The sequence below is a fragment of the Balaenoptera acutorostrata genome, chromosome 3 (assembly GCF_949987535.1).
Source record: "Balaenoptera acutorostrata chromosome 3, mBalAcu1.1, whole genome shotgun sequence".
Classification (NCBI taxonomy): Eukaryota; Metazoa; Chordata; class Mammalia; order Artiodactyla; family Balaenopteridae; genus Balaenoptera; species Balaenoptera acutorostrata.
Window position 1 is genome coordinate 2,211,769 of NC_080066.1, and position 60,948 is coordinate 2,272,716.

Consider the following 60,948-nt stretch of genomic DNA (forward strand, 5'->3'; position numbering starts at 1 on the left):
TTTTCTAAATCCTGAAAGCTAGTTCTTTTACTGCCCTCTTCTCTCTCTCTCTCTCTCTCTTTCTCTCTCTCTCTCTCTCTCACACACACACACACACACACACACACACACACAGAGCCATATGCTCAGATTAAGCTCTGAGCCTTCCTTTACATTTTACAGTAGGTAAGAGTCCTCTCATTAAAGCGTTCTCTTGGGATCTTGTGGTATCTGGGATCCCTGGCAGAATCAAGGTAGCTCTAAGTATCCTGCCTTGCACAGTCTTTTAACTAAATTCATTATGATATTTCAGTAGCTTTAGAAGCTCTAACCCTTTGTTTTAACTTAAAAATGCAATGCTCTTTGCGATACCATTCTCTTGTCTGCAGAGCAGGAAGGAAGGAAGGAAATCACAGTCTTGCCTTTCAATTAAGAGGCTAAGTGGAACAGTCTCTACAATCTGTTAATCACCTCATATCTCTGTAACGTTTTTCCTACCACAAGCAAATGAATACCGGCAGGACTCAGAGATCTCGTGGGTTCAGTTCCAGACCACCTCGGTAAACTGGAGATAGAAACAAAGCAAGTCACACAAATTTTTTTGTTTCCTAATGCATCTATAAGTCATGTTTACACGTCTCTTAAGTGTGCAATAGCATTATGTCTAAAAAAAGTACATACATTAATGAAACATTTTATTATTAAAAATACTAACCATCATCTGAGCCTCCAGTGAGTTGTAATAACAAAGATCACTGATCACAGATCGCCATAATAAATATAATAATGAAAAATTTAGAAATATTGTGAGAATTATCAAAATGTGACACAGAGACACGAAGTCAGCAAATGCTGTTGGAAAAATGGCACTGATAGACTTGCTCAACGCAAGGTTGCCACAAACCTTCCATTTGTAAAAAACACAATATCTGGGAAGCACATTAAAGCAAAATGCACTAAAATGACGTCTGCCTGAAGAGAAAGAAGTTTCTCCCTTGGTTCTCAACAAATGAGGGGCTGTGCTCAGCAGTTACATTTAGTCCCCAGAACTTGAAGACACTGGGAGCTCTTGTTGAGAGTGTGTCATGGCCAGCAGTTTCCATTTCTCTCACTCATTCTCATGTGAGCCCCAGGAAAGGCGCAGCCTTCAACATTTATAACAGCTAACATTTATGGAATGTTGACTCTGTTCTGAATGCTTTCATAAAAGATCTCATTTGATCCTTGTAACCACAATGTGGTTTGTAATCCTGTAAGGAAACTGAGGCTCAGAGAACAAAGTGATTTCCCTAAAGACACACAGTCAATAAATGGCAGCCTGAAGACCCAACCCAAACCCTCAGGTTATGTCACTGCCTGACAAGCAGGGGAATTGGGACACATGTCACTGTGAACGCATTCACTCCCCACACTGGGCAGCCGGTGGCTTTGTAGGTAACGAGATCTACAGGGCAAGTGAAGAAGCATTACTAAGAGGACCTGTCAGTAGCAAGTTAATACCAGGATATGTTGCAAACCATGGCTCTTAAACTTTGCTGCTCATTTGAACCAAGGAACTTATGTAAAATGCAGATTTCTGAGCCCCAACTCTGGATTCCTAGCCAATGACAGCTACCCACTTCTTTTTTTTTCAAACGGCCCATTACTTTAATAAAATCAGTTGGTGACATTTTCAGCCTTAATGGTTTCTGTTGTGAATGGTAGTTGTCATCGGGTATCTTGTCATTTAGAAGCTTACAATCTGGTGTGATGAAGGAGGCCTTTGTGTGTGTAGGTTCTGCAGGAAGCATGCGCTTATTTTGAGATATTAGTAAAAATAGTGTCTACTATAGCATGGAATACAAAGTGTAGCACATAACCTAGAAAATGGGAATGTTCAATAAATATACTTTACTAAGTAGCAGTGGGAGTTAACTGTGCACTAAAGATGTTTCATGGCCTTTAATTTAAATGTCATGTAAGTTTTTATGATGCTAACCTCTGGTCACACACCTTTATGAGAAAGAAGAGAGCATTTTGTTTTCCCAAAGCAATGATGTACTGGCATCTGTGGGGCTCTTTCTTATTGTCTTTATATTAGAGTTTCAAACCTACATCTAAGAAAACCTATCTGTCTTTTAACTTTTAAATATATTCCCTTAAACATAGGTATTAAGACCTTAAAATCTAGAGATTATCAGACTAAGTGAAGTTAGCCAGACAAAGGCAAATATCATATGACAACGCCTATATGTGGACTCTTACAAAAAACAAAAGCAATACAAATGAACTTATTTACAAAACAGAAATAGACCCACGGACATAGAAAACAAACTTACAGTTATCAAAGGGTAAAGCGGGGGGGGGGGGTAAATTAACAGTTTAGGATTAACATACACACACTACTATATATAAAATAGATAAACAACAAGGACCTAGTATATAGCACAGGGAACTATGTTCAATATCTTATAATAACTTATAATGGAAAAGAATCTGAAAAAGAATATATATATATATACATATATAATATATGTATTACATAACTGAATAACTGTGCTGTATACCTGAAACTAACACAACATTGTAAATCAACTATACTTCAATTTAAAAAAAGACCTTAAAATTTTACATCAAATGGCTGAAAGTCAGATTTACCCTCCAGCAACTGCTTCAACATTAGAATATTTAGTCCTCATATCCTCATGCTGTCACCATCTCTGTTTCCATGTGCTGGTGCCCTGTTCATACTACAGTTCATTAGGAAAGCCAGGGAAAGTAAAAATAAAAATAAATTAATAATTATAATGGAACAATTTATTCTGAGTTAGCAGCAGAGAATTAGTAACTAGGAAATGTTCTACATTTTAAATTAACCTTTCCACATATAAAATCCATCATAACCTCATATGTAGATTTGCCCACTGATAAGCAGGTGGGCCCTGACCACAAATCAGGCAGTGTTCTCTGGAAAAGATATTAGTTTTGCTTATGAATAGCATCTGTTCCAAGAATGTATAATATTATGGCTCCAGCGTATGCTGTGTAGAGAGGAAAAAAAATAGGAATGGATTTAATACTACATCTGTGACTAGTTAGTTATGGTAACCTTCAGGTATTTGGTGGTTTCAGCAAAAGTTCTAATACACATTCCAGGCATCAAGAACTATAGCGAAGACTGTAAAAATATTGAGACAAAGAATTAATGCATTCACTAGTTTGAGAAAACTAGAAAGTACATACAGCTCCCTGCTGACTTGAAAACTGCACTCAATTCATCCTCTCCATGGGAGGTTTGCTGTGGGTTCCCACGTGAGAACAGAGGCTCTGGCCCAGGCAGACACTGAGATGGGGGCGACTTATCAGTGGTGACCCCGAACAATGGACTAAGTTTCCATTTATCCAGGGGACAGTGGGTGACAAAAGAAACATTGCAGGAGTTAAGGTGTTACCCAAGAGCTTACTAACAATCGTCCCAGCCAAATGAGACACTGGGTTTGGACTTTTATTGTTATTTTTTAACCACTGCTGATGAAAAGCTGACTTTCATTAATGATTTATTTTCTTTTCTCAGACTTACATTTCATGTCTATTAGATGCTTTCCTACAAACCACTAATTATTCTCCTTGACTCTCTTATTTGCATATTTTACATTATTTGCTTTTAGAAAATTTAATTTTTGTGGGATTACACCAAATAGCATGCTATGTGATATACCTATATCTGTATCGATTGATATAGTGGATCAATCAATCACCTGAGTACTTAAGAGACTAATAAACAAAGGAACGGTAGGCTGGGTTTAAGACAGAACATGGAAATAGCAGAAGTAAAACTCAAAACAAACTGAAAACCAATAGACCAAAAATTTGAGAAAACCTAGGCACTTTCTGAAAGTGTTGGTCATTTTTCCTTCAGTGACCCTCAGCTCTCTGCTCACTGCTTTTACCCTGTTCATATGGTGAGGATTTATAACTCAGGATTTGCACAATGTGAGTTTAGGTGGCCATTTTCCACTTCAGAGATATTCAACAATTCACTTCAACCCTATGGTGCTGGGTGTGGTAAACAGAGGGATTGATTTGGGTCTTAATTTATAAAGGTGAGTGAGTGACAACTCAGAGAGGTCAATGCCTTTGACAGAAAAGTTTAATGTCCCTCACAGATCCCCTAGAAAGGAGAGGCATGCCACGCCATGCAGGGCCATGGGGGGAAGCACCAGTGTCTGCCGGGGTCCAGAAAGGAGTGACGGGAAAGCAGAGGCCAGAGCTTTTACTGGGGTCTCTGTGGGTAAGGCAAGGCGGGGCTGGGAAACAGCTTGGGATTGGCTGGTTTGAATGACTCTGGTGGGCTCTAGGGCATCAGGGCTGTCCCTTGTTGTCTGGGTTGATTTAGGGCATGGAAAACATTGGCTTGCCGTGTGAGGGTTAGATAAGGAGGTGATTTACAGTATGGACTCCAGATCACAGAAGAGTTATAAACAACGGAGGCCACTGCTTTGGCCCTGTGACTAATGGATGACAAATAGATAAATACGGGACCTAAGAAAACACAGTTAGGACAGGGATGAACCAATCCCTTCCATCAGGAACTCAGAATCCAGTAGCTGAACTAAATATGTACGCTGATACAGCAAATCCAGGTATATCATGATAAACGCTACCCTAGCAGCTTAAGCCAAATGCTGTGGGAGTTTTATGAAGGCAAACAAGCAAAGATGTGGAAAGCATTCTTATATGGGGGATTTATAGTCTCTCCAGCACTCGACTTGAATCACTCCTTCAAAATCATCCAACCCTGGTAATGAATCCATGGAAGAGCTTAAGTCAAGGCCTAGCCAAGTGCCTGGCACACAATGAACACGAAACCAAAGGAAGGTCTTGCCTCTCCCCACCTTGGTGTCCTTTTAGTATGCTAGCCATCACCTACTCAACAAAAGCCTGATATCTTATTCTCTTCCCTGATGGAAGCTTCTTTTTTTTTTTTTTTTTTGCAATTAATGTTGATAACCAACTTGTTTCATAGTTGTTCACGTATCTCCCTTTTTTTTTTTTTTTTTACTTTATTATTTTGGCCATGCCACTTGGCGTACGGGATCTTAGTTCCCTGACCAGGGATCAAACCCGTGCCTCTTGCAGTGGAAGCACAGAGTCTAAACCACTGGACCACCGGGGAAGTCCCTCCCATTTTTTAAATTAAAAGTCACACAGGGTTAAAGAAAATACTCAGTTTTGGTTGCTTCTCGATCAGCTGGTGTGAGATGTCGGGCGAGGAAGCCAGAGTGCCTGTGCCTGTGTCTGTCTGGACACTGCGGTGCTGGCCTACGTCACTGTCCTCCTAGAGTCATATCTGTATCTCCCGTGTCCCAGGTGCTCCCAGCCAGCCATTGTCTTTCCCTGGAGGACAGGAAAATGGGGTTTTCCTTATGAATCTGGCAGAGACTTGTAGACCGCAGGCAGGGGGACGCTTGGGACGAAATGCACCTCTGCTCCAGTGGCAGGTGGCAGGGCTCGGGAGGGAGGCCGAGAGGCTTTCCCACAAGTGCGTGGCCTGATGGAGGAGAAAGTGGGCAAAGAGCAAACAATGAAAAATGGTTTTTCTCATGCAATAACCATGCAGATCCAATCTCCTTAGAGTGAAGGTATAGGACTGAAATACATTTGTCATCCTTTCTCTCAATCCCCAGGGTTGTAGACTTTCTGTTGGGGGTGGTGCCCAGTCTTCTAAGTCCGCAGTTAACAGACGCCTAATGCACTTTACTCCCCCAGGGCGTCCGCCAGCATCACGTAATGATGACGACGGCTGTTGTTCTGTGAATGTTTATTACGTGCCAATCATTCCGTCGGGCCCTCGACGCACTGGTTCTGCTTCTCGTGCTCTCTCCCTGCTTCTCAAACTTTCCAGTGTATGCGAATTATCTGGGCATTCACTGAAAGTACAGGTTCCAGGCTTTCAACTGTAGCAACTGGAAATTCTGATTGTGTCCAATGAGGCCCAGGGATCTGGCTTTCAGGCAAACCCCCCGGTTGATCCAGAAGTCAGTGGTCCAGGGAGTACACTTGGGAAAACAGATTTCTAGTTCTTGGTTAAAACTAATAATGCAGTTCTTGGTTAAAACTAATAATGCAGCATAGCATCTGAATTAATAGAAAGTATGTCGAGGTCTAAAAACAAGTTTTCTTAGCACCTGTTGCTATAAAACCCTTTCTAGTTTTTGTATAACTATTATTGTCTGACTTTCTAGAACAAGCCAACAGGAGGGAATTCAAGATCTTATCGAGAACATTAATCTTTTTAGAAAATGAGAACTGGTAGTGTTTTTACAGACTGAGAAAAACATCAAAAAATAGTAAGTTAAAAGAAACCTTGTGGTAGGTCATCACCGAGGCCCTAAAGCAAGGACGGGGGGTGGGGGCGGGTTTCTAGGTCCTTATAAAAGCAGCAAGTCAAAGGAACAAGGGTTTTGTCCTTTTTGTTATTTTTTTCCTTAAGAAGCCTGTTAAGCATTCTCTCTCTGGTCATCGCACATCTGCCCTGATGACTCAATAATCCAGTTCCTTCCTGAGCCTGTGAAATCCCTTCTCCAGGACTCGGAGGGAGGCGGAGACGCGCGGGCACCCGGGGCCGGATCCTGGCACAGGGTCCCGCTCAGGGTTGCTTTAAACCACATTTTTTGTTTTCTCACAATTGCATAAGCAGTAGATAGATTTTTTTTTTTCCTGTGTTTAAATCTCCCAAAATCAAGTAGATGAGAGAGAGGGAGTGAAGTTACACCAAACTGAGAGTGGGAGGTGATGGCGGGGGAAGGAAAGGGGTTCTCCTTGCGGTCAAAATAAAACCTATGCAGGTGCTTTCTGAGTTACAGAGACCTGCCTTTTTTTTCTAAAAACAATAACAAACATACGGATACACGTATACGTGCGTGTATATATAAACGGCAAAAGACCACATATACGCACATGTATACACAGCTGGTTTGCACATCTGTCCACCACCCCTGGTCTATGTACTGGTGACCAGTGTGGGAAATGGGCATAATGGATTTTCCTCCCCAACCTTTACCTTCATTTGGGGAAACATCATGCTCCCGTTCACCTCTGTTTTCTTCCGTTTATAATTCAGACACCCACCCCTCATACTCATGTGCCTTTTCTATCTTGCCTTCCTCCCTCTTCACAACGGTATCCCCAAATCTGCAGAATAGTCTCCCACCTTCTTCCTTGCTTCCCCCTGCCCCATCCTCATTTTTTCATTCTGCTTGTTCATCTGAAATGGCCTTAGTCATGGCCGTGATTAGAGCAGGGCCAGTGATGTATCCATGCTGAAGAAATAGGGAAGGCAAACATTCTGAACGAGGTTGTCATGATAAACAGGCAGTGTCAGGAAACCACAGGAATCTTGGAAATCGTGAAGTCATCTTCTCCGGCATCTCCAGTATCGCAGTCTCGGTACCTCCCTCTAATGAAAGCTGCCTTTACCCTACCTTTCTGCTCCAACCGTTTCTTTCTGAAGCAGCTTTATGTGGGTTGGTTGAGCTTGTTTCTCCCACTGCTTCAGTGTTGTCTTCTGCTGCAACTACACAGCATTTCAGCTACATTAGGAAGTTTCCGTGGGGTTGACCCAGAAACCCGACAATATAACGCTGTTCTATGGGGAATCGTGTCCTGATCTCAATGCGCTGGTTGATAAATGATCTTGCGGGAACATTTGGCTCCGTGTGTGTGCATATGTGTATTGCTGGGCACGTGTAGATGTTCCACACCCCAAAAAGTTATTTCATGGTGTTGACAAACTGAGGACAAACGGGAGTGGTGTGTCATTGAAGCCGTCTATCCCTGAGAGATGCTTTTATAACAAGAAGTAATGTCACCGCTGTATATAACTGCGATTTCCCAGAAAAGCCTCTGCGTTTTATTTTCTTTGCTTTTTTCTCATCTTATTTTCCCAGCCCGGAGATGATCGCCTTCCTCTTTGCCTAAGTGCAACCTACCAGGCCTTCAGGGTGCTCCCCGCAAAGCCTTCCCACAGAGCACTATTAGGACAGGTGTCAGTGGGAGGAGCTAACATTTCTGCATTCTTGCCATGTGCCAGCAGTACGCTGAGTGCTGAAAAGGCATCATCTCACTTAACTCTCATGGCTTCCCTATGAGGTGAGCACTGCCGCTGTCTCCATCTCAACAGACAAGAAATTGAGGCCCACGGAAGTGAAGTCCCACATCTAGAAAGTGGCAGAAGCGCCCAAGATCAGGACCCAAGCCGTCTGCCCCTTGAGCTCCTGATCATGCAGTCTGCTTCCATCTCCCGGTCCTGGTTTCCTCGGATGCACTATGGATAGCGCACGACACAGCCCTTGATCATATTCTCTTTCTTTCCCAGCACTGGTGTGTTTGGCTTTTTTTTTTTTTCTCTCGAAGACTGCACACTCCTTGTGATTAGGGTTCAGAATGAGAGTCTTGGGCCAGATTCTGCGATTTGCTAACTGTGGTGCCTCCCCGAGACCCACCATCTCAAAGGACGATGGTGAGGATTAAAAGAAAATAATGCATTTGAAGGGCTCAGACGGGGGCTGCCCGCGGTGAGAGTACAAACGACTTCAGATATTATCGGTATGATGGCAACGAGCACAGCCCGAAATCCATAGTGGGGCTGAACGTTTCTCTAAAAATTTGTTCTGCAGGGACCCCAGGCTGCTCGGCCCACCCATCTTTGCCTCAGTGAAACTGACTTCGCCAATACCCTCTCCCTCTCTGTGACTCATCAGCAAAGTTGAACACTTTGTCTTTTCTCTGCCCTCCAAAGTGCAAGGACTTCTGCCGCCACAGAACTGGCAACAGCCTGATCACTGCTTCGAGAGAGGTGGCGGGGCTGGAAGCAGGTGAATGCTCATCCCGCTGAGCTCCACCTCCTCCTGGCTTCAGCTTCCTCATCTGTCAGAGACAGGAGCCGGGACGGAGCAGCTGACCTGTAAGGGCTCTTGCAGCCTCCAGCGAAGACTCGCGGGTGCCTGCTTTTAAAGAAGGCGATCCCAAGCACTAAGCTGTTGTCAGCTGTCTCCTGCTCTTCGCGCCTTTCCTGCGTGCACGTTTTTGTGAAAGTGTGTGTGTATGAGTGTGTCTGTGTGCATCTGTGTGTGGCTGTATATGAGCGTAAATGTGTGCACCTGTGTGCATCTGTGTGTGTGTCTGTGTGCGTCTGTGTGTGAATATGTCTGTGTGCATCTCTGTGTGGCTCTGTGTATTTGTGTGTGTGTGTGTGTGTGTGTGTGTGTGGACATTCGCACAGGGTTGAAGCAGCCCAAACCCAAGGGACAGGAAAGAGAGGGAAGGGTGGCCCGCTCACCTGTGCCTTCTGCGGGGCGGGAGGAGGCCTGCGCCCTCGGCTCTGCGTCCGCCGCTCGGGTGCCGCCCTCCGGCCGGAGACCAGAGCCCGGAGGCCGCCTGGCGGGCGGGGCGGGGCGGGGCGGGGCGGGGGGCGGAGCGCGGGGGGTGGGCGGGGGACGATGGGCGGGGCGGCCGGGGGGCGATGGGCGGGGCGGCCTGGGTGGGCGGGGCGGCGGCGGCGGCTCCGGGCATGCTCGGCCGCGGCGGCTGCGAGCGGGGCGGGTCGCGCTGGTCCCCGGCCGGCCGGAGCGGCGGCGGCGGCGGCGGCGGCGCGGGGCAGCATGAGGGAGCCGCTCGGTAAGTCCCGGCGTCCCTCGCCCCTCCTGACTCCCACCGCCCATCCGGTCTGCTCCCACGGCGCCTCGCCCCCAGCTTCCCGCGCTCGCCCCCCAACTTCTCCAGCCCGGACGCGGCTCGGGTCGGCGCCCTCCCCAGCGTGGGGGGATGTCCGCAGCCCGCCGCGCGGCCTCGGGCGGGGGGCGCCGCTCTGCTGGGAGCGCGAGTCCCCGCCCTCAGGTGCCCAGCCCCGGGCGCGCGCTGCCCGGCCGGCGCCGAGGGCCGCGGCTGGCGTCGGCGCGTGTGTCGCCCCTCGGCGCGGGGAGGGGCCCGGAGGGCGGGGGTCGCTGCCGGGTCCGGCGCCTTCGCGGGCGTGTCCACCCTTTGAGCTGACAGCCGCTGCGCGGGGTCCCCGAGGTCCCGGTTCCCACGGCCCCCCCGCGCCGCGCCGTCTCCGCCCGGCCGCGCGCGCCCGCCGCCGGGGGGTCAGGGCCGGGATTAGGGCGCAGATCGCCGCCAGTGCCCGCGGCGGCTCGGCCCCCGGCTGCGGGCGGTGAAGCGGAGGAGGGAAAGGGAAACCGGGGGGGAGAAGGGCAGGGCCCCGCCCGACAGCGCCGTGCGTCTGGCCGACCAGCCCCCTGTGCGGTCTGCAGCGCGCCCGCCCGCCGGGCCCGGGTCTCCGCGCGCGCCCTCCGCGCCCCGCACCCGCGGTCGCCAGCGGCTCGCCCCCGAGGGCCAGGGCTTTCCTGCACGCCCGACCTACGGCTCAGGGCGCCGCTCTCCCCCCCGAAACGGGCCAGAGCAGCCGAGCGCCTGGGATTCTCCTAGGGGTTTGGAAAAGCAGCTGTGATTTCACTACCAAAGGAAAAAATGGAAACGGGAACTTGACGCCCGCGCAACCTGGCCGCGCCCCAGCCCTCGCTCGTACGCGCTCTCCGGGGGCAGAAGGCTTCGGGGAGCTAGCTTAGGCGGGCTCCTACCCCCGCCCGTCCCCTGCCGCCCCTGGCCACCCCCTGCTGCGTCCCCCGCCCCGGCTCTAGACGCCTGGCCTGTCCTGGGGAGAGAGCGGAGCCGCGCGGACCACACAGCTCGGAGGTCTTCCTTTCGTCTTTTCAGTTTCGCAAGTGTGTATCCCGGGGATCTGAGATGCGGGTTGGACGACGGGAGGGGATTCTTGGGAGGGGGAGTGGGACCGAGATTCAGGGGCCAGAAACGCTTGGGCGAAAATCGCAGACTCAGTAGTCTGAGTGGGCAAAACTTAAGGGAAACGTTGCCTTATGTCAGGTAGTTTTAGAATTTAAGATGAATGGATTAAGACGTCCAGCAAGGCAGGCGAGTGTAAGTTTTTTGGGAAGTTCCACGCAGATTCTGTTTCGGGGAACTCGTGTTGGTTTTCGTGTGAAGTGGGGAGTTTGGTAAATTCGTTCGGTTTTCCGTAATGCTCTGTGGGTTCGGACTTTATATTTACCTTGATAGTAGGTGTCTAATTATTGGCCACCAGCTGAACAAGCTTCCTGAAGGGCTCCAAGTGTTACTCAGGGCAGGCAGCGTGCAGCAAACGGTGTCCCTCCCGCTAGAGGGGTGAGCAAATATTTGTTGAACAGAGGCCTTCATCTGCTGGGCCTTCCTCCCTCCAAACTTCACCCGCTGTTGCAGAGATGGGAAGGTCGGGCCTTTGGCAGGCCCAGGAGATTTAGGGGGATTGGGTGGGTGGAGGAATCCCGTGTCAGAAAGGAAAAAAAAAAAAAAAAAAAAAGAATTTTTGTCTTTCCACCTCCTTGGAACATAACTTAAAATGCCCGAGTGTCCACATGCTCTGGAGGGTTTGACAGGCTAACCAGAGTTATCCAGTAACGCATCTGAGTAAGTCACAGATTCCAGAGACATTGGGCCGTAAAATGTTAGCTATAAAAGGTAACTGGCGGCTGGAGGTACACAAGGAGAATAAATAAGGACCAATTTTTCAGTAAAAAAAAAAAACCTTTGAAAAGATCCTTGGAGTCTAATCTTTAAAATGCAGTTTAAAAATAAATCTTAGAAATGCTATGAGTAAAGAAAGCCCGGCAGTCCGCAGCCCTAGCAGGTTCTCAGTGTCCTTGCTGGAGAGCCCTCGAGTTTGGGAGGACACAGCCAACACGGGCCGGGCTGTTCGGAGTCCAGCGTTTCTCTGTTAATGAGCTTGGCTGGTCTTCTCGCTAATGAATCTAAAGAGAGTTTAGAACGCAGAGCGTTGGATTGAAACAATTGTTCTGTTGTGGTTTTTATTTTGAGAAGCAAGGACTACGTCTCTGAAATCCTCTAGGCCGGTGGCTGAACCCATTACTGCAGTTTATTTGGTTTTTCAGCAGATGTTGTTGTTCACCTTTTGGATGGGAAGTGTTATCTCTCTCGTTGAAACCTTGCTATTGTGCTTTGTTTCGGGGGCGGGCTGACTTAAGGAATGAAGCACTCACTAAAGGGGCACTCACTTGCTAAAGCCAGCAGCCCAGAGGGGCTAGAACAGTCTCCAATACTTTGATATAGTCTTTAAACCTTACATGTTATTGAAAAATACAGGAACCGTCCGGTTCCTCAATGATCTTGTTTTGAATTCGTGATATTTTGTTTAGTTTGGCTTATTACCTTAACTTTCTTTAACTAAATATATTTTCCAGAAACTTTCTAAAGGTAATATATAGATAGTTGGGAACAGCCTGGCCCAACCGACAGAGCCTTATTATCAGACCACTAAATGCCCTTGTAGTTTGCTGCTTTTTGGTTATCTCTCTAGAGCTTTCTCATTCAGCTTGTTTCTTGTGTATGTAAGTCTAAGAATTTAGATACTATTATAAAGAGACACCAATATACATATTTCAAAGAGGGAAAGAAAAGGGAGAGAGAGAAAGCAACTGTATGTATAGGAAGACTAATTGGAGAAATAGAAACCAGATGGTTATCTCTTGACACAGTCGGGTTTGGGGGAACTTTTACTTTTTACTTAAACGCTGAATTTTTCAGTGTTTATTTCTAGAATAACATTATATGGCTTTAGTAATCAGAAAATAAATAATGCAAGAATTATATGAAATAATTTAAACTTTAACATTTTTAAATGTTAAAATGTTGGCTCTTTTATTCAAAACAAAACGAGTGTGTTATACGTTTAATAGACTACTTTAGGAATCTTTATATGTGGAGTTTGATGTCTATGATGATAGTGGAATTTAATTCTAACCTATTATAAGTTTTACAGTTGTTTTTGCAAATAGCCAACAATTCCAGAAGTTTAAAAAATCTTATCCAATTTCAGTCCTTTTCTTAATGACTGCTAATCTTTTGGAAATGTTAATGAGGTACTTAGGGTCTCTTACAAATGGGTGAGGTCTCCAAAGCAATAAATGTGTGACAGAATTTAGAGGTGAAAGAGAAGACAACAGGAGAGTGTGAGTGTGTGTGTGTGTGTGTGTGTGAATGTGTAGGTATGTGTGTTCATACAAGTTGTGGATGAAGAGACAAAGAAGTTAGAAGAGATAATATTTATGAAAAAAATAAAGTCTGTAATATTTGGTACTTTATTTTCTTCTCTTTTTGAATCAATGCCTTAATACCAACCCAACCCAGCCAGATTAGTGTTCCAGGAACCTTTTGATCTCAGACCCAAGTTTTCCATCTCGTCGTTTTTTTGTGTTTTTTTGGTCACCTTAAAGAAACTTAACTCCGTGATGGTTGCCCTACTATGAACTATTACTTCCCAGATTCAATATGCTTTTTAGGTCTTAGGAGGTTTTCACCACTTGAGGGCCCTGGCAGAGCTGGTCATCCCTCTGTGGTGTGGTGACGACAGTGTGTGAGAACTTACTGTCCCAGAACTTAAACTGTTGAGCTCTTTATTTAATTATTAAGACTGGAAAGGGAAATGGCAATTCTCTTGCTCATAATAAAATACATGGCTCTACCATCGAAAAAAACACCAAAAAAAAAAGCTGTAGAAAGCAATAAAAATCCATGCATCAGTTAGCAACATGCCTCAATCTGGTTTGTTTTGTGTCTTGGCTATTCACCTCTTGTTTAAAGAAAGTACTTTGTTATATATTAATCATAACATTTGACCAAAAAATTGTCAGTTGAAGAAATATTTACAGTCAACTGCCAACAATTTGAGGGACTAATTGCATCTTAAGGCTGGAATGTCAGGGAATGCAACTGAGAAGGTTTTCTAGAAGAGTAACAATGTCTCATCGAGACCTTCAGAGTGCTGCTTGTAATCTTACATCCAATTCTATCAACAGAGCGTGATTTTGAGCCTACTATAATCAGGTTAAGTATATCTGTAGCAGATACGACGCAAATACCATATACCAGACCCTTTGAGCCTTACGTAATTTACTATTCATTTATTCTTTTCTTCTGTGTCTCTTTTATGCTCATTGAGTCTTCCAAATATGCAGTACATTTTCAGTGGTACATTTTCCTAATCCTACCTATGTAGCTTTTTGTTTTTAAGGTTTTTTTCCCCTGATGATGAAATAATAATAAGTTAAAGTATAAGAAAGTGCCAATATTTGACCATTATTTTACCCGCAAAACTTCATATGGTTCGATCTAATACATTTCATGACAGAACATCATAAAATACAGTAAAGTATAAATAAGGACATTTTTTAAAAACTCAGAATCCAATACCACTGTTGATATTTTGGTATGTTTCCTCTTCCCCACACTGTGTGTGTGTGTGTGTGTGTGTGTGTGTGTGTGTGTATGTATATAAATGAAATTGTATTATATGCACTGAATCTAGGCTTTTGTAAACTGTCTGTTTAACATGGTACCAGTAGCATTTTCTCCTGTGCCATTATATATCTGAAAACATCATTTTATACACCTGTGTGCATATTATAGTCTACCACGTGGATGCACCAGAATTTTAACCATCCCTTAAATGAACATTTAGTTTAGCTTTTTTTTTATTATCATAATTAAAACTTGGATAAGTATTCTTATATAAAACTTTGTGTGTATCTTGGATGGTTTCATTAGGATGGATCCCAAGAAGTGAGATTATTAGTCTATAGGGTTTCAGATTTTTAAAGATTTTATAACTTAACCACTTTCAAGAAAGGAAATAGCATTTACCTACAGATCCCTGCACACATTCATACACAAATAGGAGAGCCCTTACAGCTCACTCACCGTGCCCTCACCAACAACAGCTATTGCCTTCTAGAAGCTTCAGTAATTTGAGAAGTGAATAGTGGCATTTGGGTTTAATTTGCATATCCTTGATCACAGGTGAGGGCGAACGTTTGTTTCGTATTTTTAATTGGGTATTTGTCTCTTTCTTAGTTTTCGGTGCTAGGCAAATGTTAAAAAGGCAGAAAAGTGCTGGTTGATTTCATGAGTTCATTAATATCTTGTTGCATTTCGCTGTCTAGCGGAGCCTGCTAACGGTCAATATGAAAAGACGGAACATTTTTATAAGTGGGAAGGGACGAGGCAGTGGAACCTGTTTAGGTAACACTCGTTTGCAAGGCTCGACCTCCCCAGGACTGAAGTCACGCCTCCCAGCCTAGGAGGTCCTCAGGCGAGGGTGTCGGCGGGGCTTGTGTGTCTCTGTGTTCTCAGAGCGCAGGGCCTGCACACCCCGGTGCCAAGCAAGCAGCAGTCAGTGGGCATCGCTGTGCTCGGGGTCTCCTGGGAGGGAGGGTGCTGGACGGTGGACTCCCTGGCCTTACCAGCCTCCTCCTCCTCTCAGCGTGTGGCCGCTTAGCTCTGCTTTCCGGGCTGGCCTCTCTATGGGTGCCACTTACGAGGCCAAGGTCAGAGGGTCTATCTCCCTGTGACCCAGTTAGCTTTGTTCTGTGTCAGAGCCACAAGCTGTTTTCTCTTCACCGGGGCCGGCTGACTTAGAAATGCCTGCTGCTCAACACAGGGGAGAAGAGGCTAGAGAGAGGGGCGATTTCTAGAGCTAGAAGGACCCTGAAGAACCTCTAGTTCAGCCTTCTTAATTTACTTTTTTTGGAAGAAGACTGAAACCCAGAGGTTCTCTCCTTTTCTCCTGTGCATCGTCTCAGGCTTCGTTCCACACAGCAGATGTGTACTGAGCAACGTGGAGGAATGGAAATTCGTCCCTACAGCGAGGGGGCGGACAACTCAAGTTCATGTTCAAATCTGATGGGTTCTTAGCAGTGCTTTCCTAACCTCGCCATCCCTTCAGCCTGAATATAAAGGATACAGCCGATACTTACAGAACTTAGAAGCCCACCACAGAGTAAGATGGCTTTAAGTGGTCTCATTCGGGTTCTTTGGAAAGGACAAAAACTCTGATGAAAAGCCATTCGAGAATGATTTGGGCACAAAGAAATTTTGCAGGAATAAGCTGGTTAAATTAAAATCGAATAACCTGTCATCTTCTCCAACCGAGAGTTATTTCCGATTTCTGTGTTTCTGCTAATGAAAGGACCAAGACCAAGTCTTAGTCACCAAGACCAAGATCCATTGTACTTCTTCCCTCGAAAGTTACTCTCATTAATTCCCTTTTTTCCTTACCCCTCTGCCACCACCCCTGCACGTTACAAAAGAGGGGACTTGTCCGCACGTCTGTCCTTGTTCTGACCCTGTTAGTCCTTCACTTTCCTGCCAGAGTCAGTGTAAAGCGCCTTTCCTTTATCTGCCCAAACCCTTCTGTGGTTTCACTCTGTGTGCTCATTTAAGTCCAGATCCTATTATCGTTGCAGATAAGGGTGGCTATTTCTTTTTTTTTTTTTATAAATTTATTTATTTATTTATATTTGGCTGCGTTGGTTGCAATGGGATGCGCACGGGCTTTCTCTAGCTGCGGCAAGCACAGGCTACTCCTCCTTATGGTGCGCGGGCTTCTCATTGCGGTGGCTTCTCTTGTTGCGGAGCACGGGCTCTAGGCACGCAGGCTTCAGCAGTTGTGGCACGAGGCCTCAGTAGTCGTGGTTCACAGGCTCTAGAGCTCAGGCCCAGTAGTTGTGGCTCACAGGCTCAGTAGTTGTGGCTCGTGGGCTCAGCAGTTGTGGCTCGTGGGCTCTAGAGCGCAGGCTCAGCAGTTGTGGCACACGGGCTTAGTTGCTCCGCGGCATGTGGGATCTTCCCAGAACAGGGCTCGAACCCGTGTCCCCTGCATTGGCGGGTGGATTCTTAACCTCTGCGCCACCAGGGAAGTCCCAAAGGGTGGCTATTTCTATATAGATAATTTTTTTCTTTTAGAATTTAGTTTTTTCTGAAAGTTACAAGCTCCCCTCCCATTTCTCATATGTGCAGTTTGTCTGCTTTTCAGCTTCACGTGGCAGCTTTTATGAGAACACCAGGTCCCCGACCAAGAGCCTGGAACCCAAAATAATTGAAGAGGTCTGCTGAAGGTCAGAGGGCATCGTGTGGTGTATTTGTGAATGAATCGCGTTACTGAGTATTTGAGTGTTTGGAAGTCAGTGCTAGTATGGCCATCAAGACGTTGCCGTCAGCGAGGCAGGAGCCCTCGTGTGTGTGCGTGTACATGCGTGTGTGTGTGGTGTGTGTGCTCAGTGTACAAGGGAAGTATCGCCTCGAAGAGCCATCCTAGTCCAAGAGAATAAAGAATTTTTTCCTTTTAAATACAGTTTTTCATCTTCATGCCACCATGCCTTCTCTCCTTTCTTGTTTATATTTATGCATTATTTGGTAAATTAGGAAACTTCTGTTGCTTATTAAGGAAGGAAATTTAGAGCCTAAAATAGTAGCACGGGCTTTGAAGCTAGACAGACCTTGGTTTGACCCTTGGATCTGTGCTTACAGGCTGTGTACCCTTGGACTCTCAGCCTCGGTTTTCTCATCTATAAAATGGAGACATTCATATCCACAGCAGGACATTTACTGGGAGTAGAAAATAAAGTGCGCCAGGCAGCTAGCAGAGTAGCTGGCAGACTGCAGATGCTCCGGGGATGGATGATATTATTATCTTTCATGTGCTGCTATTCTGAGCTTATAGCACAGGCTCGCTCTTCTGCTTTGTACAGAGAGAGTTAATTGCAGCGGTGGCAGGAGGATAAATTAACCACACATTGGAAGATGCTCTTGGTGAATTCGTTATGCATCTCCTGGAGGGTATTTGAGCATCTCACCACCTAGCCCAAGCATCCTCAAGGGGAAGAAAAGTAATAGAATATAAACCTGGTGATGTCATGAATCAATGAAAAAAACCCAACCCGGGAGGGAAACTGAGCTTTTCAGCATTGTTATTCCTCTTCCTCCCACCCCACCCCTCTAAGCCACCTAAGTCAGAGCCTGTGTGCCCTAAGCATTTCTCTTTGGGCCTCATCTCATGAACTTAATCTAATCTAAACCAGTCCTGTCGAGGTGAACAAGAGAACTGTGGACTGAACCCAGTCTTCTCACCCAGCTCAGTGCTCCTTGTTTTTTATTTCCTTCACTGTTTCTTCGATTATGTTAGGAGTCTTGATGCTTGTAAGTATGCATCTTAATAACAGAACAGAGGGGGAAAAAAGCAGTAGTTTGCATTTAGTGTAACTATTTTTTGGTGTGTTGTTGCACACTCAGCACAAAAGTTTTCTTCTGTGAAAAGAGACTTGTTATAAATCCAGTTTTCCTTCTTTCTATATACTGTCCTACAAAGTTTGCTTTAATCAAATGGCTTGTGTCGCCCAACTCAAGTTGTATAACCGGGTGAGAATTTCTCTGAGCCGGGCGGCCGGGTTTGGGCCCTGATTTCTCTTTGGTAACATTGAACAACGCCACAAAGTTCAGTAGAAATTGCTATCCTGACATCCTAATAGCTACTAGAAGCCACACACTTTTCTCTGGAATAAGTGGCCAATCCATCAATTTTACAGATTAGAAAACTGAGGCTTGGAAGTTAAGTCACTTGGTAAAGGCCATCCACCAAGCAGAAGCCAGGATGGAAAGCTAGGCCTTTCTGCAAAGAAAGCTCTCTGGTCTGCTCCGTTTCCGCTCTGATCAGGTGGAAGTCTGCAGGCACCTTCCACCTGAGATGAGAAGAAACAGCTGAACACACGCCCCCCAGAGTAGGAGACCCATCAGGATACACGGCCCTTTTACCAGGCCATCAGGTTTTTGTTGGGGTGGTAGAGTTTTTAAACTGCTTTCTCAATTCTGTCTTTGAAATGATGGACTTAACTCCAGCAATTTATGGGGCAGAGAATAGTAGGAAAAGATGAAAAGAGCCATGGTGAACTCAAAAGAGACAAAATGCTGCTTCCTGGCTCTCTCAAACCAAAAAGAATAAAAGCGGCAGCGTTGCAGGTCCAATTCATGCCGAGGGTTCCTTGGTGGCCCTCTTAGCTCCTGCTACACTGGGTTTTATCTGTCAACCAGTGATGCTGTATTCCAAGGCCTCAGGTCTCAAGCCCCGGGTACATCACAGGTAGAGGAAGGAAGCAGGAGACAGTACTTTCCCTTAAGGAGATTTATTTCTTTTCATCTTATGCTCTTAAGAATAGGAAAGTAGCTTCACTTAGTTGCTGTGACTTTTCTTGAAAGGAAATTTTTGATAGGATAGAAGAGGTGTATTTGCTGTTGAGAACAGAGCAAGGAACTTGTTAGACTAAGGAATTTCTCATAGCTTGATGGGATCATTGAACTTGACAAAATTTCAGGGGTCATCTGGTCCAGCATCCTGACCAGCGCAGGATTGATTTCTACATCAGTGCTTTCCAAACTGTAGGTTGTGACCGATTAGTGTGGCACTGAATGTAGTGGGTAGTGACCAGCATTTTTCAAAAGTGAAAATAGAATAGAAAATATTACAGCACCCATCAGGATGTGAGGGTAAATATTTTTCCTTTCAAGTTTCGACTAATGTGTGTACACACACCTTCAGTGGATTGCTGTGAAAACAACAGAGTTTACAAATCCGTTGCCTTGACCGCCACTGAAGACTCTCCCAGCCACGAACTCCCCACTTTCAGAGGCAGCCAGGCCCTGATGGGCTGTCCTGTTAACACGTGTGTCCTTATCTTAAATGTCTCCTCTGCATTGATGGTATTCAGAGGGTCATAGAATGAAAAAGATACTGAAGGTGGGCTCCTTTGTCTCTGTCCTTGTGTCCTGGGATTCCTTCCCTGAGAGTGTATCTAGGTACCTGCGCTGACTGGACCGCTCTTTATTAGATGTTCCACTATGAGTATTTGATACAAGGTGACAAAGTAGCAAAGAAAAACATTTCTTACATGGACTGGCTAGAAAATCATACTAACAGGGTGATCTCACAGCGCAGCTGTACCCTGAGGGATTTGTTTGGCTTAGAAGTGATCTTCCAGAGGCCTTCCTGACCCCTCGAGACCCTGGGTGAGGGTCCCGTCTCTCCTCCTGTCCTTGCCCCCGTCGCAGCGCTATGACACTGTGGGGAGGGGCACGCTCCCGTCGGTGTGCACGCGTGCGCCATGCTTCAGCGACCTGCTTTCCCGCTGTCGCTCCAGCAAGCCCGTGAGCTGCTTCTCGAGAGCAAAGAACGTGTCCGGTTCATTATTATAGTTTCAGTGTCCAGCGCATCCTAGGCCCTCAGGAATTGTGTTCCCACGTTTGGGACTCTGTAAAATAACATTTGCTGTTGTCAGTGACTCAGATGGCGATGGAAGTGTCCCTTCCTGGAAGACAGCTGTCTGGGTGATAGAAAGCAGGAGTGACTTTGGAAATCAAGAGTCACATCCCAAGTGATACGAAGGGAATCAGGAAACGGTCTAGTGGTCACAATGAATAACGAAGGTGAAAGCTTTTCATCGGGCAGGTAACCCTTCAGAGACAAAGGAGCCATCGCTGCATGATAAACGCAGTCTCACATTTGTGTGCAATTTACGCTTTTGCCTGTACTTATTTGGCCCTCAGAACGGTCTGGTGAGCCAAGAAGAGAGTGGCCTTGCCATTTTGCAGATCAGAAAACTGAGGTATGCTGTGGTTAACGACTTGCCCCCGGGATCATGCCCGGGGACTGTGCTGGTGCCCTTGAACAACACAGGTTTGACCTTCGCGGGGCCGCAGATACACAGATTCTTTTCAGTAAGCGCCTCCTTAAAGGGTGTGAGCCTGCACGCCCAGGCTCGGTTGAATCCGCGGATGGGGAACCGAGGATACAGAGGGACCCTGTGTACAGAGGCCTGACTGTACAGTTACCCCCAGGTTTTTGATGACCCAGGCGTCAGTGCCCCAAGGGTCAGCTGTACACACACATCTCTCCAAGTTGTAAACCCTCATGTTATAATAACTTGCATTTATGTCCAGCTTTGCTGTGTGCTTGTCTGAATAGCAGCCCTTTGGGCTGGTGGGCGAGGGTGTCCTCGGGTACCATCCCTTTAGAAGGCCGCTGTCTCAGGGCTGGGCAGAAAGTTTGAAAGGGCCCCTCTCCTCCTCAGCACCTTGGCGTCCCCTCCTGGTGGCCGGGGGGATCGATGCGTTAGGGACGGGCCAGTCCTTCTGCAGTAGGTAAGGATGCTACGGGAAGGACACTGAACCCGAGAGGGGTTGGAAGTGCCGTCTGGCTATTGAGAACTCTGTCTGAGGGGAGGGGTGATGTTTGGCCTGGGGTGGAAAGGAGGTAGAAGACCAGGCTCTGAGTTGGGGTCGAGAAGTGGCGAGTGTCAGCCAGAGGGAGAGGGGTCCTCTGGGGATTGGGTGGGTGCTGGGCACCCCACCTGGGCGGCGGGGCCTGTGGGTCACCCCCTCCCGTGGGGCCCCACGGCCTGCGTGCTGAAGCTGCTGTGCTCCACCCTCCTGCTCCCCCAGGCTGCTGGCCTCTGAGGCCAAGCAGGTTAGGGGTCCCCCCAGATCAGTACACTTTTGACCTCAAACCTCTAAGGTCAAGTACGGCTTGTTTGAGTGTGGATCTTTTTTGAAAGGTATTCACGGCCTGGCCTGATCTGGCATGCCACTGAAGGGTTTGCTAAGTGTACTTACACACAGAGCCAGGATGGGCCGGCTCACCTAATCCCGGGAGGACAGTGGCCCACGGACATCTTCCCTGAGGGTCGTTGCTTCTTGCCACTCCCACAGTGGATTCTGCGGTGGACGCCGGCCTGCTCCTCTGCGTACTGGGTGGCCAGTTGGGGTGCAGCGCACTTTGCTTTGCTTTTAAAGAGCCTGACGTAGTAACGGAGAGAGAAACTGAGTGTCCTCGGACCTAAACTCTAATAACTTTAGCCGTGGTGCCGACTGGCTGTGTGACCATGAGCCAGGGAGTCTGGGGACCCTAGTCTAGGCTACCAGGATTCTGTTGCCGTGTCATTTCTTTACTCCTGGTATGACTGTACCCCAAATCTATTTTAAATGCCAGTTCCCCATCTCAGACACATGCATGTGCAGTTTATGGAGTGAACTCCTAATCATTCTTCAAAACCTAGCTCAAATGTCCCTTTCTCCCACTGTGCATTCATTCAACAGTGATTTATTGAGAGCATACTATGTGCTAGATGCCAGGGGCCTAGCACTGAACAAAACAGACCTTGCCTCCGCGTTCCCAAGGCCCTGGGTTTGTGAGGGGATCCCTTTCCTCTGCAGTCCCAGCCCAGGGCCCGGCTCAGTGCAATCAGAACAAATGCTCGCCTCTCTGGTCCTTCCATTTCTCTGGCCATGCTGTACAAGCCCCCTAGAAGACATACAGCAGGAGGGTCAGGAGCGGCAGAGTTGCTGTGGAGATGGTTCTGCTAGTAGTAAAGCCACGGCAGGAGCTTGTGGATGTCCCATGACCTGGAGGTACCTGATGGAGAATCACAGACTTCCACAGTCTGGTCCCCCCGCCCTCTCCGTGCTGACAGCGGAGACGTCGCTGCTGCCGGGCCTAGCGTGTGATGAGGCTGAGCACACGCACAGCGGATCCTGTGATGGGCCCCGGTGAGCGGTCCCGGCAGCAGGAAGCACGTGTGCCCCCTGCGCCCCCCTTTCACCTGCACGCGGGCGGCAGGCATTTCCTGGCCATTGTTTGCAGGGGCTGCCACGGTGCTCGTTGCTATTTCCGTCCACCAGCCAAGCGGGGCTGGAGCTGGCCGGGCTCTTCCAGGCCCGCTTCTGTGTGCTGCTCTCCCAGGCCAGCATCACAGCCCAAGGAAAGGCAGCGGCAGGTCTCACCAAACCGCCTTCCACCCTATTAGCGATGGGAAGATGCAGGAAAGATCCTCTGGTGTAAAAGTAAACATGGCAGTGCCGCGTCTGTGCACACGTGTGCGTTCACGTAGGGCTCTGTCCATTTTCATTCTTCTTGGCCGGTATCGTTGTCTTAGGACAGTTTGTTTGGGGAAGTTGCCACTGTTAAACTAAGGTGCCCTGGCAGGATTTGGACGTGGGCACCCTGGGCTCAGAGGTGCACACCGTCTCCCCAAGATGTGTTGTGGAGAGATTTGATTCTTACAGGTTTCGTGTGGGAAGAAACTTGGGATCGTGTAGCGCGTTGGGTGTGTAGGCTTGGCCAGCGTTTCTCATCAAGGACTGAAGATCTATTTTCAGCGGCTAGTTACCCACCCAGATTGCTTCTGCTGAAGTGCATCATGGCCCCGGGTTGATTACAGATCTCGCTCTGCCCTCTTGGAGCAAAAGGTGTGTCTCCAAGATGAAAGCAGGGAAGTACAGTAATATTAAGCTGGGAATGTCTCTTTTTAGCAGCATGGAGTAGTAACTGCAGCTTCCGAGTCTCTCGTTATCTTGTCCTCTCTCCGATGTGTGTTGTCCTCAGATGTCTGGGGTGTGGGCGCTGGGGACACTGTCACATTTCATGGCTTAAATCGCTAGTCTGGACTCTCCCGCGAGGGGCGGCCATCCGAGGGCGGGGTCCCCAGAGTCGGCGCGCCACCCTGGCTCAGTGGCATCAAAGAACAGATGCCGCCTCTCTGGTCCACGAGGGGCCCAGTCCCCCAAGCCCCGGCTTGAATGAGCTGGAGGAGCCCCGCTTCCCCTCCTCTGCTGGCACCGTGCCAGGGTCCGGACTGGTCGGGGTCGAGGGCGGGCGAGGCGCTGGGCGCCAGGGGGAGTCGGTGACGGCTCACAGACACTCTCCTTCCTTGTCCCACAGTGTGGGTCCTGCCACCACGACGGCCCCGGCGGCGGGGCTTGGACGCGGCCCGAGCGCCATGTACAGCGTAGAAGACCTCCTGGTCTCCCACGGCTACAAGCTGTCCAGAGAGCTGCCAGCACCGCGCAAGGATGACGCCGAGGGGCGCCAGCCCGTGAGGCCCCGGGCGCCGGCGGGCCCCGGCCTGCTGAACGGCTGTGACGATGGCCCTGCCGCCTCCCCACGCGGCCAGGCCTCGCTGGGGACCGGCCGCCTGAGCGAGCCCGAAAGCCGCGGCCGCGGGCCTCGGAGCCTCGGGGAGCCCCCGAGCGCTGCAGCCGCTGCGCGGATTCCCGAGGCTGGGTAAGCTCCAGCTCAAGCCGCCGTTCCCTGTGCCCCGGGGGTCTGGCAGCGGGGGTGTGAGGACGTCCCTGGCCGCCTCCGGTGAGGCTGGGGGGCCTGGGAGGGGGAGGAGCAGAGCGGCGCAAGGCGGCGTGCGCGGGGACGCAGGGCTGGTGCAGCGGGCGCTTAGCACGGAGCGCGAGGAACCGCGTTCTGCCCCGCGGCGCGGCGTCTGAATCCTCAGCCGCTTTGTTCCCGTGTAATCTCTTCGTATCTCCCCAGCCAGGAATCACTTGAAAACCCTGGAGAAGCCCGTTTATGTCAGGCACACATTCCTAACACATTCTGCTTTCTCATCAACATGTTTCAATATCTTGTACATTACACAGTTGGAAGACGATGCGCCTCGCCCACGCGCCGAAGCAAACCTTTCTTCTCGCGAATTCGTGTAGTTCCACTGGCCTCCACCCCGTCTTTTCACACACGTGCGCACACGCACACGTCACACACGGGCCCTAGTGTGGAGATCGCGTCTGAATACAGCTGCGTCTGTGGGTGTTTTCTTAATAACCAAAAAGAGGGTGGACCGGGGAGGGTTGGTGGAGGAGGGGGGAGGTAAATTAGAGGGAATTTCGGCGGCTTTGCCCCAGAGCCTGCGCTGGAGAGGACTCCGCAGCCCTCACCCGGCAGTTTCAACCTAGGGAAACGCTTTGCCATCACTTCCTAAAGCTGTGTTTGCCTTTAATGCTGCCTGGGGACCAGGCTCAGGCCGGGGGAGGGGCCCTGCCTACAAAGAGCGCGAGGCTGGGTACAGCCACGCAAAATGGGCCACCCAAACAGGTGGGAGCAGAGGGCCTCTGTTTAAGGGAAACAGACAGACATGCAAACAAAAAGGCAGTGAGTCCAGTCCAAAGGGAATGAACTAGCTTCCACCGTGACAGGTCGCCTTTCACAGGGAGGATCTTCCTTGTTGGCCGACAGCCTTCAGGGGAGGGATTTTGCGCTTACAGGTCGGAGCGTTCAGCACCTTGGTCACTGAGTACAAGCAAAGGGGAGGGCCCCTCTTCACACCCAGTGGAGTAGAAGCAGGTTTGTGTTGCCAAGTCAGAGCTGCCTCTCTGTGGAGGGCAAGCGTTGTCACTGATGGGGCGGGTTCAGGAGGGAACCCAGGATGGAGAAGGGCTTGAAGCTGCTTTTATTTAACCTTGCCCTTCAAAACCTGCCCTTATGTCCACTACTGCCTTTGCAGCCATATTCCCTGAAAAGCATGCCCACCGTGGGTTTTGGAGGAGGGTGATTGTGGGTATGTTGTCCGAGAGCCAGGACAGCCTTAGCTGCTGCCACATGAACACGTGCTGGGTTTTATCCCGCCTCCTGCACTTCAGGTTCTGTGCTGAGTACACCTGCACCATCCACCCTGGGTTTCAGGGCACTGAGGCTGTGCCTTGCTCCTCCTCCTGCATTTCCTACAGAGCTTGCTACATGCTGGGCACACAGTGTGTCCAGTATACGCGCAGGGATTCAGTTCATCCATCCAGCCTTGTAACAGTTGTTGAGAAGCAGAAGGTTTAGTTTCTAACGAGGTAAAGACAATGGCTTTGGAATCCCTGCACATGTGCCACGAGTGGGGTCCATCCCAGTGCAAAGGGCTGAATCAGAGATCAGAGTTGGGTCCCGCTTGGGAAGCAGTAGAATCCCCTTGAGGATTCCACGTGGGCACTGAGGCTCCCAGCCCCGTTCACAGCTCGCTCAGGATTCCCTAGCCCTGTGTGATCACAGGGGCCTGGGAATCTCAAGGCCCTCCATCCCAGCCTCCCTCAGACCTGTAGGCGCCTTTCTTTCTGTCATAAGTGAAGGGCTCAGCTGGGTTGAGAGCAGTGCTGGGACGTCTTTTCCTGTCGACAGAGTTCTGAGAGATCTGGCCTTTCCCCCCCAGTTCTGAGGCTGGCCGGTTAACTTGGGAGGTGTCGAGGCGCTTTTGGATTGAAAGTTGCCTTGTAGGGTAGAAAAAGAAAATGCACTCATGTTTGCAAAGATCCATGCCAGCGCCCAGCGCCTCAGAGACCCGCTGCCCAGCTTCCTGGCTGGAAGTGAAAAGACGTTTTCTTTCTTTAGTGGCCAGTAGAGAACTGAAAAGAGGAGGCAAGCGGAAAGGTAGGCGGGAGGGGATTGTGTTTCCCTTTCAGGAGAAGCGTGCCTTGAGAGGAAATAAATAGGTGCTAATAGTTAAAGCTTAAAAATGTAAAGAAAAAGGAAACTGCCAAATTCTTTGGCTCCTGGGAATTCTGAATCTGGACGCATCAGTGGTGCTCAGCCAGATCCCAGCCTTTAGTCACTTGGCGAGGCAGCCGTGGTCCTGCATCTGGCCTGGTCCCCACCGCGACCCTGCCGGGCTGGTCTCCGGGTCTGGGGGGCCGCTGGGGCCCAGGATGCGCTGCCCAACTCCAAGCCATCGGGGTGACTGGGGAGCCTCACAGGGGCCCCTCCTCCTGCAGTTCCTCGGTGGGGTGAGGTCTGCCCTAGGGAGTGCCCACACCACAGGCCGGTCCTCAGCACCCCTGGACCGCCTGGGGACGGGGGGCTCAGAGCAGTTTGGAAGGCCACAGGGGCCGAAAGGAGACTGGTTTGTTTTATTCTGGTGGAATGGCGGAGAGGTAGGCATCTTAGCAATGTCGTTATTTTATAGCCAAGAGCCTGAAGCTCAGAGAACGTCAGTGACTCTGCAAGGGCCACTCACTCGGTGCTACCGTGGAGGGAAGCCCGGCTCGGGCCACAGCAGCACCGGGCCTGGCCACACTGTGCCTGGCGGGGCCCGTCGCCTGTGCTGGGCCATCCTCACCTCCTGCCCTGCCCTCCCTGCCCGTGGGCGGGGGTACCAGCTCCCACGCGCCGCCGCGCCCCTTCCTGTCTGGGGAGCTGCGTAGGGACGGCATCTGTGCTCCCAGGTCAGAGCCGGGTAGTGGTGCCGCCCTGCGCACACAGGCCGGGGCCACGGAGGTGGGGAGCAGAGTCGCCCGTCATCTGGGCGTGGCTGGAACATCGGGATTCCGGGGTGAGAATGAAGAATGATAGGATTGATAACTCACATCACCTTAGAGTTTCTCGTGTATGAGCTGGTTATATACAGCAAAATGTTGAAAAAGAGGCGAGGAGGAACACAGAACAGATTTGGAGCCTGCACTAGGTTCCCAAATGCAGGATCCACGCTTCCTAAGTGGGCGGAGAGGCTGTGCTCTGAGCTGTCGCTATTGTTCGCTCGAGCGATCCCGAGCTCCCGGGATGGCAGGAGGGGTGCAGGACCGGCTGAACCTGCTGAGAAACCCTTTGGCTCAAGTGGCGAGACCATTCTCCTTCGGCACAGTTTATCCAGAATGACAGAGTCACTGCTTTCCAAAGCCGCGTCCCACGTGTTGCCGAGACCGACCTTCCCAGGGCTGGCGACGCGACAAGCGTGTAAAGCGCAAACCCTGGCTGTGCGGCCCCGTCACCTGCGCTGTTGACCCCAGCTCTGAGGTCGTGGTCTTGGTGGCTTCGTTTATGCTGACCTTGGGGGATGAGTGGGGAGGGGCGGGGGGAGGAGGTGACAATCACAGGCTCAGCAGAACCCCCAGGGGGCCGCCTGGTCCCTGGCGGGAAAGCGTCCGTCCTTATGGGTTCTCTGGGTGCGGGGAACCAGAGGCATCTGCTTGAGGGGAGAGGTGTGAGGATACCACGGGGTCTTGGCCCGCAGGACACGAAGACTGGCGGCCTCACCCGATGTGGGATGAGCAAGCTGGGCCCAGGATGGGCCACTAGCCCAGGTCTCTCCAGGCTGTGGCTCGTCCCTGCGGGACCCTCTCCGCCCGAGGTGTCGCCTGTCACTGCGTCTCCCTGCACTGCGGCTCCTCCGCAGACGCCACCAGCAGGTCCCATTTCCCACTGACTTGGGCTCCCCGGGACTTCAGTCCCACGTGGAGGCAGAGGTTTGGCTCCAGAGCCCCCGCCGACTTCCGCCCTTGGGTCTTAGTTTAAATTTCCGAGAGAAAGTATGTGTAGTTTGGGGCAGCCAGAGATGTTTTGGGCTTGGTGAGCGTGGTGGCTCTGTCCTGATCGGCGGTCAGTGCATTGAGGGGCTGGCCAGGGGAGGGCGGCTGGACGGTGGTGGGTGTCCGAGCCTCGCCCGCTCTGGGCGGAGGGCTTCGGATGAGGGCGCTTCCCAGGCCAGGGTGGGCGCGGGGCTGACCGTGCACCCCACGCATACTTTCTCTTCTCTTCCCAGACCGTTGATTCAGGAACCCTAAAGCCCTGGCACGCCCCCCTTGAGTCATTCACTCCGCAGAGAGGTCACCTGGGTGCTAAACCACTCCTAAACGGTCTCAGGGATCGGACTGGGGTGATGAAACTGGCTGTGTGAGAGTCACCCATGTGGTACAGAAGAAAACTCACGGGTCATGTCAAATGTCACTACAGTATTCCTGGGTTCATAGCAGGAAAACCGAGGATGTCTGTAAAACTGCAGACAGCGTTCTAGATGTCAGATGATTTAATGCTAGGTTTTTGTTGTGTCCTAATCTTGGCCGTATAACCAACAACAGATACTAACTGTGTGCATCTTCTCTGTGGCCTCTCTGGCCTCCCCATGGCAACATGAAAATGATGCTTCTGAAAGCTGGTATTTACATCTGTGCTCAAAGCTTATAATGAGTAGACTTTCAGTTCTTCAGTTTGTACCAAGTTTAACTATTTCTGCACATACTGCCTTGTTCCAGGGTGTGCTTGCCAAAACACACACACACACACACACACACACACACACACACAAAGATAAAGGGGAAACAGAGGAAACACGCAAAGGAGAAAAGCTAGCTGTTATCTATATGTGGAGGAAACTGCATGCTTAAATGCAAGTAGCCATCACTGAATAATACTCAGCTACCATTAAACTTGTGAAGCACTGTTATCAGGCATTCCCTGTTTCCTTACTGTGTTTCCTTTGAAATGTTATAATCAGAGGAAGCTGTAAAATAACGTAACATAGCAGAGGTCTGAATCTGAAAGTTGCACCACAATAAGCTCTTTTCTGCTCAGCCCCAGAAATCCTGAGAATAGCTTGTAATTATGTCCTGCCGTCAGCGCAGTCATAGCTAATTAGAGACTCAGCAGCCTGAGAGGATCTCTGATGTGGGGTGAGGGGCCTCGCCTGGGGAGCCTTACATCTGATCAGTGAACATCGTTCTAGGTGGTGCTACTGGGTATGGTAAACAGTTCCTTTTCAGAGGCTTTTTAAGTTTCTCTCCAATTCATATCCTGCTTATAATGGTTTTCCAAAAAAGGAATGCCTCGAGTTTAACATCTGTTTCCATGTATCTCTTTCTCTGTACAGAATTACACTTCCACAAACATCGTTTGTCTTGTAGCTGCTGCTTCATCTCCTAAGCGTTAGGCCTTGTTAGTTTGACCTCTTCACAGAGCAAAGTATGGACTGTGGGAGCTGGAGTGCTCATCAACGCACGTGAAGATTCAGACCTCCGACTTCCCTGTTGTCTTGTTGTAAACCCTTCTTCTGAGGCACTTTGTTCTTGTTCATCAGCAGTGTAAGCTTCCGGAAGCCCAGACACTGGTCCTCTCCCTGCACGTGCTCCCGTGTTGCTCTGCCGTCACCATGTTTTCCCAAGAAGAATCAGGTTGGACCCTTTGAACATGAGACTTCAGGGAGAACAGTGGTGAGGAGGTGCTTCTAGAATTAGGGGGGAGACATCAGCAGCACAGCCAAGAGCTCCATTTGTCTTGGCAGCCACATTATCACCAAGAGGAGACTTGTTGGTGATGAGTTCCTTCTTTAGCTAGAGAACTGGGTTAGTTAGCAGGTGAGGAAACACCCATATGTATCCATAAGGATATGTCCTTATTACGAGAACATGGGAAAATTCTGGAATAATCTGCCTTACCTAGTGGATTCATGAGAGAGAAAATGGGTCCCAGCTTGCTCTTCGTGCTTTGTTTGAATAGACTAGATAGCGGTTGGCTGGACATCATTGTTATGGACCCTCCCGTAGAGCGTGGCCGGAGGGTCAGGGTCTTGTTACGGCAGTCAGTGCATCCTGACTCCCTGCTGCTGTGCAGGCCCATTGATTACAGCTTAGGAGAGGACAGTACGGGTCTAAGATAACCCCACTCGAAGACAGACACTCACTTGTCTCTTTCCTGCCTGCCCCTCACCCCCTCCGTGTACCATGTGAGGCGAAGACTTTCGAAATGGATCCACTCTGCTGAGAATTTCTTTTAATGGGGTTCATGATAGCACTAATAGCTAAAAACAGGGGTTTCGTATGTTAGACACTCTGCCAAACAGTTGAACTGTATTATCTCGTTAGTCCTCCCAACAAACTTGAAAAGGAAGGCGTTCGGACCATCCACTGGACAGGGGCGAGGAGTCAGAGGCCAGAGGAGGTGAGGCGTGTTGCCGAGGGTACGTGGTCACGAAGCCCTGCTGCAGGCGTCTGGACCCCCCGCCGCCCAGCGCCCCAGGGGACGCCCGCACACTCCGGGCGGCGTCCCCACCCCGCTCCCTGGTGGCGCCGCCGAGGGGCCCCTCAGTCCCGGGCAGCTCCATCGCCGGGGAGCCGCCCTCCTTGGGGGTCCGCCGCAGGTTCCCCGGCAACCTGACCGCAGGCCCTGTCTTCTCATCCCACTCCTCCCCACTTCAGCCCTTTCTTCCTGAAGCTGGGAAATCCATCAGAAGGGGCCAGTCACCCAGAGTAAGTGCAGGGCAGCTGCCCAGCCACTGGGGGGAGGGTCCCACATCTGGGAGGGAGGGAACGGCGTCTGCCCCACGTGTATCCCCGAGAACTGCAGCTCCAGGCGCTGGTTTGTAAAATGCAAGCAACGACCCTAAACGCCCCTCCCCGGAGCAGGGCCTCTTGGGCGGGGCCTCTGACTTAGGTCACTTGGATAAAAGGTCTTCACCAGACCTCGCAGAATCAAAAATCTCTTGAAGTCCTACCCCGAAGATGATGCAGAAAACTGCCGGCCGCCACGAGAGCAAGTTGTGTCCACTGCTGGTGACGCGGTCTGATAGCCAGCCCCACAGCACAGCTTCCCCTGCCCAACCTGAGCTCATCGCTGTGGACCCTGGACCCGGGCTGAGGCGTTCAGACCCCCAGGTGGAGGACCAGACTCAGGGCCTTCCGTCCCCTGCGTCAGCAGATGTGCTTCCCGGGTGGATCTGCTTAGTTACCTGTCCGTGTGGATACCTAGAGTGCCTTGGACTGTCTTCCTGCCCCGCCCCTCCCCCATACGCTAAAGTTAGCATCATTCCTCAGTCCTGTCATTTATCATGCTTCCTCTTCCAGACCCATTGTTAAGTGTGTGTGTATTTTTAAAAAAAATAACCAAACAGTAACCTCCTGCAATAGTCTCCTTGGTCCTTTATTTCAGCTGAATCTCTAGTATTTATCATTGGCACTCACTTATCGCGACATTGTGAAAAGCAGGCGTAACAGTACAGTAGCGTCTGACCGGACAGTTGTGTGTCTCTTAGTTACCTCTGTGCCAGTGCAACCTGCAGTTCTTGTTCAGCTTGAGCTTGGCTGAATAGCGATCTTTGTCCATTATGCTCCCAGAGCAGCTTTGTCTTTTCTGACTGATCTTAATTTGTGCTAACCTCTAAACCTTAGTCGTGATCTCTTCCTGACCTTATAGCTCCCCTTTCCAAAATTAGCTTATCTGTTACCCTGAGTCAGAGGGTTAGTCACACAGTGTAGTATACTGAATATACCACGGCACGCTGGAAAGTAAAATTGCAGGCTTCCAGGCCCAGAGAGGATTGGGAGGAAATTCTGTAGCACTAGACAGCTGACCGCATCCCAGAAACATGCCAGACACCCAACATTGGGCTGGTGACGCTGAGTCACTCTAAAGAGATGCCCCAGTGCCCCTGCCAACCTAGAAGGAAAGCGTTTCTCCTTCACGGGGTGGGAGGTCCTTTAAGCGACACGTACTACCCTTATGCTCAGACTGTGCCCCTGGGTAAGACTGACCCGCCCATCTGGAAGAGGGCATGGCTTCTGAAGGAAGTGCCACCAGGGTTTCAAGGTCATGGGGCGGCACCAGCATCTGCTAGGGTGGTGGCCCTGCCAACGGGAAGAAGTCACTGGACTGGGGACCACTTCGGTGGGGCCTCCCGCCCTCCACCCCGACCTCCACAGAGAAGACGAGACTTTGGGGGCTGCCCTTGGGGGACCAGATGCAGGATTTTGTGGGGAAGGGAGGAGGGCATCTCCCCCCCCCCGGCCGCGGGGTGTCGGGCACAGAGCTAGGCTGGATCGAGCCCAGGCGATCACAGGTTGCTGTAGCTCTGAGGACCGTGGAGGGGATAATCCTGCAGTGGGTGCAGCCATGGTTAAAAATCATGGCCCACGCTGCCCTTCTAGGTAGGCTTTCCTTTTTAAAAGGATGGTGGGATTTCCTGTTGCGGTTGAAAATGTCATGTGAACAGACAGAAAGGTCTCCTCACTTTTTTCATCATCAGCCTTTAAATATCTTCAGCAAATAGACCTGCCTCTTTTCCTGTAGACATGTTGTTATTCACATGTTCATGTTTCAGAGATTTTCCAAACACCGCGTATCAGTGGTTCTGTCGTCCTCGTGTCTCTTTTCTGATACTCAGGGAGCTGCTCGCAGGTGTGGCTTCTGTCTCCTCTCTGACCTGTTCTTCCAGGGATTCTGTACAAAGACCCTGCTTGTCTCACTGACCCTGTCGAGACCGTTTATTTGGGCTCTCAGACGCCACTTGGCTTTCCTTATCTTTTTCCCACCCTGTATTAAGGCGTTCAGCATGTTTTTTGTGAAACGTCCCATTGTTAACGTTTTGTAAATGTAAATTATTAGTCTCATTTTTTAAAAAGAAAAATTTGATCTCAGCTTATTTCCTCAAAGGTACCGGAAAACACATTCTTGGCTTTGAAGCCATGTGAAGTGGCACACATTTTAGCTGCTAATGGACGTCATACACTGAAGCCAGTAAATATCCAACTTGATAACTTGTCTGAAGGAGAAATTCATTCACCAGAACTGTCACCGCGTGGGTCCACGTGTGCCTGTGAGAGCCAGGCTCAGACTAGGTACAAACTAGATGTTTGTGAAATAATTGCTTTATAGTTTTCTCTGTCATGTGTACTCTTTAAAATAGATTATTTAAAGTTCTCCGGGTGGATCTGTGTTTTCTTGAAACTGGGATTTTGGTGTGTTGTGCAAATAGAAAAACGTTTTGCCTAGAATGATGCCGTTTTGATTAGTTACAGATGGCAGCTTTGACAAAGTTAAGGTGATAACGGAACATTTTTGGGCGGGGAAGAAAACTGGCCCCCTTACTGGCGTAGGTAACTACAGCCTGTTTATATCCTTGTCCTGTTTATGTCATTCTTTGTTTGTCTCTGATTATGTTCGTGCCCCGAACGTGGACAAATTGCACCTCAGGATTTCAGTCCCTCCTGACGTTTGCCGAGAAACCAGAATATCTATTGAGAAAGTGAACAAAAGCCATGCAGTGTGGTTTCTTCTGTAAAAACCAGGCACCCCAGATGTTTACAGGTCTGTAAGGAAGCCCGCTCACCGTCAGCTGCAGAACAGAGGTGAGAAAGGAGATTCTGACGCCGGGCATTGACCACCTACTTCCTAGTGATTTATTTTACTCTCTCTTAATTGGGTCTGTGACAATTGTGACAGCTTATTAAGCTGCACTTTTTGAATCTTGCCCTTGGACTTGGCATAGAGTCTAAGACCCTGAAGCCAGTAGGTGCCGAGGACCTTTGCACGGTTCATCGTCTGCATCAGGCTCCGGAGGGGCGGCCGTAGGGCGTCCCTAAGGGAAGGGACCTCGGCTTCCGGAGCTCGGCTGGTGGCGGGGGGCACGTCCGGGAGGCCAGCATGGTGGCTTCCACAGGGACCAGTCCTTGTAGAACCTGACCCGAGGAGGGCTGTGCCGGCCTTCAAAACCTAAATGCTCGAATGGCCATCTGATGGCAACAGAAGCAGCAAAGAAACCGTCAGCTCTGCGCAGGGTTAAGGCAGCTCGCAGCGCGTGGGCAAAGTACATGCAGGAGTTAGGCGGCTGTGCAGCAAATCCTTTGCCTCAAATTCATTTCATACATTTTCTACTTTTTCAGCCCATGACTCAGCTTTGCTGAAGTGGCTGCTTAAGTCACTGAGGTGGGGATGCAGGACCTGAAGAGCTACCCTCACTTCTTAAGGCAAAGAAGTAATTCCAGAATAATGATTAATAACAATAATAACAACAGTAGGTTTTTGCCATTTACTCACCATCTAGGCTCCTGTTGAACCGCCCTTCTTTCTGCCTGTGTGTTGGGAAGGGTGCTCCGGCAGCCCATCCCCTGCAGTTGCTGGTCCCCAGGCCTCCACCTGCGGTGGCTGCACGGAACTAGTGGCCCGGAGCCCCTCCCCGCTTTCCCTACCATCCTTGCTCTGCCGTCCTGTCCGCTGAAGAGGGGACTATGGTATAGAAATCGTTCCAAACCACAAAATGTGGTTTAGTGACACCTAAGCACATAAAAAAAAAAAGAGAGAGAACCAATGAGAGATTACTTTCACTTTTCTAGTAAGGAAACAAATCGGCTGTGATAAGCAGACACGGAAACAGCTCAGCAGGACCAGCTCCACCCCACGCTGCAAGTGGGAGCCTACACGGGCCTGGCCGATCTGAGGTCAGATTGCACCACAGGGATAACGTGATCCCCTGATCTGCCGATTCCTTTTCTATGGATTGATTCTAAATAACCCGAGACATGCTTAGTGTTGGTGAATAGCGTTTCTCAAAAGTGTTTTAGAACGTAAGCTACATGGATGTCTGATAGCAATATGATGGTTAAATAAAGCACGTACACATGATAGACTGCTATTCTCCCATCGAAACTGTGCACGTGAGGAATTTGTCATTACGCTGGAAGAAGTAAAACATGGTGGCCAACGGCTTTATGGTCACGTTTGTTGGGTTTGAATTCTTTTCCCACCACTTACAAGCTGTGTGACTTGGGAGAGTTGTTCAACCTCTCTGTGCCTCAGTTTCCTCCTCTGTAAAATGGGACTGACAGCAGTTCCTACCCCGGAGGGGTACTGGTGAAGCTTAAATGAGTTAGGAAAGCACTTAGTAACAACCTAGCACACTGTCACCACTATGTAAGTGTTGGCTGTCGTTTGTGCTGCACATGTTGGGAAATGTTGACGTAAAACCAGAAAGTAGATCAACCCTAAGGCTGTTTGAAAATCCACATCCTCACACACACAGAGACTAGAAGATATACATCAAAATGACTGTGTCTGGGTTAAAGACTACGAGCGATTTTGGGGTTTTGTACTTTCCTGTATTTTTCCACATTCTCAACAATGAGTGTGTATTACTTTTATAATTTAAAAAGCAATCGGGACTTTTAGAGTTGGAACCTTTCCTGCTTAGCCCGTGGTTAATCGAGGTAGTGGAACGCCCCAGGCTTCCTTCCGCCTCATGGGTTTTCTGCATTATAGTCCTGGTCTCTGCCGGTTTGTAGGCAGGAGCTTAATATTTCTGCACAGTTTAGCGGTGTTGTTCAGATCCTTCCTTCAGCTGCAGTAGAGCAGCTCTAAACTCGGGCTGCCACAGTCATTGGAGGAGGTTTGGAAATATCCGGGCCCGGGCTCCTGGCGGCGCTGATTAGACCCCTGTCTGGGGGTGGGCCCTGGGCGGTGGTATGGCTTAAAGGCTCACAGGGAAACCCTGGTGCACAGCCGGGCAGTGGGCCACAGCCTGGAGCTGGCCGGCCGCACGTGCCAGCATCCCTTGCCTGGCAGAGGGCTCTTCTCTGGAGCAGAGCCCCTCAGCCTCAGAAGGCGGCCCGAGCGTGTTTCCCACGTCCCCTGAAGACAAGATGCCACCCTTGGGCATAGACACGATAGACACCGGACCCTAACCCAGAGCTACTGAATCTGAACTTTTAGGGGCAGGGACATGGATAATGTGTATGTTTAACGAGCCCACTGGGTGGTTCTTACCTTCGGGGAGGTGTGGGAACTCTGCTAGAGCCTCCATCTCATCCAGACGCTGGGAAGAGCTGGGGGCCCCCGAGAGACGCGGTGCCTGGCTGCCCGCCTGCCTCGGAGACTTTCACGGGGCGGAGCTGGGGTGCTGCCTACGGGCGTGGGGAGGCGGAGCCCCCCGACTGCCGTGCGCTCGTGGTTGACGCCCGCCGGCAGTGATGGTGCTCAGCGGGGGTGCTGGGACCCACAGCACAGGCAGCACCCAGGGACCTGGCGGGAGTGCCTCTTGCAGAGCCCCAGCCAGGCCTGCTGAGTCAGCCTCTGGACTGGGACCCAGGGTCCTCGCCTGAGCGGCCCCCTCGTGATTCCTGCCCACACTCGAAGCGGGTTCCCAGACCCGCCCCCAGAGAGCAAGCGGCCGTCCGGCCTGAGCTGGGGATGGAGTCCCGGGCCCAGGGCCACACTCGGGAAGCCCGGTCCCCTCGGGCATTTCAGAGCCCTGAGCTTGGCCTCGCTCACGTGCATGCGAAGTCCTGAAGTTCTTGTGCGCAGCTTGTCGCTAGGCGCGCGATGGCAGAACAGCTGGCTGCCTTCCAGCCCTCATTCGTGGGCCGTGGCTTCTTCCAAGTCGATGTGCTGGGGTTGGGAGTGTGTTTTGTTTTGTTTTTTTATAGTCCATTGCTTTTTTTTTTTTTTTTTTTAATTTTATTTATTTATTTATTTTTGGCTGCGTGGGGTCTTTGTTGCTGCGCGTGAGCTTTCTCTAGTTGTGGCGAGCGGGGGCTATTCTTTGTTGCAGTGCACGGGCTTTTCACTGCAGTGGCTTCTCTTGTTGTGGAGCATGGGCTCTAGGTGCGTGGGCTTCAGTAGTTGTGGCACACGGGCTTAGTAGTTGTGGCTTGCGGGCTCTAGAGCGCAGGCTCAGTAGTTGTGGCTCTCAGGCTCTAGAGCACAGGCTCAGTAGTTGTGGCTCGTGGGCTCTAGAGCGCAGGCTCAGTAGTTGTGGCTCTCAGGCTCTAGAGCGCAGGATCAGTAGTTGTGGCGCACGGGCTTAGTTGCTCCGTGGCATGTGGGATCTTCCCGGACCAGGGCTCGAACCCGCGTCCCCTGCACTGGCAGGCGGACTCCTAACCCCTGCGCCGCCAGGGAAGCCCCGGGGTGTGGTTTTCAGCAGTCGCGGCCCAGGCAGGCTCCCCGTGCGCGTCCTCCCTGGCGTAACCGCGTGCCTCTCTGTCTCGCAGGCTCCGCCAGCAGCCCCCGGCCGGCCGCAGCCACACCTACCGGAGGAGGGAGCAGGAGGCCCGCGAGGAGCCGGCCCGGGCCCCTAGCCCGCCCGCGCACGCCACCCAGGGGCCCTGGGAGGCTGGAGGAAGGAGCGAGGACGTGATGAAGAAGGCACTTGGCGAGGAAGGGCTGGGACTGGCGGGTCCCGCCAGATGGCAGAGCGTCCGCGTCGGAGGCCAGAGCCAGCCACGGAACCCGGGGGGGCAGATACCGGCTGGCGTCGGGGAGAAGTTGTTCCAAGACCTGCACCCGTGCGTACTCGGAGGCCACGGCTTGACCTCCCAGAGCCCAGGGACATCCCAGTCACTGCCGAGAGTTCTTTCCCCCGAGGACCTGAGCTGCGTGGAGATTCCCATCCCGCTGAGCGACGGGCACTTGCCGGGTGTCCCTCAGGTGTCATTTCAGCCTCCAAACGGTGCTCGCGATTTGGAATCCACCAGGAACCCCGAGAAGGGCGGCTCCTTGGCCCCCTTACCCCGGCCTCGGTTTGGGAGACCGCTCAAGCCTCCATCTTACGGCTCCCACCAACACTGCAGGGCCGGCGCGGAAAACGGCAGCTACACGGACAGCCGGCAGCCGGACTCGCCTGCTGCCCCCTCGGCCAAGGCGAACGACGCCGCCAGGCAGGAGCCGTGCGCGCCCGACCCCGGCCTGGAGCCCCCGGTGTACGTGCCTCCGCCCTCCTACCGGCCGCTCCAGGCCACCGCACCCGCCTGCCCGGGGGAGGCCCGAGGGCGGGGGCCCGAGGGCGGAGGCCGCCGCGCGCAGCGGCACCCGATGGAGAAGGATGCCGCTGGCGGCCAGCCCCCTTGGGGCCCCCGGGGAGCCGGGGAGGAGCGGGGGCCCGGCCCGTGGTCTCCTGTCGGGGTCCTCCCGCAGCCCCGCCCCGCCACGGCTTGTGACGGCTCCGTCCTGTACATCCCCTTCGACGACCCACGGATACGACACATTAGACTCGCCCGACCCCACGGGTTCTGGGAAGACGTCAAGCTGGACGGCCCTGTCCCTGCCCCAGAGCCGGCGCCTGGAAGCCTGCAGCGGGAGGCTGCCGTTCGGGGCCCCTCGGGGAGCGAGAGCCGCCCCACCCCGGCCGATCCCAGCGACCCCTGGCTGTGGGACCGGCTCCCCAGGGGTGGAGAAGACGGTGGCTTTGCTGACCAAAGAGACGCCTGCGTCGTCACTCGGAGTCAGCGGCCCGACGTGCGCGAAGAAAGCCTCGTCTCCTCCCCGAGCCCCCAGGGTGAGGGTACCTGCGAGACACAAACCCAGCTCAGAAAGTTCGAAGCTGGGCTGCAGACCAAGAAAAGTTCAAAGAAAAAAATGAGCGAGACGATATTTTGTTTGGTTTCCATCCCAGTTAAGTCAGAATCACATCTGCCAGCTACAGATACGAACAACAATGACTTGAAACAGAGCGCGGATAAGAGGCCTGGGCCCGAGAAGAGCGCGGCTCTGCCAGAGCAGAGCCTGCTGAGCTTGTCCTCCACCGACCTGGAGCTGCAGGCGCTCACGGGTGGCATGACCGGGAGGACGGAGCTCTGGGAACCAGACCTGGGGGGCCCCGGAGGAGACCAGCCAACCCACGGCCCCAGGTTCCCACAGCCTGCAAAGCACCCAGCGCTCGTGTGTCCTGGCTCGTGGCCTGGGCAGCAGTACAGAGACCAGCAGACGCAGACCAGCTTCGCCCAGGAATCCCAAAGCCTGCGGCCCCTCCCCGGGGAGATGCGGGGAGGGTCCCCCGACGCCGCGCTGCCTCCAAGATGTTTGGACGCCTTCGGGGTTCAGATGCACGTGGCATTGGCGTCCAGTGACCAGAGCCAGAGGCCCGGGGCTCCTTCCCCGAAAGGCCAAGGGGGGCCCCTCAGCCCGTGCAGCGGCAGCGCCTTCTCAGGGTCTTCCTCGTCCAGGAACCAGGCCCCCAGCCCGGGTGAGCCACGCGTGGACGGCCGTGGCCGCGGAGGCAGCCCGGTGCCCAGGGCCGAGGTGGTGAAGGGGGCGACCACAGGCCCCTGCAACAGTAGACAGCCGTTCGGGCAGTTCCTCCTGAAGCCCGTTAGCCGCCGCCCCTGGGACTTGATCAGCCAGTTGGAAAGTTTCAACAAGGAGCTTCAGGAGGAGGAAGGGAGCAGGGACGGCGGTGGCGACGGCAGCGGCAGCGAGGACAGTGAGACAGAGCCGCCCTGGGGAGGCCGTGCCCAGCCCGCGCCCGAGCGCCCAGACCTCCCGGAGGGCAGGGCACCCGAGGACCCGGGGCCCAGGCCGGGCAGCGTCAAGGGCAAGCCCGAGAGCTGGGGCGAGGGGGCGAGGCCTCGGTCCCCCGGGCCCCGGCAGGCAGAAGGCAGCGGACGCCGCGCGGGGCCGTCGCCCCCCGGGAGCTGGATGGCGGAGGAGGGGGACCGGGAGGTCGAGGCCGGGGTGCCCGAGCCGGCCGTCAGCCCGAGGCCTGCGAGACGAGCAGCGTCTTCCGGGCCGAGCGATGCCGGAGCGGGGCCCCCGCGCGATCCAGCGGAACCGAGGGCGCCCCTGCCGAGTCGGGAGCTCCGCGACGGGCTCGCTGCTGCGGAGCTGAGCGCAGCCAGCGCACCCACGGCGGGCGGTGGGGAGCAGGGGGCCACGGGGGCCCCCCTCTCTCTGGCTGGCAAACCCCGAGGCCTGTCGGCGCCAGACTTGAGGTCTGTGGGGCTGATGCCGGGGCAGGAGCAGAGCGCCGGCCAGTTAGCGGGGTCTCCGGGGGAAGCCAGTGCAGTAGAAATACCCCCAAACGAGTCTCTCCAAGCCAGGGCTGCCAGGATCCTGGGCATCGAGGTGGCCGTGGAGTCCCTGCTGCCAGGCGCCCGAAGGACAGGGCAGAGCCAAGACCCCGAGCCCGACGGAGGTGCCCGCAGGCTTGAGGCCCCCAGGCAGGAGGCAGCGGTCGGCCCAGCCCAGCGGTGTGACCCCGCCGCGTCCGCCGACGCCTTCTACAGCAGGAGGAGGTGCGGCTGGACCGAAAGCCCGCTGTTTGTGGGAGAAGGGGCCAGCGCCCGGCAGGCTCCCCGGGCCTCCGAGCACGCGGGCGTGGACGGGGCTGTCCCCAGCAAGGCCCCTGAGCCTCAGCCCCGCCCCCAGGAGTGCCAGCCCTTCCATCCCAAGGACGTGGAGACAAAGCCACCCTTCAGGTCCACCTTGTTCCATTTTATAGAAAGGACCCCACATTTGGCAGCCTCAGAGAAGAGGCTCCGAAGCACGTCCAAAGTGATTGAAAGTTTACAGGAGAAACTGGCGTCCCCCCCGCGGAGGGCAGACCCCGACCGCCTGATGAGGATGAAGGAGGTGAGCTCTGTGTCTCGGTTGAGGCTCCTGACCTCGCGGGGCGCGGACGCCGCGGAGGAGGCCGAGGAGCTGAAGGCCGAGAGAGGCCCCGGGGCGCGGCCGGGAGGCCCGGGGCCTCTGAGCGCCAGGCACAAGCTCTCTGACCCTAGGGGTGCCCTCCCGCTGGAGGAAGACGGGCATCCGACAGCACAAAGGGAGGAGAACGGCGGTCAGGACTTCTGGTGCCCAGGTGAGGATCGGGCAGGCGGGCGGGCGCGTTCAGTGTTCATTTGACGTCCCGAGAGCATCAGAACACAAGGTTGGTGGATGCTGACACCTGCAGATTCAGAAAAGGTGCAATTGACCCTGTGCATTAGGGGCCAAAAGAGTCTTCATTTTATCCAGAAGCTTTCCTTAAAAAGCGAGATCTTATAGTGTATTTTAAATGATCCAGTCTTGATGGAAATTATCTGTGTAAGCAACTAGGTAAAATTCCAGACATAAACAACCTTGGGGGCCCCTAAATGTGAAGAGGTCCATCAGTAAAGTATTCCAGCTTTAGTGCAGGCCCCTTGATCAGTCTCGTAGGAGACCATGGCATTTTTACTCTGTATTCTCTTCCCAAATAATAGCCATTCACCCAGATAACCCTCGTTGCTCTATTAACCTAATGGGAAAAGACGTACCAGTCGATTCAATAAACTCCCTGCCCCGTGATTCTTGCAGAATCCTTTGTCCCCATTTTTATCTGTTTTCACCACCACACCATTCGTAAGACTTGAGAGGTCTAGAAAGAATTAGCAGTTTGCTTTTCTCAGTACCCACCTACCCCTGGAAGTTCACCCGCCAACCCTCTTTCTTCCAGCCCCTGAGCTCCAATGGCTGAGACCCAGGGGAGCTGGCTCTGTCCGCAGCATCCTGCAGGCCCGTGAGTCCTGCGTCCTCTCACCTTCACATGTCCCCTGAGCCTTCTTCAGCATGTAGAACCACAAGGCAGGTTCCCATGACAGCGACAGTGACGCCCCCAAACACCTGTTCACCCTCTCGGCTCTGACATGAACAGGCGAGAGAGCCCTTGGCGTCTCTGTTTCCGGCATGTCTGTTTCAGGCGCCGGGGATTATCGATTATATACCCTAGACACGATTAGAGGAAATTCAAAGTCCACATCATAAACTACCGACTAGAAGGGCCCCTTCTGCTGGAAGGGTGAAGCGCGCCCCTTCCTCAGTGTTCCGGCGCTGTCCCCGGACCCCGACCCCAGCCCGGCCTCATCAGCCAGGCCCTCCCATCTGACTAGCTGCCCCGACCGGGTGGCCCCCAACCCTCGCTGCTCTGCTTCCTGTTTTGAAATCCAAGGGTTTAAAAGGAGACGGAGAAGATCACTGGTTTCAGCTGGAAGAGTCCCGAAATTTTGGTTAAACAAAAAAATCTCCTTGGCACGTTTTCAGTTTTCCCACAAATGCAGAGTGATTCTTACGAGCCAACGTTGCTCCCACCCACCCTCACACAACATTCATGATCGAAAGAACTCATTTGTCAGCGCCCTCTTGGGTCATCTGAGTTGACAAAGTTGGTCTTTGCTGCAGAAGAGAATACCAGGAATGCGGAGCCTTTGCCGTTACGGTGGAAAGTACTCCATGACCCATTTTGTGAGCCATTGGGATTTGTCAGGCTGCAGCATGAGACCCTCTCCCCCCACCAAAAATAGGCCCCCTGGCTTTAAAGTGCTGGTTAAAAGGACATTGTCATAGGCTTTTAAAGTGCGTTTCTTTATCTATAAAATCAGGATGATTTTGTCAGTGCTCCTGAGAATTATAAGGATTTTAAAGTAAGACACATCCTGTTATAAGGAAAACACCGGTTTGTAAAGATCGCTATGCCTCTGCCCATGGCCACGTATTTTGGGGAATATGTTGTAACCAAAAATTTCTCGTTCAATTCAATTTCAAGTACTCCCTCAATTTGTAGCCTGACCTTTTGACACATGAATGGGACCAGATAGGTGTCTGAAATCACCTAGGTAATGTTGATTTTTGTTTTAGCCAGCCATTCAAACTCCACCCCACCCCCATGACTTTATTATTATATTTTTTAACCATAGTTTCCAACAGTTCGAGACTTTGATTACTTTTTTGTCTCTCCATCTGGTGCATTTGTTATTGATGCACAACAAGATGAACAGAAATCTGAAGGCAGAGAACTCCTCGTGGTGATAGTTACCTCGAGCTTCCTGAAGGGGCCGCATAGCACGACCCACAGGGGCGATTTCACACACGTGCAGCGGCTCAGGTGACCCCGTCAGCCTTTCAGGTGATGGTCGCCAGGCCTCAGTATTGAAAGCCAGTCCTTCTGAGAGGCCTTTGATTGACATAGTAAAGGCTTGTTGCTCGTAAGCTTTTGGACTCTTTCCTTTTGATGTATTTTATCATTTTAGGCACAAAAGTCATCATCTCCGTCCCCGCCCAACCCCTGCCTCTGTCACCCCAGTGCGCCGGACCCCCTTCACTGCCCCTGAACTCACAGGCCACTTAAATTCAGATTCTGTTCTGGAATTTTCCAACAAGATTATACCATGTATATCTGTAACACACACACACACACACACACACTCTTCTAGAAGCTTATTATCTGTGTTGTGTACCCATTGTGTCATAAAGACTTTCCTTCAGCTTAAAGATGGTCATTTCAGTGAACATTTTTTAGTGGTTTTTTGGGCTCTAGCTAAGAAGTCAGCAGCTCAAAACTAATTCAGGTCATAGAATCCATCTCTGCTGGATGGATTACGTTCCAGGTCAGAAGTGTAATCCTGGTACATCAGGTCCTACTGGTCCCATCAGCCTCTGCTGGCTGCTCTCCTAATAGAAGTTCAGGAGAAGAGTGGGGGGAGCCTGTCTGCTTGGGCCCGCGGTGGGGAACCTGGGGCAGTTTAATGATACCAAATAATGCTGTTAGAAGGCCGGGCGTCAGCACGTCCTCAAGGGCAATAGCTTTGGAGGGTGTTCCTACTCGAAATACCCACGAGGGCGGGCCTTAGTGATTTGTCGTCACCTGAAATGGTGCCCATGGGAACCAGGATTCCAAATACCGAGGGTTATGACTTCTCTGTTCTCTGGACCTCTGCCGGCCGGTGTGGTAGCCCCTGGTCACACATGGTTCCTGAGCACTTGAAATGTGGCCTGTCCACATTGAGGTGTGCTGTAAGCATAAAACACACGCCAGAGTTCAAAGACATTCACCCCCAAAATCTAAAAACTTCTCAATAATTTTTATATTGATCACCTATTGAAATGATAACCTTTTGGATTTATCTGGTGAAATAAAATACACCATTGAAATTAATTTCACCTATTTCCTTTTGTTTGCTTTAACACGGCTACTGAAAACTTTAAAATAACATGCTGTGGCTCACGTTATATTTTTATTGGACCTCGACCCCCCATGATCTGAAGAAGGAGCCCCTTGCTCTGCAGCATTCTCTCCGTGGCCCCCTGTCTGTGGGCCCTCAGCTTCCGCAGTGGCGGTCAGGGAGCAGGCATGTCCTGTGGAGGCCTCTCCTTGCACCTGCCCTCGGGTGGGCTGCTCTGGGCCCCGGGGCTGTGTCACTGGAGGCTTAATAGACACACAGCCTCTCCAGGCCTCTCTGCTGCCGGCAGTGAGCCCGCCCGCCTCATTCTCAGCGGAGAGAAGGGCATCTTTGCTCACGGGGGGGGTCCCTCCGAATCTACATAAGATGAGGCCGATTGAGCACAGAGATGTAGGCTCAGCTGCCACCCCACGCTGTCACGGTGGGTGTGAAGCGTGGACCCTCGGAAGGCGGCTGACTCATCGGGAGCTCTGCTTGCTTCCAGCCCGAGGGGCACTTGGTGCAGTAGATGTTTGTAGAGCAGCAGACTGCTTCCCACAGGAAGAGCCTGCCCTGTCTGGCTTGTGGCGTGCGGCTCGAGTGCGACACGCGCTGCCTTAGTCATCGCGGTTGTGGTGTCTTGTCGTAAACACATCGTGGGCCGTCGAGAAGGTGTTCGGAGGAGGCGGCGAAACATTTTGCTGCCAGAGGGGTGGGCCTCCGTGCGGCCTCCAGGATGCCCGTGGTCCAGAGGCTTTGGGAAGAGATGGCTCTGCAACAGCCGTAGTAACTGCCGAATTGTACCACCCTTCCAGTTTCCTACGTGTTTTCTCTTGAGAACTTAGGAACCGTTAGAGCTGCCGTGGCAGGAAATTCTGACCATGGGAGCCACATGTGTAAGCCTCAGGTTTGCCTGGACCCCAGAGATCTGTGGCCCCCGAGGGCCTAGCCACAGCCCTAATGACGGTCTAGGACGGTTGTTCTTTCGTGTGGTGTCCCGTTTTGGAAACCCAGGCCACCTGGGCCCAGTGTGTGTGCCTGTAGAACGGATCAGCGTGGCAGCCCAGACTCCCAGGGCCTGCTGCCGGCTGTCGGGTCAGAGACAAGAGCCCTGTCATTGCCAGCCCAGCTCTCAGGGTCTCAGGGTCCTCAGGCCCTTCTGGGACATCACTGATCACAAGGACACGCATTCTGCAGCAAGGTTTCCTTAGAGTCGTAATTTACACGCACACGCAATATCCTCTTTACCGTCAGCTAAGAGCGTCACTGCTGCTTTACAAGAGTTGCATTTAAAGTTAATTATGCTCCACTGGGAACAACAGGAAGGGACCATCAAAATACTAAGCAACTCCCATTTTTCCATCTGTGATTAGGTAGTGGTCATACACGTCCCTTTAAAACAGCCTTTAGACTGTTTAGATAGCTTTTTACTCCGTAGTGAAAAATACCAATAAGATGGGTGAGATGTCTGAAAATGAACGTTTCTACCCGTGTGGACTTGGTTCCCTAAACATATTTGTTTCTGGTCTGAGGATTAAACAGACAACAGACCAGTTGAATATACCGCTACTTGTCTTTTGTTTTCTTTTTTGCAGACTCGTACGACCCTAGCAGGGTGGAGAGGGTGTGATGATGCACCAGTGGGGTGCGGGGCTGTGTCATCTGCTAACGGAGTGATCTCCGAGCTGGCCTCAGCCCCGCCGCCCAGGAGGAAGCTGGGACCCTCGCTGTGATATCCTGTCCCCACTGCCGCCAGGAAACTCATCAGCCCTAAAGAGTCACTCTGTGGAAGTAAAGCAGTAGTCCGTTGAAACAATCTGTTTTTATAGCACGAAGAGTTAGTACCTATATTTAGAAAAGAGTCACAAAGACCCTCCTTAATGATGGGTTTAGCCAAGCTGGTAGAGAGTTTGGTGTTAATCTGGCTGTATGTGAAAACTCAAATGTGGATGATATGATGAATGATTTTAAAAGGACCGTGAATGTCGCAAATCCCCCTTCGCTTCCCCGTGGCCTGCGGTCCACGCTCATGTCACGGAGTTTGGGATGTAGGCCATTGCTAGTGTGTCAGCACTTTGAGTTCTGGGGAAATGTGAACGCATATGTATGATCCATTTCTCATCAGTCTGGCCTTCTGCTGAAGTCACTTTACGTATAAGTAACTTGCCATCAGAGAATAAAGCTGTAGCTTTTAAGTTCCCAAAAGATTAAAACTTGTACCATAATGAACTAATAAGAGTGTTATTTATCTGGCAATGAGATACTTTGATCGTTTGCAAACATGATGTTGTCTGCTTTGCACTCAGTATTATCTATTTTTATTTCCTGTATGGATGTTTAGAAATTCTTTATATGAAAAATAATTGCTGGTTTAAAATAGACCATTTTAACAAAGTAACTATATTTCTTTTTACAAAAATGCTATTTTTCTATGATGTAAACAATTGTTAGGTGGCAGATTTTTAAGGAAGTTTATTGTATTTAAGAGTCTGTATCCCTTTGTGTGAGAGGAACCCAAAGAGGGTTCACATTTGCTTTAAAGCATATAGCCCTTACCCGTTCACAACTCTGCTACTTTTAGTTTATCTTAGAGAGAGATGTCAATATAGGCATTTTTCAGGGTTAATAAAATTAACTTTTCACAAAGATTTTTTTACAAATAGAGCTGTACGGTTATATTTGGAAATAACCCTCTTAAAACCAGCCAACATCCTTATGACAAATTTTTGCTGCCATATCCACTAGAATTACCAAAAAACATAGTTTCATCTTTGTACGTCTGTGGGGATCCGCCCTGAGACCATACTTCCCCTCTTCCCACCCCGCCCCTTTAAAGAAATATGTATTTTTATCTAGAATCATCCTTAATTAGCGTCTGCATAGTTTTCAAAAGTGCTAGAGACATTATATGTATGCCATTACAAAAGTATTATGAGGCCTATGTATTCTACTGTTTACTATTGCATTAACCTGCACAAAGTTTATGCATTTTTTTATGCATTTGTCACTTCTTTCTAAGTCGGGCGTTCTTGTGAGCTAACATTTCCTGAATGGTTTCTTGTCTCCTCCCTCCCTCCTTTTCCTCTCCTTTTTTTTTTTTTTTTTTCTTTCTTCTTTCCTTCTCTCTCTCTCTTTTTCAGAAACCACCTTATCTATTTTTAGGCATTTCAAATTCCTAAAATGTGAACTATTGGGTGGTCTGCAGTTTGGCCCTAAAATGACTCTGGGCTTTCATGGCCTGTTTTTATCTGTACCTTATGATTTTATTTCATCAGAACTTCATGTATTTGGATGGTAATAAACAACACAGAATCCAAGCAGTTCTGAAAAGTCTTTTCAAACACACTTCTCCGCAGCCTTGGTTCTTACCTGTTACTCATAGTCACTCCTTTCCAGATTTTGGTTCCTGTGAAATTAGAGGATTCTCTGCTTCTTACAACACCCGGGGATGACAGGCCAGGCCTCTGCCAGGAATGCCTGAAACTGTTTTTCCCAGGAAAGATGTCGTGGGGAAGAGGCCGCTTGACTCTGCTGTAGTTGGTGAACCACGGGGGTCATCTGGTAGCACTCAGGGCGGCTCCTGGGGGGGTCCTCGTGGGGTGTACCTCCCTGTGAAGTGCAGATGAAGGAGGGCACGTGTGTATATACGTATGCACATAGACACATGCACGTATCATCCATGTACATACAGCTTAACGGTTCTGACTTCCCCTTACATTTTTTTTTTTTTAAAGAATTATTTATTTATTTATTTTTGGCTGTGTTGGGTCTTCGTTTCTGTGCGAGGGCTTTTTCTCTAGTTGCGGCGAGCGGGGGCCACTCTTCATCGCGGTGCGCGGGCCTCTCACTATCGCGGCCTCTCTTGTTGCGGAGCACAGGCTCCAGACGCGCAGGCTCAGTAGGTGTGGCTCACGGGCCCAGTTGCTCCGCGGCATGTGGGATCTTCCCAGACCAGGGTTCGAACCCGTGTCCCGTGCACTGGCAGGCAGACTCTCAACCACTGCGCCACCAGGGAAGCCCTCCCCTTACATTTTGTTGGTCCCATCTAACACTTCTTTTAACCCAAAGAATCCAATTACAGCTTATTCCTTCAGAGAAAGAGAAGGACCCTACAGAGAAGAAATTACCAAACCTTATGTATATCACAAACCAACCAAACTGCAACACTCTTCCTTTCTTCTAAATTGTTGTATCATAGCATTTTGAAAGCGTTCTGAAAATGTAGTGGAAGTTATCAGTATTTATACTTCTAACCTTACTTTCTGGATTCCAGCCTGTACATAAGTCTTCCGGAGGTGGGGAGGTGTGGGGATGGTAACTTTGAAAATGTGGCTTTTAAACTTGCATATTCTGAGGTAAATAATACAGTCTCTAATCAAAAATAGCTTTTCCAGGGGTCTTGGAGTTCAGCTGATTATTCTTTTATTATTTCTGTTTCTTATACACACACAACCCTCCGTTATCATTTGTGGCTGGAAAAGAAGTTTTCCTATTTTGTGTTTGTCATTCTTTTTCTCATTCAGATGACTTACTATTAGTGTTTAATAATTGGTGGCTTATAAAATCAAAAGTTCTAATTTTGGCTGTTTGGACTAAAAAAATTATATGAGGAATCACATTTGAAATGTATTTGTATTTCTCGATTTGCAAAAGAAAGGGAAAATGTTGTTAATATAGCTGTAATTACCTTTCTTTGAAGAAAATTTCTGAATGATTGAAAACCAAATATCTTTAGTATCGTTTTGAACCTTCCGTTTCTGCAGACCACAGAAAACACCTAAGGATGCACAGCCCCTGATTGCATCTTCAGAATCCTTTTCCACGTTGTACGTTAACTATTTGGGTTCCTTTTTTAAAACTCTCTTAAAAATGTATGCGCTCTCTGAGATCCTGGCTTCCTTCTGAGAGTTGTAGGTTGAGGTTTGATTCATGTGGACATTTCTCAGTAGATCTTTTTTTTTCCACGTGACTGTTGGTGAAGGGCTGTCTGTCGTTAATGGAAGTCCGAGTGTTTGAACTCAAATGACTCTGAAACTAGACACCGACCGCTTTTTACAGCAGTGAAATGACCTGCTCTGATAGCACCTTGGTTTAGGCCTTCTGGGGAAAAGTGATGAATCTGGTCCTCTGTTGACACGACTCCTTCCCAGCTCTGAGCAAAAAGGGCTGATGGAAGATAAGATTAACCCACCATCTCATCCGTGACCCTCCAAGATTCTGTTTGTGTGTTTTGGCTATTCTTTTGTTTTGTTTAAAATGACTAAATTATACACAATTCAGTGTCAGTTTAACATCTCCTAGTAAGTGACCAGTACAGCAGAATCCCTCTCTGGAGATCTGGGCTTAGAGACTTGTACGCAGTTACTTTACTGCTGGGACTGTCTTTGTTCCGCCAGGTCCACGTGCGCACAGGAGCTGGTACTCCAGGGATGGAGTGAAGGGTGGGACTGTGTTTCTGAAGCTGAAGCTATTGCAGGCCTGGGGGATTTTTGCATTTTCTTCTTATTTTGTTTTGAACTGCAGATTCTGTACATCTGTGTGTGGGAGGAGAGTTGCTTCTCAGGACAGGATTTAAGAGACAGATTCCAAGTGACCTTTAAGAGTCTGCCTGGTGGGAGGTCCTTTGCCAGGAGCGTGGGTTGGTCCACTTGGGGACCCGCCAAGCCAAGAAGGGGGAGATGATAAAATAACATGAAAGATAGAATGGTCCCCCAGCCTGCATGTTTTGTTTTAAAAAGAAAAGGGGGGTGTGGGGAGTGGTGAAGACTATAATTCAGCCTCTGGCAAAGGTTGACGGGGCCCAGCTCACAGCTCCCCGGGAGAGTCTCGGGGCCGCGGGCCGCGAGGGACGGGGCAGAGCGCCTGCAGAGCCCCGCCCGTGGCTGTTGAGAGCCCCATCCCAGCGGCGTTCACTGCACAGGGCAGGGAGCTCCTTGTTCTGTGGCCTCTGCTCAGCGACTGGACTTGAACCTCTGGCAAGTCCAGGTCGTCGAGCGCTTTGTCCCAGGGCCTTGCCTGGGGAGCCCCCCGCTCGAGGTGAGCCCGCTCCGCTGGGCAGCCCACACCCCGTCTCCGACCCCTCGTCCCACGCGCAGCGGGGCCAGTGTCGAGGGGCCCGAGGGAGACAGAAGGCCAGTCCAAGTGCAGGTGCGTTCGGCAGGGAAGCCAGAGCAGCCCCGGGGGAAGCGTCGCGTGCGCGCGATGCAAGTCAGCCCCGCTCCCGGCCTGCGCGAAGCTGCGCCGAAGCCCTCAAGACACAAAGCGGGACAGACGGAAACGCAGGGCATTTGGTGAAGGCGGCGCCCCGTAATCCCATCATTTCTTGGGGCACCGGTATAATGTATTAACATAGTAAGGCGGGTAGAGAGGGTCCCAGGAAAAGACGCAGCGGGTCACGGCCGATTCCCAGCCGCGGTCGTGGCCCCCGTCAGGCTGTCCCCGAGACCCTGACTGGGGAGAGGTGAAGCGGGGGAGACGAGTGGCCCCGGCAGAGCTCAGCTGACTGCCTTCAAGGGGCTCTTCTTGTGTTTCTCTGCGCGATGTAAATACTGGCTATTTCGGGATGGTTGACCCACTCGGTGACACGTATTCCAAATAAAGACTTTGCTTGCAAGTACCTGCGTTTGTTGTCTTTGGCCTTGGGGGTGAGAGCTGCCCCCTAAGCCTTAAAGGCTGGCCCCTGGAGGGTAGCAGGCTGCAGGGGGGCAGCTCAGATGGGGACGGTGATGCAGGGACATGGGGCCCAGGGAGTTGGGGCACCTCTGGTCCCCACCGAGCGCCTCCTGGGTGTTCCAGCTCCTCTCTGCATCTTCCGCAAGGTGGGAAGAGGCCTGGAGTCGGTCTGGGGACTGAGTTTGTCTTTCAGCTCCACCACTAACCGTGTGGCCTTGCACACGCCCCTTCCCTGACTTCTGTTTCCCCGTCTGCCTCTGTTACCCCTTGAACATAATAATCAAGTGTATGAAAAAGCCCCTGCCTGACCCGTGATGGGTGTTCAGTGCACGGAAATGCACGAAGACCTGCAACTCACGGGAAGCGGACAGAAGGTTTTCAAATCCAGGCCTTGGTCCTTCAGGGATTTACTGCCTTGTCTTCAGTATCGCTGGTCTGGAGGTAGATGCAAATTCGGTACCCTGTTGGGCTCTCAGTGTGTTTCTAGCAGCCCAGTAAACTGCTAAGCTGTTGTTTCTGAGTTGTAAGAAAATGTGCTTCTTTTTTCCTCTTTCCCATTAGCTTTTCAGACCGTTGCCCTCATTCTTTCCTGGCTCCACGTGTGTGGGCCTCAAAGCTCAAGAGCTCCAGTGCCCTCTCCGTAGCCTGAAATTTCAGATCATGTTAAGATGCAGGTTTTAAAATAAGAGCTATTCCCAGCCAGCTGGTAATTCAAGGCACATATTAGAACATAACTGAAAAAGAAGTCCCTTGACCAAATTAATGCTATGAGATGAAACACGCAAGCCAGGAATCAGGGGCCCAGTCCTGGGCCTGGCTCTGCATAAACCCTCTGTGACTGAGGCCACCTCCTCTACCCACCTGGAAACACTTCACAAGTGGAGAAAAGGGATTGAATTAAATTAGCTGGTTTCTTCCAACTCTAAGATGATATAACTATTTTTTGGCAAAATTGGAAGTCCATAGGGTCTTTTGCCCTGCCAGAATGGTCCAAGAGTAAAATAATTTGAAAATTACGGCTGTGCATGACAGAGAACCGGGTCATTGCTGGGGTAGGGAGCCCTGCCATGACTTATTCTTTCACCGGGGTGGTCCACTTCCCCCTTCCAATAACTTATCATGCTTCTCTCTCCGCTGCCATAGTTACGGACCAGCCAAGAGACTGACAACATTGAATTCTCCCAAACATTTTTCTTAGGTTAGAGCGGGGCACCGGGATGTTTATGAGCCTGGCAGTCAGTCCAAGGCATTAATCTGCAGTGCCTGAGTAGCCTTCTTTTCTCACGATTTCAGTGCACGCAGGTTGGGAGAAGTTGTGTCTCACCAGCTAAGTCGGCCTTTCTGCTTCTGCCCCGAGCATAAATCTCCCCCCAGATGCTCAGCTTGTATTTCACAGGCTGGAAATGCTGTCGGTCGTCCCATCGCTCAGCATTTGGGAGACAACAGCTCCGTGGAAAACTGAGCATTATTCCTCCCAGGCCCAGTAGGTGTTTCATCTGGATTCAGCGGGAGAGCTCAGCTCTTCTTTGAGGCAGAGGTTTGTGCCGGATCACATAGAGGCTCTATTTGCTGTTCCTTCTCGTGGTTCCTCCTTCTGTCCTGTGCTTCCTGCTGCATTAACTGTGGTTGTTTTGACCTTGCCTCACCCCACTGGAGTTTCAAAGGTTATCACAGCAGGGTCAGCTCGTGTAGAAACAAACCCAAATGTGCGTTTACCTGGAGTTTCTTCTGAGTATTTAAAATTAAATGCTCAACATGGGGATGGAGGAAAACAAGGAAACCAGCATCACTGGGTCCCTACTGTGTGCCAGGTAGGTTATAGCATTAATTTAATGTACAATGCTTTACAAAAGACAAACAGGTACAGAGAAGACAAATAATTGCTTACAGATGCAGCTCGCAGCAGGGGAGGGGTTTAAACCTACTTCTTTACCCCAAAGTGCGTGCTGTTCATCTTAGCTTGCTTCATCCCAGGAGGACGAGAGAATGATCCTCCAGTTAGTCAGGAAATTCAAAGGTAACATCTTACCATACTAAATGCATCTGTCAGAATCAGGCTCAGCTGCTTATGTCAGAAAATTGGAAACAACGGTAGCTTAAATGAGATAAAAGCTTACGTCTCTCACACTTCCATGGAGTTCAGAGGCAGGCAGTCCAGGGCTAGCGTCTCAGCTCCATGGCAACTGGGGAGCCAGGCTCCTTACGTCTTTCTGTTCCAGCACCCTCACATGGTGGCTTCCATCCTCGAGGTAAACTCATGGTCCAAGACAGCTGCCAGAGTGCCAGCCATCTCGGACACTTTCCAGGTAGCTGACAGGAGGAAGACTTCTCCTCCCAGGTAGGTTAGCCTCCTTTAAAGAGAATTCCAGGAAGCCCTACACTCTTCTGCTTTTATTCCATTTGCTGGAACTTAGTCACATGGTCAAACTAGCTGCAAGGGAGGCTGGGAAATATAATCCTTTAAATTGGACACCATTATGAATCTGAATATAATCAGAGTTCTGTTACAAGTGAAAGCAAAAGGGGAACTTATGACGGCTATTGGGGAAAGAATAAGAAATGTAAGATGGGTCCTGGGAGGATTCATTTTGACAGTTTTGTAATTTTACCATAGGGTCTGCCTTTTTTGTATACAAGCTGTCAGGAGAGTTACTTTGCTTTGGGAAGCCCTACATGGATGAACTTGGACAGAACTCTGTGTTTGAGTCACACAAATATTGTGCCACACAGGTTATACCAATATTTTAAAATGACTCTATTATAAATGTCTGTTACTCTCAGAGGGTCCCCTGTCAAAGTTATAATCATGCCCATATCATATCTGGTTCAGATACAATCCACATACATAAGATTGAACTATGAAGGATAACAAGCTAAAGTTAGCAGAATTTATTTCATTTACAATAGATCATCTTTATTAAGTTTGGGTACCTCCGATGGATGGTGTCTGTGAAGGGGTTCATTTTTTTCTTTATCCAGAGACGTTTCAAGTCACAGAATCATTGCCTAGATCCTGCCATCACATGCAATAGAGAGAAAACATCTTCTTATGAAAATAACAGGTGGCTGTCTGGGGCAGGTTTCTTCAATATGCCTTGCTCATGGCTTATCGAAGAATCTCCACTGGGCCACCTGCTTTGAGTGAGCTCTGGGGTCAGAACCAGGATTCCCACCGAGCGGCCATCTCCACAGGCAACCCCACAATGGCAACAGCAAGCGCCTGCCTGGGTGGAGACTCCCAGTCCTAGGAAATTGGGCCACTCCTCAGCCTTTGCCAAGTTGGTTACACAGTTTTGTCTGTTCTTGAGTGATATTTATGAAAAGTGGCAATTGGTCATTTTTCTGAGGCTGCACATAAATCCTCCGGTTTGAAGCTGGTGGGTCTCAGTACATCACTGACTAGGGAACCAGCCCAGCATGGGCCTCCTCACAGCTCTGTGTGTTCCACCCACCAATTAGTTCAAAGGCACACTGGGGTCCACAGGGTGTGATGTTTGGCTTACTCCCATTGCCACGAAAATACACCCCAGCAGCCCCTCATTCTGGAAAAATGAATGGCATTCTTACGCCAGTCAATCCGAAGACCTGTAGCTTGAAATAGGGTCATCTCAGCTGACCCACGGAAGTGTGAGTGAGAAACCAGTGCTTACTGTGTATGTTCTTGAAATGTTCTTGTTTGCTTGTTAACACAGCATGACAGTGACAAAGCTTCTGACTGGGACACGGGCAATTCCACTGTTCATTATATGCTGCTGCATTTACAGGGAGAATCGTGTGCTCTCAAGGCATCCATGAATTTTTATAACTTGCAAATGCCTGAGGTCAGGGCCTTCAGGGATATCAAGAATCACCCGGAGAGGGTGTGTGCTCAAGAGATTGGCTCTCTGACCTTTGACCCTATGCCTACCTGGCAACCATCAGTGCTAGATTGACCTGGGCTGGGTGCCTTGGGATATCTCACCTCTCACCCACCCGGTTTACACCTGAGGGTCAAGTTGACCTCAGAGCCTTCCTCTGACACTTCTTCAAAGGCTAAAAATCATTAGAGGCATCTCTGCTTTTTGTGCATTCTCCAAAAGCCTCACACAAGGAGCGGCTGTGTTTCTTAGTGCTCAGACTCAGGTCTTTGGAAATATCCTTGGTTTCTAAAGGGATGGTCACTTGGGAGAGACTAGGAAATACAGAATGTTTGAGGGTCATGGAATCCAAGTTGGCATTCCAGCCAAATATCAACACTGGCCCTTGGCCGTTGGGATAAATGCCTTCAGGGATGACCGACTGTGGCAAAGGGTGTCCCAAAATCCCCACCAGAGAAAAAAGCCCTTCCGTAGAGCAGAGCCTGCTGGAGGGTGCTGGCAGCCCCGCTCAGGCCAGGCATGCTTGGGATTTGCAGGCAGCGCCTGGCTGTCTGTGTGGGCAGACGCTGGGAAGTGGCCCACTGCTCAGGGCTCCGAGGTGTGGGCTCTGTTCTGCAGTTCCAGGGATGACGGGGGCCGCCGTCCAGAGCATCCTTACAGGAGGTGTCCCACCGGTGTTCAGACACTAGAGGGCAGTGTCGGCTCATGCCGAGGAGCGAGCTGGTCCAGAGCATCTGATCCCTCGGGGCTGCGGGGAGGGCTGGCAGCTTTTCCCGCAAACAGAACCCCCAGACCTACTCATCTAAGATCTGGGTTGAGGTACTTTGCTGCAATGGGCCGGCACGAAAGAAAGGCTCTTAAGGGATTCTGCTGCTGGACCCGGACTTGATCTGTGAAAATACGCAGATAACCACAAACCTTTCGTTAAAAGCATATACGGGCCTTAGAGCCAGTGGGGCCTTGGGCGAATAGGCGTCTTGTCACTTACTGTGTGACACCAGCATGTTGTCATCGAGAGGGTTTCACGAGGATCAGATAAAATAATGCACGCGGAGAGCTTAGCAAAGCCCTCTTCAATCAGAGTTCATCAGCAGTCATGCTGTGGCCTGGAGAAGAGGCCAGGCCGAGCACAAGCCCCGGAGGAGACGGGGCAGGACCTGGGGCTCCTGCAGGCACCCCGCTCCCAGCAGGGGCGCAGCCAGAGCCCTTCCCGGGCGAGAGCCCCTTGCCGATTCCTGTTGAAGCACGGAGACAGACCTCAGGCCAGACCCTTGACCTCTCGAGCCTGGCCACCTTCACTGCAGAGCAATTGCCCCTCGGGTACGGATCCTTGGGGGGCAGAGCAGCAGCGGCCGTGCCGGCACGAGTGCGGCTGGCTGACCACCAGCCCCCCGTCCCGCAGCCCGGCTCAGCCCCCCCGCCCGCGCGGCTCCAGGTCCGGATTGCTCCTGGGTGTCCTGAGCGCCCTTGCAGCACTCTGCCGCCCCTGCAGCACGATGACCGGGACGAAGCCCGGTTACTCAGCACACGTCTCACCTGCTCTCAAAGGTGTTCAGCCTTGGAAGCTTCCGAAGTTTCCAAGGGCAGCGACTGCTGAGCGCTCCCGGCGCTGTAACTTGTAGGCTGTCGTGGGGATGAATGGGGCTCGAGTGACGTCAGAGATCATGCTGCCAGTGGCCCGGAGTCCAGATTTCTCAGGTTAGACTCGGCCATTCACCAAGTAGCCAGGCGGCCTGGGGCAACTACTTCACCTCTTCCTGCCCCAGCTCCCCATCCGCATAAGCAACACAGTGGGGTTGTCTCGGCCCCTCCCCTCACAGGGGACAATTGTCAGCATCAGTGCAGCGAGAACACCAGATGGACGCCCGGTACTTACACATCACATGGCGCTTTTATCGGGGGACAGCTCTCTGTGGGGCCCCTGCCCTGCTGCTGACTGCTCTTGTTCTAGATTTTGCTCTCGACCAGCTTTCCAAGGATGTTTACAGAATGAACAGTCTGGAAAGACAGAGACAGTATCTGTCACCCGGGCAAAGGGCAGGTTTGTTGACGGCTCAGCGGGATGAAGACCATCTCCCTCGGGGGCCAAGCTCAGGCTGATCGCCCCTCTGACCACGTGCGTTTCCTAAGCTCAGGGCTCCTGTCCCGCGGCAGGTGTCACCTGGCCCTCTTCACTCCGCCCTGTGCCAACTGGCGGTTAGGGAGCTGTATCCGGGGCAAGAAAATGCTGCCGCCCCACTAAATGCCATTGCTGACAGCTGCGCAGCCCCTCCTCCTGACCCAGGATGCTTCTGTCTTCTGCCGCCGTCTGTGACACCGGGACAGCCTCGCTTACAGGGCGGGCGGCAGCTTCAGAGCCTTCACAGTTCGGAACCCCTTTCAGCCAAAGCCGAAACCCTTATTCACCACAATCCTGCGAGCCAGGTACGCAGATATTTTTATTCCTGTTTTACAGGCGAAGCAACAGAAGTTCAGGAAGTTTAGAGCTATTTCCCAGGTCAGCTAACACATATCAGAGGAGACATCTGGAAATTTTAATTACCTAATTAAAAACAGTATTTCCTCCAAACCTCTCTCCATATATATATATACTTATTACAGTCTCTTTCTCCATTATCCATCTATGGACCCTTAGGTTGTTTCCATATCTTGGCTATTGTAAATAATGTTGCAATGAACATGGGTGCAGATATCTTTTCAAGTTACTGTGTTTGTTTCCCAGGTTATTACAGGATATTGAATATAGTTCCCTGTGCTACACAGTAAATCCTTGTTGTTTATTTTACATATAGTAGTGTGTATCTGTTATCCCATAGTCTTAATTTATCCCTCCTCCCTCCCCCTTTGGTAACCAAAAGTTTGTTTTCTATGTCTGTGAGTCTGTTTCTGTTTTGTAAATAAGCTCATTTGTACTATTTTTTAGATTCCACATATGAGTGATATCATATGGTATTTGTCTTTCTCTGTCTGGCTTACATCACTTAGTATGATCATCTCTAGGTCCATCCACGTTGCTGCAAATGGCATTATTTCATTCTTTTTTACGGCTGAGTCATATTCCATGGTATATACGTACCACATCTTCTTTATCCATTCCTCTTTCAATGGACACTTAGGTTGCTCCCATGTCTTGGCTACTGTAAATAGTGCTGTTATGAGCACTGGGGTGCAGGTATCTTTTCAAATTAGAGTTTTCATCTTTTCTGGATATACGACTGGGAGTGGGATTGCTGGGTCATACGGTAGCTCTATTTTTAGTTTTTAATGGAACCTCCATACTGTTCTCCACAGTGGCCAACCTTCTGTCCCTTTGCTGTGTATTTTTTAATAAAAGAGACCTCTGAGGGAACTCCGACTGCAGGTTCCAAACATTTTGTGTGCGTGTTTGTGTGTATTTGTTTGTGTGTGTACCTGTGTGTGTGTGGAGAGAAGGGTAGGGTGCACACTGGAAAGAGGAAAAAAATGGGCTTGGCTGGCATCTGGTATTTTGATGACAAGTCTTGAACGACACCAGATTCGTACTGTGGGGCTTGGGCACAGCGTGGGTCCTCGTCCCTCCTCCCAGGCTGGGGGGCTTTGGGAGAGCGCCCAGCGGGTTCCCACGGCCGCCGGACCTGCTCCACACGGAGAAGCCCCTGTGGTGTGCTGTCCTCGCGGGGACGTACACTGTAAAAGCGTAAACTACGCCCCGGCTTTGAAGACTTCAAAACACACATGCAAAATAGCTCAGTATTTGCATATTACACATGGAAATACTACTTTAGTATATTGGGTTAAATGGAACACAGTACTAAATTAGTTTCACCTGCTTCTTCTCCTGTTTGAAAGTCACCAACGAGGCCTGCATATGTGGCTCACATTACAGCTCTCCTGGGTGACGCTGCTCTGTCGGCCACGACGTGTTCCAGGAAAGGGACAGGGGTGACGTGCTCGCCCAGCGTCACCAGCCTATAGCGCCTGCATCTAAGGCAGCGACTCCCCTGCCCTTCCGGCCTCAGCCAGGCGGCCACGCGCTGGCTCTGGATGAAGCCCACTCTGGAGAGGTTTGGCAGGAACAGGAGATGTCCCCGTTTTCTTCATCGCGGGCCCCGAGGCACCCAGCGCAGGGCCTGGCACATACGCACCGGACGCGGGTTGCCCGGTTCATTAATCCTCCCTCTCCGCTCGCGCCTCCGACGCGCAGTCCTTGTCCTCCAGCCTTCGCAATGCTGCCCCCTGCTGGCCAGTTGTAGGAAGCGCGCAGCCGGGTCTCGGAAGCCCTGGGGTGTGCGCGGCGCGCCGTGTGCCCGTGTGACGTGAGCGCGTTCCTCGTGCGTGCAGTGTGTGTGCGTGTGTGGGCGTGATGGTGTGTGCGCGCAACACGTGCGACTGTTTAACGCTCCCCAGCTGACGGTGGTCCTCAGCGACCCTCTCCTCCCCATCCCCGGAGCAGCAGTTGTTGGGTCCAAACATCCTCAAGCGGTTGAGGAAAGAGTCCCCGTTTACAAATCGGGGTCCCCCTGGTCTTTGCCCAACACAGAATTATTCCCGAATAGCGGTCCTCTGCGGGGCCACCGGAAGTCTCCAGTAGGAAATTCTAGCTCAAGTCTGTTGTGGTTCAGGTGTTCCCTGCTCTGTGCTAAACCGCCTGCTTCCAGGCTGAGGGGTGAATTTGCGCGGGGAAGGTGGCAGTGAGGGGTTGAGAGGCGCTGGGGGAGGGCTGGATTCTCCACGGTGGGGATAGACGAGAACAAAACGCGACATGACGTCTGATGGCTGAGCTTCCCGGAGATCCCAAAACATGTGGTGCAGACATTCACGTGTTGGAAACACCTGTATGTAAGCCGGTGACTGCGTGTCTTTACCCCACTGCAGGCAGGCCGGCTCCTCCGAGCGTGGCAGGTGGAGAAAGCAGTAGGGCCCGGGTACTGGGAGGCCTAAGATCCCTCCCTTCTGATTAAATCCCATTTTTTCAGGTCTCTGCTCTGTGCCAGGTGGCAGCCAACTGAACTGATAAGCTGGTGGATTAATGCCTTGTTCCCTTCTATGTCCCAGCTCTGCAATTCCACGTGGCCTTCTGGATGTACATGGTGATTTACTGTTCCTTCATTCAACAACTACCTTCTGCCAAGCACGCAGTTAGTCCCCATGCAAGAGATACTCAATGTCTTCTGAGAAAGAGACAGAGACGGAGAGACAGAGAGAGGGACAGAGAGAATTTCAGTGCAGTGAGCAGATTGTAAGCAGCAGAGTAGAGGTATCTATAAATAAATGGATTTGGAATCAGGGGAGATAACACAATTCAGTGCTTGGCGAGGCTCACGGAGACTTCCCAGAGGAGCAGAGAGTTTGGGATGCATTTTGAACAGTGAGCAAGTGATCTCTAGGGGGAGAAGTGAGGAAAGAACTTTCTACAGGAAGGAACAGTGTACAGGAAAGCACAGAGCATGGGATGTCTTGACTCATAGCCGGGTGGGAATTTCAAGTCCCCCGAAGTGAAGCAGGACATTTGGCATTCTTCAACTATGGGCTTTTCTGAAGGAGTTCTTCCAACTCTTGCTTCTTGGGACTAGGACACCACATTGGTGATGCATGCCATTCCCACTGCGTTGCATCGGGATCTGCGTGGGGTCAGTTTGTGAAGGGTGTAGACTTCCACGAGTTATGTGCTGGAAATTGTCCCAGATGGGGGGTAACCCTGAATAGTTTCACCTGCTCAGCCCAGATGTGGTGAGTAAGACACCTGAGAGGTCTACATCGGTCCAGTTCTTTATTAATAAACATAGAGGCACAAAGGAAAACGACAAGACCTGTTCTGTGGGGGATCCCATGAGGGATGGAAAGGGATTCATCTCTCTTGGTTCCCTTAGGTTCCTGATTTGAGGTGAATAATGTGTTAATCACCCCTTTGCTGCCTCACTAGCTCACATGAATGAAATATTCCCCCAGCACACAGCTCTTCCTACACAATTGCTGGCTGGGGTTTCCTCTCCCCCCTTGGAGAGCCATTTGCTTCCTTGCACATGTGGAGCTGAACTTTTCTTCTCCCCTTCCACTCTGCTGAGTAAGCAGACCCTGAATAACGACACCTGCATCCTATTCAGTCTGCAACGGGGGCCAACGGGGAGGGAAGCTGGTGTGTGAGGGACGAAGGGCAGCGAGGGCTGGGAGCAGCAGGGCCTTGTCTCCTGTTTCTTATCAAAAGAGGCAATGGGGAGGTTTCAGAGACAGGATCGCAGGCCGATAGACAGTGATGCTTCTTGTTTATTGACTGACACACACATCCAAGCCATTGCCCGCTGATGGTCAGCCTGTTGGTAGCCCCTGTTTCCTGGCTACTTCCCCTTTAGTTGAACAGAAATTTAACTCTTTACTAGGACCCTAATCAGGCAGACTTTGGAACAAAGGAGAAAGCAAAAATGCACTGTTTCCTTCCCCAATGATGTAGCACTTTGAACCTTTCCATCCTAAAAGCGTTTATACACCACTTAGAAAGACGGTAGTGCTTCTGAAATAAACACAGTACTAATTTGAAAACAGAATCATCAACACCGACACTAAGTATCAC

The 60,948-nt window shown here is 51.0% G+C and overlaps 1 protein-coding gene and 1 long non-coding RNA gene across 5 annotated transcripts; one reads left to right on the top strand and one right to left on the bottom strand.

Annotated features, from left to right (window-relative positions):
* Nucleotides 1-5,001: 5,001 nt before the first annotated feature.
* Nucleotides 5,002-9,398, bottom strand: LOC130707470 (uncharacterized). Its single transcript, XR_009007344.1, has 2 exons — nucleotides 9,299-9,398; nucleotides 5,002-5,509 (listed from the first exon to the last, which is right to left on the bottom strand). It is a non-coding gene; the product is annotated as an uncharacterized LOC130707470 (long non-coding RNA).
* A 96-nt stretch (nucleotides 9,399-9,494) lies between these two features.
* Nucleotides 9,495-47,189, top strand: JCAD (junctional cadherin 5 associated). 4 transcript variants are annotated; one of them, XM_057542049.1, is made up of 4 exons: nucleotides 9,495-9,636; nucleotides 23,627-23,968; nucleotides 37,195-40,847; nucleotides 45,468-47,189. In XM_057542049.1, the coding sequence occupies exons 1-3, from the start codon at nucleotides 9,530-9,532 to the stop codon at nucleotides 40,820-40,822; spliced, it is 4,077 nt and encodes a 1,358-aa protein (XP_057398032.1). In that variant the 5' UTR covers nucleotides 9,495-9,529; the 3' UTR covers nucleotides 40,823-40,847; nucleotides 45,468-47,189. The 4 variants fall into 4 exon arrangements, with proteins under 4 accessions (XP_057398032.1, XP_057398033.1, XP_057398035.1 ...); XM_057542050.1 differs by having other exon boundaries at nucleotides 37,195-40,778; XM_057542051.1 differs by lacking the exon at nucleotides 9,495-9,636 and adding an exon at nucleotides 10,096-10,739.
* The last annotated feature ends 13,759 nt before the right edge of the window (nucleotides 47,190-60,948 follow it).

Bases quoted from the DNA above. Each gene is read 5' to 3' on its own strand.
- JCAD (XM_057542049.1), top strand. From the start codon at position 9,530: ATGCTCGGCCGCGGCGGCTGCGAGCGGGGCGGGTCGCGCTGGTCCCCG. The intron at 9,637-23,626 runs GTAAGTCCCGGC...CTTGTCCCACAG, and splicing joins CAGCATGAGGGAGCCGCTCG to TGTGGGTCCTGCCACCACGA. The intron at 23,969-37,194 runs GTAAGCTCCAGC...TCTGTCTCGCAG, and splicing joins GCGCGGATTCCCGAGGCTGG to GCTCCGCCAGCAGCCCCCGG.